The sequence below is a fragment of the Mustela putorius genome, unplaced genomic scaffold, assembly GCF_011764305.1.
Source record: "Mustela putorius furo isolate JIRA1106 unplaced genomic scaffold, ASM1176430v1.1 tig00001094_pilon_pilon_pilon, whole genome shotgun sequence".
NCBI classification, from domain to species: domain Eukaryota; kingdom Metazoa; phylum Chordata; class Mammalia; order Carnivora; family Mustelidae; genus Mustela; species Mustela putorius.
In genome coordinates this window covers 3,492,605-3,544,734 of record NW_025421566.1, presented here as the reverse complement: position 1 = coordinate 3,544,734, position 52,130 = coordinate 3,492,605, and the positions used below count along the sequence as shown (strand labels likewise).

The 52,130-nt window shown below is 42.4% G+C and overlaps 1 protein-coding gene, 1 long non-coding RNA gene and 1 pseudogene across 2 annotated transcripts; all 3 read left to right on the top strand.

Annotated features, from left to right (window-relative positions):
- The first annotated feature begins 15,363 nt into the window (after positions 1-15,363).
- On the top strand, positions 15,364-28,259 carry LOC123393970 (RNA-binding motif protein, X chromosome-like). Its single transcript, XM_045087327.1, has 9 exons — positions 15,364-15,422; positions 17,582-17,701; positions 18,177-18,283; positions 21,618-21,792; positions 23,166-23,318; positions 26,146-26,260; positions 27,128-27,253; positions 27,331-27,419; positions 27,900-28,259. The coding sequence occupies exons 2-9, from the start codon at positions 17,593-17,595 to the stop codon at positions 28,199-28,201; spliced, it is 1,176 nt and encodes a 391-aa protein (XP_044943262.1). The 5' UTR covers positions 15,364-15,422; positions 17,582-17,592; the 3' UTR covers positions 28,202-28,259.
- Positions 28,260-40,588: 12,329 nt separating this feature from the next.
- Positions 40,589-43,646, top strand: LOC123393960 (annotated as a pseudogene).
- A 5,559-nt stretch (positions 43,647-49,205) lies between these two features.
- On the top strand, positions 49,206-50,390 carry LOC123393971. Its single transcript, XR_006608776.1, has 3 exons — positions 49,206-49,305; positions 49,410-49,501; positions 50,165-50,390. It is a non-coding gene; the product is annotated as an uncharacterized LOC123393971 (long non-coding RNA).
- Positions 50,391-52,130: the final 1,740 nt, after the last annotated feature.

The window sequence follows — 52,130 nt, the reverse complement described above, 5'->3', positions numbered from 1 at the left end:
ACCCATATAAGATAATACAGAGTAAGGAAAGGTCAATGTCACCCGCCTCCAGGAACATTCAATCACTTCAATAATATCAGACACTGCATAGGTATCCCCAAGCAATGTATCAGGTGACTCAGATACTCTTAGATCACACCAAGTCTGCTCAGATGATTTAAAACTATCAGAGATGACTACAAAAATTTCTTCAGAAGAGTATTAAGTTCAGGATGCCCCCAGATCCCCCTTGTAAATAATAGATACACATCAATGACCAAAGTCCCATTTTTGGAGTTACCTGGGTAAGTTCAGGAATTGATGGGCATATCTCAGAACACCCAAACATACTTTGTCTCTATCCATATGAAATTCAGGTAACCTAGACTTAATTTAAAGGGCCAAAACTTACTTCAAGGATCCCAGACTCATTTCTGACATCCCTACATAACAACCCTCAGGAGTCTCAAATCCACAGACACACACACAGACACACACACAGACACACACACACACACACACACACAACCCCACACCAGAAAATCTATAACCAGCTCCAAGGAAGAGAAGCACAAATTAGAGAATGCAAGCTTATTTCTGGAGTTTCACATTCACCTCAGGAAAACATAGACTCATTTTACTGTTTATACACTCAGAATGGGAATCCAAAGACATTACTCCAAGTCTTAAAAACCCAGCTTATAGTGATATAAGTACTACTTACAAAACATGGATGCCTGAATGACCTAAACCCAACTGAGGAACTCTAATCCCAATTTAGGAGATACCAGAATAATACTTGGAAACAAAACATATATTCCCAACAACAACTATACATACAACAGAAACACATAACTTACATTTGCAGACCCAGACAAATAAAATATCCCCAGATGACATGCAGAGTCTGCCAGTGGGATATATACTCAGGCCAAGAGAGAATACAAGTAAATCCTATTTCTAAGGACTACACACCCACATTAAACAACAAAGAGTCTGATCAGAAGATCCAGGATTCATCTTTAAAAAGCCAAAACCCACTTCTGTGGAATCAGACTTTGCCAAGCATCCAAGACTCTATATTGGGAAACCAGACCAACTTCATGGCCTCTCCAGATGTACCAAGGTGACCCCTTACTCATTCCAGGACACCTGCCATAACTTCAAGAGACCTTGACTCATTTCAGGTCATACCAAAACCTGATGCACCTAAAAGTATTTAGACTTATTTCAGTCGACACCATACCAATCTCAGGCAACTATAGTCATCTCAGAAAATCCCTGATTCATTTCAGAAGTCTCCATCTCAGTGGACACCGGACCCCAAAGGAACTAGACTTACCTCAGGAGATCTAGACTTAACATAGGACTACCAGTCTTGGCTAAAGAGAACCTCGTTTTCCCTTAGCAGTTCCCAGATCCACTTTATGGGTCCCAGACCCATCACTGAGGAGCAAAATCCAAATCAGAGGATCTAGAATCATCTCAGAAGTCACCATCTCTACACACTAGAGCCCTAGACAAACCTTAAAGAAACACAGATATATCTCAGGAGTAATTCTCAGTCCAGGAGATCCCATATCCACTTCATAGATACATGGAAGGAACCCAGACCCATTACATGCATCCCTTGGTATAATTTCAGTTCCAGACCTCCCTCTGGAACTCCAAACTCATTTCAGGGGATCATATCCCATCTCTATGATAACAGCTTATCCCTAGACGAAATGCTAAGTGGGCAATAATATTTTCAGGGAGGTCATCTCAAAGGAACCAGATTCACCTCTGGAACTTTAGTACAACTCTTGAGAGGATGACCTAGTTCAGGATACTAGATATCCATCCTCAATATGGCAGACCTACCTTGCATAATGTCAGACTCATTTTAGAGAAATGTGCCTCAGTTTCATGGACCCCAGATACACCTTGTAACACCTGAATTCACATTTATTTTCCCACACCAAAGATGAATCTAGCTCAATAGCTAGATACCCAACTTGTGATCCCAGACACACACACACACACACATCTCATAGAACCCAGACTCAGTTATACCATCCTCACACAATACAGAAGAGTTCTGTGACCCTTAGAGTAGCCCAGCACCCACATGAGATGATCTGGAAACAGCTAGGGGACACATTATGTGTTCCAGCAAAGCAAGACAGCCCCTAAGGACCTGAAATGAACTTCAGGTAATTGAGACTGTTTTCATGGCACACAAACAAAACACAGGAGATCCAAGAACTACCACAGTGGATACCACACCCTAGATACTCAGGATACAGAATCCTATTCTGCTCAGGCCTTCCTATTTAAAATCCAGAGATCTGGAATCATCCTCTGGGGATCAAGACATCTTCAGGGGGAACCAGACTTAGCTCAGAAGCCCCATTCAGCAACCTCAAAAAGAGAGACAATATTTACAGAGTCCACGGGTGCCTGGGTGGCTCAGCGGGTTAAGCCTCTGCCTTCGGCTCAGGTCATGATCTCAGGGTCCTGGGCTTGAGCCCTGCATCAGGCTCTCTGCTCAGCGGGGAGTCTACTTCCCCCTTATATGCCTGCCTTTCAGCCTACTTGTGTTCTGTTTGTCAAATAAACAGATAAAAATCTTTAAAAACAAAACAAAACAAAACCTTATGGAATCCAACAATCCCTATGATTCCAGACCCAGCACTGCGGACTGTCTTGGAATAAGAGCCTCAGCTTATCTCAGGACTGTCCTAAGGAAACCACAACAGACGCATGCCCAAGCCCTCCTTGTGGAATACAGACTCACAATTTGGGTCAATATTCAATATATTAATACTAAGAAACCTGATCCTATATCACCATAGGGAGCAAAGATATTCCTATATTTTCTGTATTTGGGAACCAGTGCTCAGCTGCAGTACCTACAGACACTACTGAGACTCTCCCATGGAAACCGGACTCACTTCTGGAGATCATGTACTTGCATAAAACACAAGACTCTTTATAAATCCATAGAAAATTCCCAAGGTAACCCCAGACACTTTTTGACATCCTAATCCCCAAGTAACTCAGGTTACTCAGTAAATGGACTCAAAATCAACTCAAGAAACTGAGACTGCTCTCAGAGGCTCTACCCCACTCTAGTTGACCTCAGACCCACATGATTCAATTCATGTATCTCTAGACTACAATCAGGAATTCCAAGATCCACTCCATAAGCCAAATATCTCTAGCAAAGGACAAATATTTTAAACATTTCCACCCATAACTCAGACTGGATCAGTTACAAATTGAAGATCCCCCTCTAAGCAACAAGCAAAGATTAGGCATATCCCGAAAATACTCCAGGAAAACTGTAGCTTCTCCCCCAGGCTCCACACTTATCTCAGGAGAACTCAATCCTACCATAGATGACCTTACACCCAATTCAGCAGTATCAACTCTGTTCAGGTATTTGTATATAGGTAGATCTACCTCATTACACACCATATTCACTTCAGGGGTTCCAGATGAATGTTTTCACATTTCAGGTGGCCAAAGACTGACCATAGGATAAACATAACTGAGGAAACCCCAGATCCATCAATGGAGATGCCAGCTCTATCTCAAAGGACCTTAGTCCTATTTAGTGTACCTAGACAATACCAACAGACTTATTAGCCACACCTCTTTTGGGGGCTACATATAGATAGAGATTCTAGACTCACCTGAGAGCAGGTAGGCCAAGCTCAAGAGACCCAAGACTTATCTTAAGGCTATAGATTCGGCTCAGGAATTCCAATATAACAACCCAAAATGCAGACCCATTTTGGTGGCTTATATCTGAGTCTGGGGGCTCAAAGCCCATTTTTTGAAAAAAGACAGACTTAGTTCGGAAAACAAACACATATCTCAAGCATAGAGTCAGTTCAGGTAATCCTGAGACAAGGTCCCAGAGTAACAAACCCAATTCAGAGGCACAGATCCAAGATAGCAGATTTACATATAACCTTGGTGAGTGAAAACTTAGCTCCAGAAACTAAGACTTAACCTCAAGGGAGCCAGACTCAACTTAGCCATACACAGAAAACACCACACAGCCACCAACATAAGAATTCAGCCCCAGGTATGCATGGGTGGCTCAGTCAGTTAAGCACCTGCCTTCAACTCAGGTCATAATTTCAGGCTCCTGGGATCAAGTCCCACATTAGGCTTCTTGCTCAGCAGGCATCCTGCTTCTCTCTCTGCCTGCCACTCCCCCCTGCTTGTGCACTGACACTCACTCTCTCTCTCTCTCTCCCTGGTGTAAATAAATAAATCAACAAATAATAAATAAATAAAACCTTAAAAAGAGAACTCAGTCCCCGCTCTCACCCCAGCTTATTACCAATTTAAACAAATCCACTTCAGGAGATACCAGATCCATTTACGAAACCCCCGACAAACCTCACAGGATTCACACTTATCTCCAAATACGTAAATAACATCAGGCGACCCCAGAATCATCTCTAATGACTAAAATTGTGGCAAGGAGACTCTAATCAACCACAGGAGAATTGAGATTCAACTATGAAGAATCAGACTCATTTCAGAAGACTCGAGATCCATCTTGGACAGCTTAGACCCTCCCTGAGAAAACTGGTTTATCCTGAAGAGGTCTCCTTCCATTTCTGGGACCTTAGTCCACTTTAGGGTTTGTAGATTCAGTTTGGTATGTCCCAGACTCATCAAACCTATTCAGGAGACCATGTTCCTGCCCAGGATACCACAGAAAATACCATGCATGACACTAAGTCTATCAATAGCACCCCACCTTATGGAGAACCTAGATAAATCTCCGTGGAACTAATCTCAGCTCAGGAGACCCCAAACAAACTTTAGTGTGCTCAGAATTAGTGCATATGTCCCCTGACAACAACCACACGAGTCCCAGTATTGGCTCAGAAGAAACCAAATTGCCTCTTTGTGTCCCATATTTATCTAGAGGGACCTCGGAATATCTCAGATGGCACAGACTCCGCTCATGAGATCCTGGACCTACCTCAATGTATCCAGACTCAATTCAGACATATCCATATTTCACCCTTTCAGAAATTAGGTCTACCTCAGCTATCATAGATGCATTCTAAGGGGATCCACACCTAGGTCAAGGAACCCCAAGGAACTAGATAAAATCTAGTGAAGAAAACCCCACTACAAATAACAGTTCAGTTTAAGAAACTCTAGACATTCCCTAAGAGGCCACAGTCCAACCTCAAAGGTCGACAGATTTACTACATAGTACCTGAAATTAACCATGGCATACATTTACAATACTTCTGCAGGTCTTAGACTCAGGTGGGTCTCAACAAACATTAAGAAATCCATACTTAGCTCAAGAGCCTCCAAACCTACTCAAGAAGTACAGAGCCATTTCAGACCATAAACCCACCATATATATATATATATATATATACACACACACACACACACACACACACACATATACATACATATATATGGATAAATATGCATGTATATGAATATTAATCAGCAATTAAAAAGTGAAATCTTGCTATTTTCAACAATGTGGATATAAGTAGAGAGTATTATGCCAAGCAAAATAAGTCAGTCAGATAAAAACAAATACCATATGATTTCACTCATATAAGGAAACATAACAAAATGAGCACAGACAAAAAAGAGAGAGAGAGAAAGACACTTAAACTACAGAGAACACACTGATGGTTACCAAAGGGAAGGTGGATTAAATATGATGGATGAGTGTTAAGGAATACAATTATGATGCGCATGAGGTGTTGTGTTGAAGTGGTGAATCACTATCATGCATGGCTGAAACTAATATTACTGTATGCTAACTAATTAGATCTTAAATAAAATCTTAAGAAAGTGATGCAAACTAAGCTCAGAAGCCTTCAGACAAAAGTAAAAGATCTAGCCTCAGCTCAGATTATCCAAATTCCACTTCATGGGATTCCAGAACCATTTCAAGAGCCTTCAGACCTACTACACAGAATCAGAGACTCATATCAGCAAACTAGATTAATTTAAGGCATCTCTGGAAACATACCAGGGACTCCAGATCCATCAAGGGACCCAGACTTTAGGTCACGAGAACCCAGAACCAATTCTTGATTTCCAAGACCCAACACAGAGGAGCATAAATCCATTCCAAAGGAATCAAACTCTACTCAAAGAGTTATCTAGGGAATTAGGATACCCCAGTCCTAACACAGAACTGGAGACCAATTTCAGGCAGAACCCCCTCTCACCTAAGCAGTCCTAAACCCACTTTAAAAGCCCAACCCAGTTTGGTTCATCCAGATTCAACCTGCGATCTCAGACTCATTTCAAGGGAACATAGTTTTATCTTCACATTCTTGTTGTCCTCAAAGGACTAATTATATCTTCTATTGAGTGTGCTGCTAGTCTGACAATTGTTGATAAATGTACCTTGGAATATAATGAAACAGGACTACTATTTAAGGTTGGAAAAATATGTAAAACAAATAACTGAGCTTGAAGGGAGCCAAATGAGAAAACTCTAGTACATGAAGCCCAAAATGTCCTTAGATGCCAGCATAATGGTTAATCTAATCGATTTCCTAGTCATGGTTATTTCCTGAATCGGACCACGGAAGATGAAGGGACTTCTTTCCAAAGGTTATTTATAAGTAATATGCTGGAGCAATGAACTCTTCTAAGTTTACTTGCAATCTCTTACTCTCTTTTTCTATTTTTTAAAAGGTTTTTATTTATATAGTATTTATTTATTTGACAAAGCAGGACAGAGAATGAGAGCACAAGAAGGGAAAGCAGCAGAGGCAGAGGGAGAAGAGGGCTCCCCTCTGAGCAGGGAGCCCAATGTAATGCAGGGCTCAATCCCAGGACCCTGGGATCATGACGTGTGAAAACAGCAGAAACTTAACCATGACGTGTGAAAACAGCAGAAACTTAACCAACTGAGCCACCCAGGTGTCACCCTCTTGTTCTCTTTCTGTAAGGCTTCTTGATAACAAGGTAAGCAACAAAGTTCACATCCACAGTTAGAGGGATATCTGTACTGATTTGCAGTTATCACATGCTTTTGCAGTTTTTAAAAAATAATCCAGTGCCCAGAAAACTTAAACCACAAGTAAAAGTGATTAAAGAAAGAAAAAAAGGCAGTCTGGCTAACATGTTCACAGGAACTAATGGAATTAATGCAATAATAGATGACACTCCAGTTAGTAGAAAGATACAATGCACATGTTCACCTGCAATAAAACATCTTATTAGCAACAACCTAGGACTTCTAAGAATAATTGTCAACGTATTTGTATTTTAGAGTTCATCTGATTCCTCTAAGTGGCTGTAATCCCATCTAATTAAAGAAAGTTCTAGAGGTTTTGTTTTTAGAACACACAGTCCCAAGTAAAGGTGGGATTACACTTGGATCATCTGAGTATTTTATACATATTAGGATCATCTGAGTATATTAGAACATGAATTTTTGTTCCCCATAATAAGATTGTATCTGTATTGTATTTAAAGTATTTGCATTGACAAAGTAATGTAGTTGAAAATGCATACATTTCTGAACCAACTCTTGGTTATATTACAGTGAAAGTATACACTGCTCCTTCTAAAAAGTACTGAGATTTATAGAGGTTCCTTTCAATGTCTAGAGAGAAAATATGAAGCCCCTTTCAAGTGTCAACATAATGGGCGCCTTTAAATCTGAGACAGTTGTAGGAGATTGGGGAAAAATGGAGCTTCCCAAAAGTATATAACAGGAATCAGAAGTAGAACTTTGAGATTTTGTTCTGAGTTGTGTAAAGGAATTCCATGGATTTGGGCATCTTTGGAGGTACAGAGGAATTATGAGGGAATCTATTTTGAGCAAGAAGAGCCAGAGATAGTGCAATGTAATTATCATTACGGGAAGCTATATTTGTAATGGGAAAAATTACATGGAAAACAAAGGTAATGTTGGAGTGAAGAGAAGTGAAAAAAAAAAAAAAAACAGAAAGGAAGACAAAATGGTGAGTACTGAAAGGTAAGAGTCTTCTGGGGGGTATGGACTTGTTCTGGTACCTTGGCGAGAAGCCAAGCCCTTCTTGATGTCATCTTCTCGATTCCAACTTCTTGGGAAAGCTATTTCTTTCATGGTGGTGTATATCCTGGCCTCTCAGTTTAAGTTCCCCAGTTGGAGTAGACTTCCACTCAGAGTAACTTTTATATCTTTTCAGTTAAACATGAAAAACAATCTGAGGGATTTGAAGTGGCGGGAGGGTGCAAGGTTGGGGTACCAGATGGTGGGTATTATAGAGGGCATGGATTGCATGGAGCACTGGGTGGGGTGAAAAAATAATGAATACTGTTTTTCTGAAAATAAATAAATTGAAAAAATTAATAAAAAAAAAAGAAAGAAACATGAATCCAAAGTTGGGTCCTGAGAGTTTGGCAGCACTGTTAGCAGGATGAAGACTAAAAGGTCCTTAGCATTTTGTTCTAACACAAAACAGCAGAAACCTGAAAAAAAAAACACAAACAAACAACAAATTGGGAATTAGATAAGAAAGCACAAAACTGCCTAATATAATAATGCTCCAATGTTATAATCCATAAGTAGCTCAAAATCAAGAAGAAAAAGTCTTTTTTTAAAAGGAAGGGATAAGCAGAGCTCACAGAAATTTACTGGCCGATAAGCGTATTGATGAACAGGAAGCAAAATAGATGCATTTTAATAGGAAATTTCTGAGCTGATACTATAATGGGGTGTTAAGAAATATGTTAGTGCTTGCCCAAAAAAGGTTAAGGGATTCTGAGCAGGAGAAAAGCTTGAATATAGTTAGCCAAGACAAGTACATAGGTAAGTAATGGGAATAGGTTGTTGGTTATCACATTACCAGATGACCTAAAAGCATATGAACAAACAATTTCTAAAATATCATTAAATAAATGTGTACTCATATTGTTTTTTTTTCTTATGAGCAGTAAAGCATTTTAACAGTTTCTTTGAAATAGGATCCAAATAAGAATTGAACATTGCTATTAGTTTGTATACCTTTAAGAATCTTTTAAGGGTTAGCAAAGTCAGTGGGGTATCCACCTTCAGTTCAGGTCAGGATTCTGAGGTCCTGGGATTAAGTCCCACTGAGCAGGATGCTCAGAGAGAAGCCTGCTTCTCTCTCTTTTTCTGCCTGCAGTTATCCCTACTTGTATGCTCTCTCTCTGTTAAATAAATAAAATATTTTTAAAATAGCTTTCCCCTTCTTTTTTTTTTTTTGCTATTTTTTTAAACCAGGTTGATTACCCTATATAATTCCCTATAGTTTGAATTTTGTTTCTTGTATTTATTCATGTAGTAATTCAATATATTCCTTCTTTCTTCACAATATTTCTTCAAAATCACTAGCCAAATATATTGATTCTGCTTTATCATCTAATAAGAAAGCCATATTATCAGGTGTTCTTTTATTATTATGTAAAGTTTTTTAAAGATTTTTTTGTGTATATATTTTTTAAATTTTTATTTATTTTTAAATTTCTTATCACATTCCATAATATGTTGTTTATACACCACACCAAGAGCTCTATGCAATACGTAAATAATATCCACCACCTGGTTCCCCCAACCTCCCACGCCGCCGCCACTTCAAACCCCTCAGACTGTTTTTCAGAGTCCATAGTCTCTCATGGTTCACCTCCCCTTCTAATTTCCCCCAACTCCCTTCTCCTAACTCCCCATGTCCTCCATGCTATTTGTTATGCTCCATAAATAAGTTAAACCATATGATAATTGACTCTCCCTGCTTGTCTGATTTCACTCAGCAGAATCTCTTCCAGTCCCATCCATGTTGCTACAAAAGTTGGGGATTCATCCTTTCTGATGGAGGCATAATATTCCATAGTGTATATAGACCACATCTTCCTTATCCATTCGTCCATGGAAGGACATGTTGGTTCTTTCCACAGTTTGGTGACTGTGGCCATTGCTGCTATAAACAGATGGCCCTTCTTTTCACTACATCTGTATCTTTGGGGTAAATACCCAGGAGTGCAATTGCAGAGTCATAGGGAAGATTTTTTTATTTATTTGACAGAGAGAGAGGTTGCAAGTAGGCAGAGAGGAAAACAGAGAGAGCAGGGAAAGCAGGCTCCCCTCTGAGCAGAGAGCCAGATGTGGGGTTGGATCCCAGGACCCTGAGATTGTGACCTGAGCCAACGGCAGAGGCTTAACCCACTGGGCCACCCAGGCGCCTGTGTACATATTTTTTGATTATCACTGTTTTTATATGCACTAAGACATCTCACTTACCATATTCAATAATCCTCTTTAATATACAATATTCTCTAAACTATTCTTGATTGTTGATTTTTTTTAAATGTTGAATTTTTAAAAAACAAACTCTAAAAATTTGACCAGGGATGCAATGTACATTTGTATGAATTATTACATATTTAATATTACACATAAAACTATTATGATTAAAAACTACATGTATGCATATACTTAGACATAATGCACACACACCTACATAAAAATATATATGTAAATACATATACATGCATGTTAAATATAGATATATATATCAATTTTAATATCTTCAGAGATTTTTTCTAAAAGATTTCTTTCCTTATTTTAATATTTTTAAAAGATTTTTATTATTTATTTGACATAGCACAAGCAGAGAGAGAGGGAGAAATAGGATCCCTGCTGAGCAGGAAGCCTGATAATGGAACTTGATCCCAGGACTCGGATCATGACCTGAGCAATTGGCAGACACAAAACTGGCTGAATCACCCAGTCACTCCTCTATTTTATTTTAGAGAGAGCACAAAGAAATGATCATGAGCTCAAGTGAGTAGAGAGAAAGGGCCAAGCAGACTCCTACTAAGCAGGGAGTCCAGCACAGGGCTGGATCTTACAACCCTGAGATCATGACCAGAGCTGAAATCAAGAGTTGAAAGTTTAACTGACTCAGACACTCAGGAACCGCCCGTTGCATTTTTAATACTATTTTCACATTATTTAAGGTCCTACTGAAGGCATACTATAATACACATCTCCACATACTCAAGGCATTCTTCATGTATTTTTCAGTTTCCTTTTTCAAACAAGAAAAAATATAGTAAGAATTCAGTTTAAAAAAACAGTATTTTAATTAAATTTTAAATAAGAGGGGAACTATGCCTAACTCACTTTGCCACCTCACATTTGCCTAGGTAAATCTTTAGAATGCTTTTACAGTGATATTTCTTGGTGACAATGAGAGAAACTCCACTTAAATAAAGATAGACATTTAGGGTTCTGATTCAAAGACAAAAAAGAGACTTCAGTTCATCCTTCATTTAAAAAAATTATAATAAAAAAGAAATGGTCATTGTTATTTTCCCCCAAAATAGTGATTATTCTATATCAAAGAATTATAGGAAATTTATATGGTTTGACTATCTTATACATACTATACCTGCCTAACATTTCTATGGGCCAATTTTTTTTATTATTCATGTATGTAGAAGAAATTTGTATTCAATTTGGAAAATATCAATTCTATTTGTTGGATCTGCTGCATTTAGCCATGTGACCCTTTGAATCTACTAAACTTCAGTTCCTTTAAATCTAAAATAAAAGATTAAAACTCAGTGTCTAGGTGTATCTCCAAATATAAGACTATATAATGGCCCCCCAAAAAAGAATATTAATTTATAGTATAGTGGCAATAATCAAATGAGATAATCAAATTAAAAGTAAATGAAGACATTTCCTATAATATCAAGCAGAAAGTACTCATTATGTTTTTTTTTTATTTTCAGCATAACAGTATTCATTATTTTTGCACCACACCCAGTGCTCCATGCAATCCATGCCCTCTCTAATACCCACCACTTGGTTCCCCAAACCTCCCACCCCCGGCTGCTTCAAATCCTTCAGATTGTTTTTCAGAGTCCATAGTCTCTATGTTTTTGCTTTTATTTTACCTTTGGGCCTGCAGTATTTATTTCCATTTAGGAAATGATCCTCTTTCTAATTTATAATTTTTATTATCTTATAGTTCTTTTGTCTTATATTTGGAGGTTATGTCTGTAAAATGAATTGACATATTTAACTTTTGTCTCCTGAGTTCTACAAAAAACAAAATACTATAAAAATTGTATGTATGTTTGTTTACATTTATAAACTGTATAAATTTTTCAGACAACCTCTTCAAATTCACTATGAACTAATTATCTCAGGATTTCTATTTCTTCTTGCATAATTCTTGACAAATTATGTTTTTTAAATCTGTTATCTCATTTTCAAGTGAGTTCTATTACTAGAAGAAGGCACCAAATATTTCCTGTAATTCTTGTTAAATTTTTTCTATTGTTAATTTACTCTCTACTCCCAACTTGTGTGTCAGTGTTCTGTCATACCTTTCTATCCCTTTTTAAGGCATATTATTAGTGAAAGCATGTAATAATGATTCACTTTATGGAAAATATCCAGAGCAGCCAATTCTGTTTAAAATGCAGCTTTTTAAAAAAAATTAGTTTCAGAGGTAGATTCAGTAATCCATCAGTTACATTTAATACCCAGTGCTCATTATATCAAGTGTCCTTCTTAACACCCATCTCCCAGTTGCCCCATTCCCTCACCTACCTCCACTCCAGCAACACTTAGTTTGCTTCCTAGAGTTTAGCATTTCTTATGGTTTGCTTCCCTCTTAATTTTCATCTTATTTAGTTTTGATAGTGTTTACCAGTCCCTAAACAATGTGTGGCTTTTAGACCTCCACTTAAAAGAAAGAACCATGAGAGACTGTGGACTCTGAAAAACAACCTGAGGATTTTTGAAGGGGCGGGGGAGTTGGGAGGTTGGGGGAACCAGGTGGTGGGTATTAGAGAGGGCACGGATTGCATGGAGCACTGGCTGTGGTGCAAAAACAATGAATACTGTTACGCTGAAATAAATTTAAGAAATTAAAAAAAGAAAGGTAATTATATAATTTCTACCATTTTTTGAATTCTGTATTATGTTTCAGGTTTTGTGTTCACAGGGTGCTCAGGACATTATTTAACTTTAACTCAATAGACTTATTTGATAATACCATTATTATCTCTATTTTGCAGATTCAGTGAATTTAAAAGGTTAAGTATTTACTTAATTTCATAGAACTGCTACATTTTGAAGTTTAGATTCTTTTTGCTAACTCTGACTACTTTACAGTCTTGTGTTAATCAACAGATGCACTCTATTTTGTAGATCTTAATATTGCTGGTCAAAATTCTTCCCCCAGGTTGTCTTTTGCATTTAACGTTGCATGCTTCTGTACCTTTTCCCAGGCAAATCACATTTTATAATGTTCCCTTTTTTCTCTTCTTCTACATTATTTTTAGTAATCCCATGACTCTGCAAATGTTATCCCTGTCTAGGATATTCCTTAAGTAGTAAGTCTTAGGTTATTTTTTAAAGATTTTATTTATTTGAGATAGATAGATAGATAGATAGATAGGCAGACAGACAGACAGATAGACAGACAGACTGATTATGGGTGGGAGAAGGAGAAGGAGAGGAAGAGGGATAGGAAGGAGGAGAAGCAGACTCCCCATTGACAAGGGGGCTTGATGCACAACTTGATCAAAGGACCCTGGGATCATGATCTCAGCTGAATACAAGACACTTAACCTCTTGAGCCACACAGATGCCCCATGTCTAATAAGTTATAATTCATTCAAAACACATCTCAGTAAATTTTTAACATGCATTTATGTAGCAGTTTTCTTTAACAACAAAGTATCTGGGGACCATTAGATTTAAATCTAAAGATTTAAATCATTTAGATCATTAGATTTAAATCATAATTTTTCTAGAGATAGATCCTTGAAACTAAAAAAGGTTTAATGTTCTGTTTGTTTCCTCTCTTGCAAAATGAACATAATGCTATAGAAGTTCCCAACGTTAACTGGCTAAGACTATATATAGAGATATTTTATCTAAATAGCTGATCCTGATAATTGTTTACAAAATGATAATCACTAGTATGTTACTACTTTTTAAAAAATAACTGGAACATTATCTAATCCTTTTTGTGGCCTATAACACATTGCATAAATAACTGGAACATTATCTCATCCTTTTTGTGGCCTATAACACATTGCATTATTTCCATGTCTACTTTCCCAATGAGGTACTTTCACTGGCTAATATCTTGATTGTTCATTTGTATTAACTATCAATTGGTAGTGATTTATTATTTAATTACTCATAATATTATTTATAACATTATTAGTAAAATTCATTAATAAAATCAATTTCCCCAAGAAAGGGGACATATTAATTATACAAATTTTTTAAAAAAGTAATTGTTAATGTTTATCTGACTATGGTAAAATTAATGTATTTCTGTTAAGAATATAATACATATGGGGATATGATGTTAGAATGGTTTATGAAATTGTCACTAAAAGCAAATTTCTAAAATAATATTAGGTATGAAAATAACTTTACCTTTCACACATAACTTCACTGCTGAGTTATTTACCTGAAAAAAATACTGAAATGAGAAATTAAGATTTTAGTGCAGAATGGTACATCTAAAAATTCTCAGCACTTAAAAATTTGAGAAATATTGTAAAAATTGACAGATAATAGGTTTGTTAAAAATTATATGAAAACTAAAAATGGTAACTATAGTACCATTTTTAACTTCTAAATTCTGATGTAAGACAAATTGTCTATGCTAAATGTGTTGACAAATTCTAGAGAATTTCACAAAAATAAGTTTTAGTTATATTCTGCAGTTATTTAAATGTATTCTCTCATGTTAGGTTGCATTTTGCAAATGAACTAATTAAAAGGAATAATTTTATTATAACAAATAGTATCGGCTAATAAGTATGTTTTTCAGGAATAGTAGTATATTTTACCACATAGAATTATTTATTAAGGATTGTGTTTATTATACAAAGATTGAGGTCAGAAAAATTGAGGTCACAGGTTTGTTATTTTTCTTAATTTTTATAAGTTTTGTTCAAACACTACATATATGTACTTACTGAGGATAACAGCATTACATTTTTCAAATACGTGTATTTCAAAGATAGTGAAGCTTTGGATTAGAAAATACTGTTACTATTTTTATTCATTTCTCTATTGTATTTTCCATCACTATTACTATTATTTTTCCTTTCCAGTCTTAAAAAGTTATTAGATACCATGTGATGTTACAGATGATTAATAATAAAAATTTGGTTCCTCCTTTACCTGGATTAAAGTCACCGGAGAAAGACACATTTTGTCTTTTAATCTTTTCTCAGTGTTTTCCCTCAGGATTCTCTCGGCTCACTCTTTCACATTACCCATTTTCCTTATTCCCTACTTCCTCTGCGGTTCATCATCCAGTTACATCCGGGTTCCTTAGCGCTGTTAAATTGGTTGCGCAGTTGTTTTCGGCCGTTAGTTGAGCTAGTGGTCGCTCGGCGAAGGGTTGAAGCGGGGCGTTAGGAAAGCTGGAGGAAAAAAGGTAAGGAATTCAGGGTTTTAAGGATGAAAGAGAAATTTATACCTCTGGAATAATAGCGAATACCGATATTGTGGTTTTTATATACTTAAGTTGTGGTAACTCGTTCTTTTAATTTTTCTCTCAAGCATTTTCAGTAAACCTTAAGAGCACGTGCACAATGTAGTTGAATATATGTGTGCATAGAATATTTAGAGGAGTTAGCTGCCTTTCTTATTGGAAAGTATGTTTATGCTTTTCTTCTGCTGGGGCATGTGTTCCTGCTGCAGCAGTGGAAAGTCCGTGAAGTTCTCGGCTTTTGTTCATGAATGGTGGGGGGATGGGTTAAAAATGTATAGGTGTAATGTTTGGGATTAAATATACAATTATAGAGTACCTTATACTCAGAGAAGTTTTAATTTAATGACCTTATGTACATGTTTTGCTGTATAACTTGGCTTTTTTCTTTATATCATGGTACGTCATTGTGGGTTGTCGGACATATAGCGAGGGCGCCATTTTGATTCATGTGCATTTTCTTATATGATTTTTTAAATTAAGTTGATTTATTTATTTTCAGAAAAACAATTCATTATTTTTTGCACCACACCCAGTGCTCCATGCAATCCGTGCCCTCTATAATATCCAGCACCTGGTATCCCGACCTCCCACGGCCCGCCCCTTCAAACCCCTCAGATTGTTTTTCAGTGTCCATAGTCTCTCAATATTCACCTCCCCTTCCAATTTCCCCCAACTCCCTTCTCCTCTCTAACACCCCATGTCCTCCATGCTATTTGTTATGCTCCACACATAAGTGAAACCATATGGTAATTGACTTTCTGCTTGATTTATTTCACTCAGGGGTTTAAGAAAATTCAGTTTAATTTCACTCAGGAGTTTAAAAATACTCCTTAAGAAAAAAAAGTGCATAATCTCTGGAAGAGATTGCACTTTTTTTTTTAAGGAGTTTTCTTTATGATTCCGGTGTTAAGTGAGAAAATTGTATGCAAAATATTTAACCACTGTTTTTACAAACTTTTTTACTAGTCAGACATCAAAATATTGATTCACTACACAGGAATTCTCAAGTGTTTATCATCCATTAAAAAACTCACACAATTTTAACCAAAATTTGCTAAAGTCTTTTCTCCATATATATTCATGGCTTAAATTCCATCAATGAAGGTTTTAATTTGTGCCTTAATATTATGACTTAGCATTTTAGAAATTTTTGAATAAAGCAATTACCTATTGCTTTTGGAGAAAGCAATTACTTTGGTCACCTATTTGATAGGTGACCAAGATAAATGGAAATAGATTTGGGCAGGGGAAAACCTCTAAATAGATGTGTCATATTTATGTGCACTTAAGAAAAGTTTAAATGTTAAGTCTTAAGTGCAGAAACTCATTTGTTGTCACTTAAAAAAAAAAACCCACACTATGGATTCCTGGGTGACTCAGGCTCAATGCCTTAGGTATCTAAGTTTCAGCTCAGGTCATGATACCAGAGTCCTGGGATGGAGCCTGCTTTGGCTCCTTTTTTTTCCCACAGTGTCTGTTGCTCCCTCTCCCAGTTCCCTTGACTTGTGCTTCCTCTCTCAGGACCTCTTGTTCAAAAATAAGTCTTAAAATTATCCACACTTTAAAAAAAAAAGCCTGCATATTGCACACAAAACAAATGGAGTGGGCTTCAAAAACACAAGGTTTTTATGAACTACACAGGCATTTCCTCATTTTAAGTTTTTATTTATTTTTCAATAATCTCTAACACTGATTGTGGAGCTGGAACTCATGACTGTGACATTGAGAGTAGCATGGTGCTCTGTTGAAACAACCAGACACACCAAGTTGCACCTTTTTTTTTTAAGATTTTATTTATTTATTTGACAGAGAGAGATCACAGTACACAGAGAGGCAGGCAGAGAGAGAGAGAGGAGGAAGCAGGCTCCCTGCCGAGCAGAGAGCCTGATGTGGGACTCGATCCCAGGACCCTGAGATCACCACCGGAGCTGAAGGCAGCGGCTCAACCCACTGAGCCACCCAGGCGCCCCCAAGTTGCACTTTTAACTAAAAAACAAAACAGAGCTTATTACCATTGCTTCATTTAAATTTTACATACACTTTATAACAAAATTAGGTCTTTTGGCTTATATGTTTTGTGATGTGTTTATGTTTTAAACCAGTTAACAGCAAAATGGTGGAAGCAGATAGACCTGGGAAGCTGTTTATAGGAGGCCTCAATATTGAGACTAATGAAAAGACTCTTGAAGCAGTATTTGGGAAATATGGTCACATAGTGGAAGGTAACAAGACCAATATCTCTGTAAATGTTTAAAGTAAATTATACTAAACATATATAACTGAACAGCTAAGCTAAAATTCTTTTCTGTCTTTTTAATTTATATGAGCACTTTTCCTTAATATTTTTGTTTTATATTGGGAAAGCACTAATAGCAATAAATGAAAGTATCCACCTACCATTTACCATTGAGAAGAGCAAATAAAGTATGTATACTGTGGAGGTAGGGCTTAAAATGGGATAAAATAGACTAACTATAGAGTTCTTCAGTATTAATTTTTAGCAACTCATAATGATGTAAAATGTAAAGTTTTTAAGAGAACTAGCAAGTTTTTTTTTTTTTTTACTGTTATATCCAGGATGTCAGTTAAGTTAAAAAGAACTTAGGGAAAATCACCAAAGGGTGAATTGATAATTTTCAGAATCTTAAGAAAGCATTTTTTATGTGCATCAAGTTTAAAATTTTATATGCATTACAGTTCTTTTGATGAAGGATCGGGAAACCAAGAAGTCCAGAGGCTTTGCTTTTATTACATTTGAGAGTCCTGCTGATGCTAAGGATGCTGCCAAAGATATGAATGGGAAGGTAAAGGAGTCTCTTAAAAGTTTTCTAGCTCTATTTTTCATTGAATAGTATTTCTATGATGTTTTATTTTATTTTTCTAATTTTTAAGGTATCATAATGTGTATTCCAGAATTCTTGTCACTTTTTCTCACAAAAATACTGGAGATCATGGTTAAAAGGGCTGAAATGTACGTTAGCTTTAGCAGTATACGTTAATGCATTTCTACATTAACATTCCAGTATTTATTTTTTAAGTTCTTTTTTTATTATTATGTTAGTCACCATACATTAGGTCATTAGTTTTTGATGTAGTGTTCCAAGATTCATTGTTTGCTTATGACACCCAGATCTCCATGCAATATGTGCTCTACTTCAGCAGTTGACTCATTATTATTTTTCTCTCTTCAAATATTGAGTGCCTATATGAAAGTAAGTGTTTTGTTCAAGTAATAACCTTTTTAAGAATTGTTTTCTTTATAAAACAGAAATTAATCTTTTCTATTTGTCTTGCTAGGTTTTTATACTACAGAACACTTCTATGAATTTCAATAGATTTTTATAAACTCTTCTGTATTATTTTTGTGCAGACTGAGCAGAACCTTTACATTCATACAGACATTCAATTCTTTTGTTTTAAAGATTTTTTATTTATATATTTGGGAGAGAGAGAGAGATCACAAGTAGGCAGAGAGGCAGGCAGGGGGTGCAGAGAGCCTGATGTGGGGCTCCATCCCAGTGCCCTGAGAAAATGACCTGATGTTTAACGCACTGAGCCACTCAGGCACCCCAGCATTCAATTCTTGAGGACAAAAAATAATAATGAGTAAACTGTTGAAGTGGTAATCAAAAAAATTACTTGGTCACCTTACCTAACTTTCCTGTTTTTTATTCTGTAATCAGTATTTTTTGTAAAATTGATAAGTGATTACTATAGTGGTTGAGGGTTTATTTTGATCCGGTCTTTAATGTACTGATAAATAAAGCAGATAGTCTTATTTTCTTTCTGGATTTTAAAGTCAATAATTATGTATCTCCTATATACTTTGAAGTTTTTCAGTGATTCTGTTAAAATACTGAATACTTTATTGCACTCTACATCATTCCATTCTATAATTTTTGGATTCTTTGTTCCTTAGATTATTCTAATCTATTTTATAGCTTTATTTTTTATTTTTCGTTAAGCTGTCCCCAACATTTGTTTGGACATGTCAATACCTGGGTCAGCCTGATAAATAGCATTTTGGTCTTCAAAAACTCAAATTGAATATTTATTCTAAAATTTTATCTTTTCCTTATTTTATATCGTAGGTGTTATCTTTTTATACTCATACTATAAGTTCATTTTCTAACTATTCAGTTATTTTATTTTTTAATATTTTTATTGTGTATATTTAGTTAATTTTAAATTATTTGAAGGACTTTTTAAGTTCACATAGTGTGGAATACATCTTAGTTTTCTTGTTTTCCCTGCAGATTGGTTTCTGGTAAAAAGCAGGTTCTCATTACATACTGACTTTTTTACTTTTATATTTTATGGCTATTAGCATGCAGAATTTGGGTTTGGCTAAGGATTTTGTATTATGTATGGAGTTAAATTAGACTTACTTAGAATAATTGATGATTCCTCTGTTTTCTGGTTTTTTAAGGGCAAAGGCATGGGTTTGTATAGACATTAATTACTAAATTCTTTCATTCAGTAGATGTTTTATTGAGAACTTATGTGTTAGCTTTTGATAAAGCAACTGAGTAATGGCTATAAATCACATTAGCTATTTTCTTGCATTTGAGACTGTATAAATAAAAATAATTAGTTCCATAAAAATAATTTAAAATAAAATAATAAATAATGAGCAACTTGTTTTATATGTATAAGAATTTCATAAGAAATAAAAGGAGTAATAGAATGTACAGGGGGAGTGGACAGGACATAGTTTTAATCCATAAAGATCAAGGTTTTAGGATTTTATAAAACTGTGTTTTATAAAGTAAGCAGCCATACATAACTTTGCAGAAAATATTTTGGAGGCAGAAATAGCAAATGTATCCCTGGTGTTGGAACTGCTAGTTGTGACTATTTATTTTGGACTGTGGACCATACCTACCAGAAGCCTTGGTTTAGGATTTGAGATTCTTTTCCCAAAGTAATAAAAAATGGCCAGAAAAAAAAATGGCGAAAATGTTTTATATGGGATAATTATTACAAATTAGGTTTTTAAAAATCAAATTGGCCCGGGAGCACAATAAACCATTCTGAAATTATTAGGAGATTAAGAAATACAATATTATCTCTGGAAAATGAGAATAATGAAATACCGTATTAACAAATTGCTTTCTAGGGACATACTTAAAGCAAAGCTGAATAATAATGGAGTATGGCAAAACATTAAAACCAAATAGTGTTCTATTAAAAGCGAAGAAAGTTACAACAGTACCTAACAGCTGCAGTCATATTAGGAAATTTCCTTTTAATTTTTAACAGAACAAATACTAAAAAATAATACAGAATCTAAATCATTTTGAATAAGTAATAGTAACTTCTAATTGACAGTACACATTGATATATCCTTGGGATACTGGAAATTTAAATGATAGAAAATGCAAAAAAATGGGACCTATGTGCCTCAGTCAGTTAAGAGACTGCCTTCAGCTTAGGTCATGATCCCAGGGTTCTGGGATCAAGTTCCACATCCAGCTCCTTGCTCAGCAGAGATCCTGCTTCACCCTCTGCCTCCTCCTCTCTTTGTCTCTCATGAATAAAGAAAGTATGAAATAAGAAAAATGAAGGGAGTTATACATTAGAAAATGAATATTTTCAGGGAGCCTGGGTGGTTCAGTGGGTGAAACCTCTGTCTTAGGCTCACGTCATAATCTCAGGGTCCTGGGAGTAAGCCCCCCATCCAGCTTTCTGCTTGGCAGGGAGCCTGTACCCCCCCACCCCTGCATGCTACTCTGCCTCCTTGTGATCTCTCTCTCTCTCTGTCAAATAAAATATTTTTTAAAAAAGAAAATGTATATTTTCATGATATGTGAGAGCAATTAATTATGATACTAGATACTTGAAGGAGTCTCAATAACCAAGACACATGTATGCATACATATTAGTTATCTTAATAACCAATAAATCTATACATACACTATATACATATAATACAATAACCAACACATACATGTAGTCATTCTATACATAAGAGGATTTAATGGAAAGCAGTTATTAGTTAAATGTCTAATATTTGGCAGATGAAGGACCGGATAGTTGTTTTCTTTAGTTGAACTTGATTTTACGTTCAGTAATGAGTAGATTTGTAAAATTTGCTAAATTGGTGCAATGTCCTGATATTATACTTAATCTCTTTAGTCTTTGGATGGAAAAGCAATTAAAGTGGAGCAAGCCAACAAACCATCGTTTGAAAGTGGTGGAAGACGGAAGCCACCACCTCCTCCAAGACACAGAGGCAATCCAAGAAATGTGAGGTGTGGAAGAGGAGGAAGTGGAGGAGCAAGAGGGCGTTCCTCACGTGGAGGACACTTGGGTAATGTGTTAAAATATAAGGATGCAACCATAGGACTGGAAAACAGTAAGTGTGAATGTATGGAAATACCTTATTTGGGGAAATATCTAGGGGAAACATCTAGAGCTTCTTTATATTTACTCAGAAAAAGATTAAAAGCCACTGCTTCACAAAGACATATGTATCTTTGTTGTGTGTATTGGAGGAATAATGAATCATTGAAAATGGTATTTATAGACTTTTTAGAGAATATGTTTTTTGTCCCATTTAAGGCAATTTTGTTTTTATTCACTAAACTGATCTTGAGAATATTTTACGTATTTCTGCCACGTATAAAAATATTCCATGAGAGACTATGGACTCTGAAAAACAATATGAGGGTTTTGAAGGGGCGGAGGGTGGGAGATTGGGGGGGCTAGGTGGTGGGTATTATGGAGGGCACATATGGCATGGAGCACTGGGTGTGGTGCATAAACAATGAATTCCGTTACATTGAAAAGAAATTAATTAAAAAAAAGAATATTCAATTTTTTGCCTATGAAAATACTGAGGAATGAGAATACATCTAAACATTTTTCTGGTTAAGAAGGTGAAATGATTCTTGATTATTTAATATGCATTTTTGGATTTTATTTATTTCTTTATTTGACAGACAGATCACAAGTAGGCAGAAAGGCAATCAGAGAGAGAGGGGAAGCAGGCTCCCTGCCGAGCAGAGGGTCCGATGTGGGACTAGATCCCAGCACCCTGAGATCATAACCTGAGCTGAAGGTGGAGGCTTAACCCACAGAGCCACCGAGGCACCCCTTAATATGCATTCCTAATATACCAGTAAAATTGAACATAACAAAATTTTTATTGGCTATTATTTAAGTGCATTATAAGAGTTTTATATTAACTTACTCTTTTAGATAAAGAATTTTGATGCATCTTTCCTTTTAGATTTCAAATATGTTGCTTTATTGTGAATATAAAATGCTTCTAGTTGACATTTTCTAGGTTTTCCAAACTTTCACAATACGTCTTTGATCTGTATCATGTAAGAAAACACTGTTAATTATGAATACTGAAGGCCTTACTTAGTTTTGTTTAGTAAAAATTTTCAAACAATGATTGAAACTTAATTGGAGGGGAGAGGAACCATGACTCACCCTAACCCTAAGGTTAACCCTAACCCTAATAAACAAACTGAGGATTTTAGAGGGGAGGGGAGTGGGGAATGGGTGAGACTGATGGTGGGTATTAGGAAGGGTGTGTATTGCATGGAGCACTGGGTGTTATACATAAACAATGAATTTTGGCACACTATGTCAAAAACTAATGATATATGGTGAATAACAACACAGTAAAAATGTTGATTGTACTTTCACTAAAAATATTTTATTTAAACACAGATGATGGAGAATATTCTCTTAACCTCCACATGAGTTCTTCCAGGGGACCCTTTCCAGTTAAAAGAGGTCCATCTTCCAGAAGCGGAGGTCCTCCTCCTAAAAGATCTGCTCCTTCTGCTCCCGGGCGTAGCAATAGAGGGATTGGAGGAAGAGGTAAATATTGTGAATTACCAAGACAGTAGTTTATTATGAATGAAAATCAGTTATTTTTAGGAAGGTGATTTCAAGAAGCAAAATGGAAAGAAAGTATATGGTCATATTTATTGATCACTATTTATTTTGGTTATGATCTAATTTTTTAGTTTTTAATTTTAGATGCATTAGGTGATTAAGAAACAGTGTTAGGACACTAAGTTTTGTATTAAATTAAATCCACATTTGCTTTAGAATGCCTCTTCATATTTTTAAAATTTCCTGCTAAAATGCTTTTGTCACTAGGTTCCTTATATTGCATGATTTCCAGATCAAGATTTTCTTGAAAATTAAAATGTCCTGTGAGAGAGCCTTTTGATGTGTAGCATAGTTGGATTGTGTATTTTGATCATCTGGTTTCTGTTAGTTATTAACTAGTTATAAATAATAAATGCAACTTGCCATATTTTTTCCTTTCTCTATTTGGACCATGATGGTGCTTTACTAAAAAGATTCTGTTTTAAATGCAGATGCTGGTGGATACACAATCTGAGCATGAATTCTTTGAAAGTGTGCCAGTGATGTCCTAATCTAAGTTATTAGAAAGTTCAATTTTAAATTCCTCATTATGTGCAAGTATTGTTTTTTTTTTGTGAAAATACTAAGAAATGGATAAAAAGATTAGTTGCTTCCAAGAATCCTCTTCTTGGAAAGGAAATACCTAGTATTAAGGATTACATGATAAATAAATAAAAAACATTTTGTTATTTAGACCATCAGAGATCACTATGGGGTTTGATGGTTACTTAAAAAATAAGCCTTGATAGACTTAAAACATTTAAATAATCGACATATAAACTTTAAATAATTATTTAAGTTGGAGGAAATCATAGAAGTACACTTAGTTATGAAGCTATTATCATATAGTTAAGACATATTTGAAGATACAAGTTCATCACTAAGGTTGATGAAGAGATGTTTTAAACCGTAAGGTAACTGTCCTTAGGAAATTTGAAATCACTTGAGAGAATTTAAAGCAGGCAAGAGATAAGTAGAATAAAATATAAGAACAGATAATTTTAAGAAGGAGGGGTAAGATCTTGGATTAAACAGAGTAGGAATCAAGAGGGTAAAGAATGTCTTAGTATAGAAATAGACAATATATTTTCAAATATAGAGAATGTAAAAAGTTCAGTTATTTTAATTTGTCATTGCTGTATCTATCTCTTAGGGTAGAAGTTGTCATTATCAGATTTACCTTTCATATGTAGAAGATAAGTGAAACTAAGTATAATTTGCCGTTGTCTTAAATACAGAAGAAGCCTATACATTTCCTATGAAAGAATTAAAATAAAGGAGGGCTGAATTATAGGAACCAAGAATAATAATTCACCTGTGAAGATAATATTTATGGGATAAAATTTCATATTTAGGATACACTGCTTTCCAAATAAGCTCTTAAATAATAATGCTAAAACAGCACTAGGCATCAACATTGCCATCATTACAAAGACCAAGCTATTAGCCATTTGGTATGATAAATTAGAAAATATATGTAAAGAATTTGGCATCTAGTGCCCCAAGGAAAGGTAGTACTGTTGGTGCAAGTGGGATGAATTGAAATTAGTACTTTTTTTTAATCTGAAAAAAGATACATACATATTTCAGTTAGTAAACAACTTGCAGGTTTTACATGTTTTCTTTGTGCTGTTAATATTCATGAACAATTGGTAGGAAAAGAAAAAGAAGAAAAAGAAAATATCTTTGAGCTGGAGCAGCTTTAATGACTGAATTATGTGAATTTTTTGTTTAAGCTTTTGAGAAACACTGACCACAAAGGAACAGTGGACTACAGAAAGCTATGGGAAATACTGAGGTGATAAGGAATATTTAGGAATTAAAGAGAAAAACAGCATTGTAAATGTGCAGAGAGGTATAGAATGCAGGGTATATCACATATACAGAGTATTAGAAGTTTTGCAGTTGGGGCAGTAAATAGAAGATAATGGAGGGGTGCCTGGGTGGCGCAATGGTTTAAGCACTGCCTTCGGCTCAGGTCATAATCTCAGGGTCCTGGGATTGAGCCCTGCATCAGGCTTTCTGCTCGACAGTGAGCCTGCTTCCCCCTCTCTCTGCCTGCCTATGATGTCTTTCTGTCAAATAAATAAATAAAATCTTTAAAAAATTTAAAAAGGATTATTTAAAAGAGGAAATAATGGAGATACTTGATGAAAGCCAGAAAAGGCATAATTTGTTTCATGTAGTGGAGAGACAGTTTTAAGAAAAACAAGGATTTGTAGTAGAAACATATTTGAAATAATTAAAGTGACTACAGAGAAGACAGTAAAGGAAAGTGATGAATAATGGGATAATTACTTAATACCTTAATGTGACTCATAAATCCCTTTGCTTTGACAATAAGCAAGTATGCTTGGCAGTGTCAGTATGTATACGTGGGTAAACAAGAAAGCACATGGTGGGGAATCTCGAAATCTTAAAAAAAGATTATGAAATGACTAAGGTAAATAGGAAAATAGTTTGACACTTAATTGTAATAGCTTAATAAATACTATGATCTTTGAGGAGCAATTGAAACATATCAGCTAATATGCTGATTTTTTTTTTTTTTTACCTTCTGATGGTAATTTAAAGATTGCACAAGATGGACAGAGAAGGAGAAGATACCAGAAGATGAGACATTCAGAAATATGTAAAAAGCAGGCAAAAAAAAATCATAAATAGTATCTTAAGGGAGAAACCTTTAAAAATTGTGGAAAGAAATCTGTTTTGAATTTTTCTTTTTTATAAAAGTTACTGAGATACTTATTTAAGAATTTTTAAATTAAAGGTCCACAAACACGTGGAAGAGAAAATTATAGAGATCCTTCACGCAAAGAGCCAGTCTCTTCCCGGAGAGATGACTACATTTCACCAAGAGATGATGGTTACAATACCAAAGATAGGTAAATGAAAATAAAGTATATAAACTGTTAAGTCATAGTAGATCTTTTTTTGTTTTGAAGCGGAATTCACTAACTAGATATTTTAAAGTTAATAACTCAGTAATACTTAGTACATTTACAATGTTAAGCAGTTACCATCTTTATGTAGTTCTAAAACATTTTTACCATCCCCAGATAACACTTAATGTTACCCCCACCTGATTCCAGGGCCTAACAAACACCTCTCTTCTGTCTCTGGATTTCCCTATTCTGCATAGATTATTCAAATGCAGTCAAAACATTGTAACATTTTGTGTCGGACTTCTTTGGCACAATTGTTTTTTCAAGAAACATGCATGTTATAGCATGAATCCTTATTATGGATTTTTTATGGGTTTTTATATTCCATTGTATATGCAATTACCACATATTTGCACCATTGTACAGTTGGAAGCATTAATCTACAAATATCTGAATACTGTTTTCAGTTCTTTGGGGCATATATTTAGGTGTGGAGTTTTGGGGTCCTATTGTTATTATGTAATATTTTAAGGAACCACCAGCCTTTCCCACAGGGACTGCGCTATTTTACATTTTTACTATCAATATACAGATTCTAACTTCTTTACATTACTAATATTTAATATTTTCTTTTTTAAAAAATCCAACGTATTAGGTGTAGTAAAGAAGTAACTGGTTTGTGTTTTGATTTGTATTTACCTAATGACTGAGTGAGCCTCTTTTGATGTACTTGTCCATTTGTTTATCTTCATTAGAGAAAAGTTTATTCAAGTCTGCCAAATGTTTTGTCTTTTTATTGTCAGTTATTTTATGTATATTCTGGATATAAGAAATTACATTTTAAAAATTTGCTGCTTTATTTTTAAGTTATTCGAGCAGAGATTATCCAAGTTCCCGAGACACCAAGGATTATGCTCCACCAACCAGAGACTATGCTTACCGTTACTATGGCCATTCAAGTTCTCGGGATGAACATTACTCTAGAGGATATAGGTACTATGAAAATTTAAATTTTTATCAAATAGCTGCTTGCAGTTCTTGTTGCATGAATGCCTTTTATTTTACTTTAGTGATCGTGATGGCTGTGGTGGTGGTCGTGATAGAGATTACTCTGAACATTCAAGTGGAGGCTCTTATAGAGAGTCATATGATAGTTATGGTAAGAGTCCAATTGTTACTGAATATTCATGAAATTAGATTCAGCAGACTAGATTGTTGGGCATATATTGTGACTTTTAATTTCACAGGCAGAACTACAGCATGGCCTTTTATTAGCTTGAAGATTCTTGAATTACTTTTTTATTGTCCATAACAGGTTCCTTTTGAGGGTAAATTGATAGTCTCATCAAAAACTTTTGTCATTTTTAAAGCATGATAAAAATATGAACGTCAGAATTTCAACCCCCTTTTAGAAGCTGTGACAGAACATTTACCATTTAACCTAAAACATGCTACATTTTCATTTCCTTTTAAAATAAAAAAAAAATCTCATTAGTGCAGCATATTATCTTTTCACCAGAGGCAGATGAAAACATAATTCTTCCAAATATTTAGTACTTAAACTATGATCATGGGTGTAATGATGCCACAAAAATTGTAGTGTAGTAAGTATTTTACTTTATCATTGACCTTACTACAGGTAGCTCCCGTGGTGCACCATCAGCACGTGGGCCCCCTCTGAGTTATGGTGGAAGCAGTCGCTATGATGATTATAGCAGCACACGTGATGGATATGGTGGAGGTCGGGAAAGTTACTCAAGCAGCCGGAGTGATCTCTATATAAGTCGTGAGCGTGGTGGCAGACAAGAACGAGGGTTTCCACCTTCTATGGATAGGGTGTACCCTTCTCCTCGTGAATCGTATGGTAGCTCAAGTTGTGGGGCTTCCAGAGGAGGTCGTGGGGGGAACCGATCTGAAAGAGGAGGCCGTAGTAGATACTAAAAATAAGTTCTCTACCAATTTAAGGGAAAAATTAAAGAGAAAACTTAACTGCAACCTTTTTTTTTTCTGTTATTCTAGTACTAATAAAAGAAAAGTGTTACTTAAATGAGAAAGGCATACATTAACTTGCCTTCCATGAATTTTTGGATAAGATGTATAAGATGAAAAAGAAGTATTCAAAGTAATTTCACAATTGTTAATGTTAATTGATGAAAACTAGATAAGCTGTTTGAATGTAATGTTTGCATTGTTAAAATTTTTAGAATAAAAAATGCCATGAAATGTTATTTCTTGTCTGAATTTATTACTGACTTAAAGTAAGGGCAAAAGAAAAAAATAGGAAAACAAATTTTTATGGAAGGTGAAATACACTGTTTGCCTAAAATGTCTTTTACTGACACAAGTAACATACTGAAAAGCAGTATGTTACTTCTCCACAGCAAGGGGAACCTATTTTCTACTTGGGCATACTAAGCCAATTGTGTGTTCTTTTTTGTTAACATAGGTGTGTAAAAGATTTGCTACATCTCCAAAAAGGCTACAAAAGAGTGTGTTTGCCTCATTACTCAAGTGTCCTCCTAAAGAAATGATGTAAGTTGAAAGAAAAATTAGATCTTGCAGGATAAGAAGTTGAGGAAATAAAGAAGTAAGCATCCATTTCTTACCCATATTAAAGCAGCAAATGACAAGGGTGGGAGTAATGATAGTGAAACCAGTTTTTCATCTATATCAAAACTTGAGACAGTTAACTTTAGAGAGAATTAAGATTTAATTAAATAAATGCTCCTAGATTTAAAAACATTGGTAAACAAGCAAAAGTATTGGTAAACAAATTTTTGTTCTGGAATTACTCATGAACTATCTTGGGACTATGTGAAAATGTAACTCAAAGGCTTCATATATTCTCTTACAAACATTGAGTTTTCGGTAAAATTAGGTGAAAATCAATAGGAAGTTTAAAAATTCATTTTTTATGTTTGGAAGCTGAGTGTCTACAAAGCCTTGATAAGCCTGCCTAATTGAGTCTGGAAAAATACAGGAAAATTGGATTTTTTAAAGGAAAACCATAAGGGAAAACACATACTGGAGCACTGGAAGTTTAACTAAACTAAAAATTCCCTTATGATACTGAAATGGTAAACGGAGACAAAAGGGAAAAACCCAAATTTTGGACTAAAGTAAAAAATCAATTTCACAAGTACTTCCAAAGTACTTAACTTTTAATTCTTAAAAATGCAGACTAAGGGCATCTGGGTAGCTCAGTTAGGCATATGCATTTGACTCAGGTTATAATCTCAGGGTAATTTGACCCATCCTTGCATGTTTGCCTGCTCAGCCAGGAGTCTTTCTGTTCATCTCATGCTTATGCTACCACATGCATGCATAAGCTCTCATTCTCCTTCACATATTTGTTAAAAATACAGACCAATTTTACAAGAGGGAAGTATTTTCATGAGTAAATGTTGATTAAGATCGGCAATAGGAATACTCAAAAGTTTAGTTAATTTGAAAAACTTAACCCCAAATAGTATTTTTCAAAGGAACCATTGCCATCTTTGTATATTTGGGTGAGATTTTTACCGTTACGAAGATGTTTTTATTCACTAATGCTGTAGGTGTATGAAGATTGAACAAGAAGGATATGAATTTCTCAGCAATCTTGCCTATTTTTACAGTGGAGGACAGGAAATAGCATCTGTGATATTCCAATCTGGGGGCTTTAAACTCCAGAAAGATTCTTGACAAGATGTTGTCATTATGGTAATATAAGTTACGTGGGAAGAGAATAATAACCCAAAATATAAAATTTCTCTCCCACTCATTAACAAGTTAGAGTAAATGTTGAATGAAAATCATAACCAGAACTGAAAGTGTATTTCCTTAAAGTTTTCATAGGAACATAATTCTCAGGGAATAAATTTAACTGTAATGCAGAGTAGAAATTTATTTAAATTGGACTTTTTTAAAAATTTATTTTTTAGGACTAATTTTTATTTTATAGGACTAATAAAAGGAGATGTTTTTGAGTTGGTTCTACATATAGCTTACATTAGTTGGCTTTGAAAGATAGCAATCATAAAATTCCTAATTGAACAAACTTGAGTCAAAGTTAATTATGGGGATGTCTGCAAGGCTCAGTAGGTTAAAGCCTCCGCCTTCAATTCAGATCATGGTCTCTGTGTCCTGGGATCAAGCCCCACATCTGGCTTTGTGCTCAGCAGGGAGCCTGCCTCCCCCCTCTCTCTGCCTGCCTTTCTGCCTACTTGATCTCTGTCAAATAAATAAAATCTTTAAAATGTTAATTATGTGCTGTTCTTGATTCTAGTCATTAAAACTGGTTTGTTATCTTAAAGCATATTATGCTGCTTTTAGAAACTATGTGTAAACAAGGCCACAACAAGTTTCCTGTGTTTATTGATTCAGGAATCAATGTGCATGATCATTCGTAGGTGCTAAACATAACAGCAGTGTTTAATATAGATTCTCTTAAAAAAATGGTAATTTTTTAAAAAATTTTTAAAGGAGCTGTAGGTTGATAAGGAATAAATTTCCTCTTTTTAAAAAATCCTAGCTGGAGTATGAGTGACATTTATATGAGGCAGATTAAGAGGAAAAAATTTAACTTCGTATCAATGGGCAATCTACACAAATATGAAATTCCAAATGATGTAGGAAAAACCTTTGGGTTCAAATCCAATGGCCAAGAAAGAATTATTGAGACATCTTCGGTGCAAAAACGTAAATAAAATACAGGGACAGGACCTGTGGGTAGTAAGCTGCACCAGGGTCATGAGGAATGGCCCATTATATACTTTCAAGTTGGGAGAGGTTTAGGGAGAGTGCAAGTCTCTAAGGAGTCTTAGAAACAAGGATTCCAGGATCTTAAGGGGCTAGCTATTGTTGGGGAAAAAGTCATCTATTACCATCTAATAAAACCCGAGTCATGAGAACCTTCAGATGTATATTTGCGGGCCATATGCTTGGAGAATGATTGCCAACATATAGCTTGGTGGGGGCAGTAGAGATAAAGAAGTTTCCAGGGGAATTTTTATATGTTAAAGAAGAGTTAAAGGATCTTGGGGGTCAGGATCAGGGGGTCAGATCTTGGTTGTTTTTTTTTAATCTTCTATTGATTTGCATTTCTTCCCTCAAGGGCCCAGATTCCCAGCCCCTTCTTAGCACAGAATATAGTGACATATATTGCATTTATCCTGTCTTTGTGATGTGGGAAACAAAGGCAGAAGAAAAATTATTAAATTCCCTTATTCCCTAGAGCTCACTCACAAGTCCTTGAAACAGGCAGAGTGACATTCCTTGAGGAGCACAACTACCTCCATGTTAATACCTTGCTAAGGGATAACCTCTAATTCTGTTCCATGTAAGAGGGTACCCTATCATTTCATTGTTTTTTCTTTCTGCCTCTGCATATGTAAGTACCAAGCGATAAATTATAGAGGCTTTGAATCTTTTCCCCCTTTTCTCTCTCTTTTTTTTTTAAATTCCTTTTATTTTAAGCATAACAGTATTCCTTTTTTTTTTTTGCACCACACCCAGTGCTCCATGCAATCCATGCCCTCATAATACCCACCACCTGGTACCCCAACCTCTCACCCACTGGTCAATTCAAACCCCTCAGATTGTTTTTCAGAGTCCATAGTCTCTCATGATTCACCTCCCCTTCCGATTTCCTCCAACTCCCTTCTCCTAACTCCACATGTCCTCCATGCTATTTGTTATGCTCCACAAATAAGTGAAACCATATGATAATTGACTCTCACTGCTTGACTGATTTCACCCAGCATAATCTCTTTCAGTCCCATCCATGTAGCTACAGAAGTTGGGTATTCATCCTTTCTGATGGAGGCAGAATACTCCATAGTGTATATGGACCCCATCTTCCTTATCCATTCGTCCGTTGAAGGGCATCTTGGTTCTTTCCATAGTTTGGCGACCGAGGCCATTGCTGCTATAAACATTGGGGTACAGATGGCCCTTCTTTTCACAACATCTGTATCTTTGGGGTAAATACCCAATAGTGCAATTGCAGGGTTATAGGGAAGTTCTATTTGTAATTTCTTGAGGAATCTCCACACTGTTCTCCAAAGAGGATGCACCAACTTGCATCCCCACCAACAGTAGAAGAGGGTTCCCCTTTCTCCACATCCCCTCCAACACATGCTGTTTCCTGTTTTGTTAATTTTGGCCATTCTAACTGGTGTAAGGTGATATATCAATGTGGTTTTAATTTGAATCTCCCTGAGGGCTAGTGATGATGAACATTTTTTTCATGTGTCTGATAGTCATTTGTATGTCTTCATTAGAGAAGTGTCCATCCATATCTTTGCCCATTTTTTGATATGCTTGTCTGTTTTGTGTGTGTTAAGTTTGAGGAGTTCATTATAGATCCTGGATATCAACCTTTTGTCTGTACTGTCATTTGCAAATATCTTCTCCCATTCCGTGGGTTGCCTCTTTGTTTTCTTGACTGTTTCCTTGGCTGTGCAGAAGCTTTTGATTTTGATGAAGTCCCAATAGTTTATTTTCGCTTTTGTTTCCTTTGCCTTTGGAAACATATCTTGAAATATGTTGCTATGGCTCATATCGAAGAGATTACTGCCTATGTTCTCCTCTAGGATTCTGATGGATTCCTGTCTGACATTGAGGTCTTTTATGCATTTTGAGTTTATCTTTGTGTCTGGTGTAAGAGAATGGTTGAGTTTCATTCTTCTACATATAGCTGTCCCGTTTTCCCAGCACCATTTATTGAAGAGACTGTCTTTTTTCCACTGTATTTTTTTTTCCTGTTTTGTTGAAGATTAATTGACCATAGAATTGAGGGTCCATATCTGGGCTCTCTACTCTGTTCCACTGGTCTATGTGTCTGTTTTTATGCCAGTACCATGCTGTCTTGGTGATCCCAGCTTTGTTGTAAAGCTTGAAAGATGCCCTTAGTTTTTTATTTTTGTTTTTTTTCAACATTTCCTTAGCGAATTGGGGTCTCTTCTGGTTCCAAACAAATTTCTGGATGATTTGCACCAGCTCTTTGAAGAATACCAGTGGGATTTTGATCAGAATAGCATTAAAAGTATATATTGCTCTAGGCAGTATAGAAATCTTAACAATGTTTATTCTTCTGATCCAAGAGCATGGGATGGTCTTCCATCTTTTTGTGTCTTTTTCAATTTCTTTCATGAGTGTTCTGTAGTTCCAGGAGTACAGATCTTTAACCTCTTTGGTTAGGTTTATTTCCAGGTATCTTGTTGTTCTTGGTGCTATAGTAAATGGAATCGATACTCTAATTTCCCTTTCTGTATTTTCATTGTTAGTGTATAAGAAAGTCACTGATTTCTGTACATTGACTTCCAGTAGTTTGGGGGTGGAGTCTTTTGGGTTTTCCATATAAAGAATCCTGTCATCTGCAAAGAGAGAGTTTGACTTCTTCATTGCCAATTTGGATACCTTTTATTTCTCTTTGTTGTCTGATTGTGGTTGCTAGAACTTCTAATGCTATGTTGAACAAGAGTGGTGAGAGTGGGCGCTCTTTCGTGTTCCTGATCTCAATGGGAAGGCTGCAAGCTTTTTCCCATTGAGGATGATATTTGCTGTGGGCCTTTTATAGATAGATTTGATGAAGTTCAGGAATGTTCACTCTATACCTTTACTTTGAAGCATTTTAATAAGGAATGGATGCTGGATTTTGTCAAATGCTTTTTCTGCATCAATTGAGAGGACCATGTGGTTCTTCTCTCTTCCCTTATTAATTTGTTCTGTCACATAGATTGATTTGCAAATGTTGAACCATCCTTGTAGCCCAGGGATGAATCCCACCTGATCATGTGGATAATCTTTTTAATGTGCTGTTGGATCCTGTTTGCTTGGATCATGTTGAGAATCTCAGCATCCATATTCATCAGTGATATTGGTCTGAAATTCTCCTTTACCAAAAGGGTCTTTTCCTGGTTTGGGGATAAGGATAATGCTGGCTTTATAGAAAGAGTATGGAAGTCTTCCTTCTGCTTCAATTTTTTGAAACAGCTTCAGGAGAATAGGTGTTATTTCTTCTTTGAAAGTTTGGTAGAATTCCCCAGGGCATCCATCAGGTCCTGGGCTCTTGTTTTTGGGAGGTTTTTGATCACCTCTTCAATCTCGTTACTAGATATTGGTCTATTAAGGTTGTTGATTTCTTCCTGGTTTAATTTTGGTAGTTTATAGTTTTCCAGGAATGCACCCATTTCATCTAGGTTGCTTAGCTCATTGGCATATAACTGTTGATAATGACTTCTGATGATTGTTTCTACTTCCTTGGTGTTCATTGTGATCTCTCCCTTTTCATTCATAATTTTATGAATTTGGGCTTTCTCTCTTTTCTTTTCGATTAGTGAGGCCGAAGGTTTGTTGATCTTATTGATTCTTTCAAAAAACCAGCTTCTAGTTTCATTGATATGTTCTACTGTATCTCTGGTTTCTACCTCATTGATCTCAGCTCTAATCTTGATGATTTTCCTTCTTATGTGTGGAGTTGATTTGATTTGTTGTTGATTCTCCCGTTCTTTAAAGGTGTAGAGACAGCTGGTGTGTTCTGGAATTTCAATTTTTTTTGAGCGAAGCTTGGATGGCTATTTATTTCCCCCTTAGGACCGCCTTTGCTGTATCTCATAGGTTTTGGGACTGAAGTGTCTTCATTCTCATTGGTTCCCATGAATTGTTTTCAGTTCTTCTTTGATCTCCTGGTTGATCCAAGCATTCTTAAGCAAGGTGGTCTTTAGCTTCCAGGTGTTTAAGTTCCTTCGGAGACTTTCCTTATGATTGAGCTCCAGTGTCAAAGCATTGTGATCTGAAAGTATGCAGGGAATCATCTCATTCTTTTGGTATCGGTTGAGTCCTGATTTGTGACCCAGTATGTGGTCTATTCTTGAGAAGGTTCCACGTGCACTTGAGAAGAATGAGTATTCTGTTGTTTTAGGGTGGAATGTTCTGTATATATCTATGAGGTCCATCTGTTCCAGTGTGTCATTCAATGCTCTTGTTTCTTTATTGATTTTCTGCTTCCATGGTCTCTTTCTGAGAGAGGTATGTTAAAATCTCCTATTATTAATGTATTCCTATCAAGATGACACTATCTTGATTAACAGTTTTCTTATGTAATTGGCTGCTCCCATATTGGGGGCATAGATATTTACCATTGTTAGATCATCATGGTCGATAGTCCCTTTAAGATTGATGTAGAGTCCTTCTCCATCTTTAACTACAGTCTTTAGTTTAAAATCTAATTTATCTGATATGAGAGTCACTACCCCGGCCTTTCTTTTGAGGCCCATTGGCATGAAAGATACTTCTCCATCCCTTCACTTTCAGTCTAGGTGTATCTTTAGGTTCAAAATGAGTCTCTTGTAGACAACATATGGATGGTTCCTGTCGTTTTATCCAATCTTTAACCCTGTGCCATTTTATGGGCTCATTTAGGCCATTCACATTGAGAATGATTATCGATAGATATGTTTTTATTGACATCGTGTTACCTTTGAAGTCTTTCTTTCTGTAGATTGTCTCTTTATCTGTTCAATGCTAATCTTAGGACTTTTCCTCTTTTATAGAACCCTCCCTTAATATTTCCTGAAGTGTCATGTTGGTGGTTGCATAGTCTTTTAAGCCTTGCTGGTCTTGGAAACTCTTTATATCTCCATCCATTTTGAATGTCAGTCTTGCTGGATAAAGTATTCTTGGCTGCATATTATTCTCATTTAGTGCCCTGAATATATCTTGCCAGCCCTTTCTGGCTTGCTAGGACTGTGGTCAGGTCTGATGTTTTTCTGATGGGCTTCCCTCTATAAGTAAGGAGACTTTTTGTCCTACCGTCTTTCAAGAGATTATACCTACAATTATGATTCCTCAATTTGATTATCAGATGCCTTAATGTTTTTTGGAATGTTTAATCTTGGGTGGAGACCGTTCAGCCTCTAGTACATGAACACTTGTTCAAATCGCAAGATTGTGAAAATTTTCATGAAGAACTTTTCAACTACATCTTCTAGACTTCTTTCTTTCTCCTCCCCTTTTTAGGGATTCCAATAATTCTGAAGTTCGAACTTTTCATGGAATCATTTATTTCCCTGATTCTGTTTTTGCAGATTCTAAGCTGTTTGTTCCAGGCTTCCTCCTGATCCTTTCTCTCTACCTGTTTGTCCTCCAGATCACTAATTCTATATTCTGTCTCAGTTACCCTAGCTTTGAGAGAATTTAGATTAGATTGGAACTCATTGAGAGCATTGTGAACCTCAGCCCTGGTAGCTTTTAGCTCTGCCATACATTGAGAACATCATCTCTGGTCACTTTCAGTTCAGCCCTATCAATTGAATTGGTCATCCATGGCTTTCTCCGACCTAGCTATTACCTGGATAATTGTTAGCCTGAATTCTCTTTCCAATATATTTTCTATGTTGATAGCCATGAGCTCTGTTGCAGAAGGTCCATCCTCTGTATTTTTCTTCTGTTGGGCGTTCCTTCTCCTAGTCATTTTGGTGAGAGATGACTGAGCAGATGTAGCGGGATATATTGACTATGGTGCAGTCATGGTGCACCCTGGAACACTTCTGAACAATCAGGATTCCCCACCCAAATGAGAGAAAAGAAAAATAAAAAAAAGGAGAGAGAGAGAGGCAGGGAAAAAAAGGAAGATAAAAGAGAAGGTTCAGCCCAAATGGGCCCCAAGGTAGGGTTTATGAAGCATACAAACAAAAAGACTGATTAAAGTATATGACTAGAGAAAACATTATATATATATATATATATATATATTTTCTTCTTGTCATGTCATATATTTATTTGCTATATTTATTTATTTCATTATATATTTATTATATATTATATATTTATTTGCATATATGTATGTTATTCCCTTATTTGGTAAATATATAAAGTTTCTTCCTTTATTTGCATATATATATATATGTATATATATATATATACATATATATATATGTATATACACACACACACATGATGCCGGCTCGCAGGCATGACAGTCGGCCAACCAAAACACAGTCCTGCTCATGTAAACACACAACTAAGAGATAGACACCTACATACACGACATCCAACACACGTTCACAAAATCTCACATGCGTGCACTGAAACGGACACACACACAAGTCAAGCACACATGCCCACACACAGAGAGAAACCTACACACACATGCTGGCATGCACATGCTGCACATGTGAACATACCTGGCCCCTATGTACATGCAGTCGCATGAAGCCTCGCAACACTTTCACATGGGTGTGCAAACACACAAACGCAAAGCATAGACACACACTGTTGCCAGGATGCAGGCATCCACACTTCTCACACACGCAAACACACATATTCGAGCACACGAAAAACACACATACATAACACCAACACACACGATGTCCTACACACAGGGCAGCAAAAGACAACATACAATTCCACACACAACATGTAGAATCATACACACATGGTCCCCAGCTTAGAGGAATGCTCAATTGGCCACAGGTACTTCCTCATGTATGTGCGTGCACACACATACATACACACACACATGTGTGCAGGAGCGGAGCTGCCCTCAGCTGCTCCCACATAGAACACACACCATGTCATCCATCCCATGGAGCACACCTGCATTCCCTCACACATCCGAGGAACAGACTCCTCCGCTGGGTGGTGTTACCCACAGAATGATCTGGAGCCACAGGGACCATGGGGGACCGCCTCCTCTTTGGTCCTCCCACGACCCTTGGTTTTGCACTGGAGCTGACCAAGAGCATGCATGGCATTGCAACTCAGCAATGCAGGGCACAGTTCCAGGTTCAAGGGCAACAGAAAAAGCTCTCCAAGCCATGTGACTACGGTGGTACGAGGAGCCCAGGGAAGGACAGGGCGCCACTCGTGAGCACCTTACCACTCCTGTGTGCCCAGCTCTACAGACAAGACTTCCCAAGAGAGCCCCGCCTCTTCAATCCTCTGCCAGATCCTGCTTGGAAGGGTGGGGCTCTCTCCCCAGGCCAAGAATGGCTGCGCCCTGCCCCCTTGCTCTCCATCACCCCCACCCATGGAATCCAACAGGATGGGGGCTGGAGGGTCCCACCAGGCTTATTGCCTCCTTGCCATTTCCTGTGCCCCCAATATAAAACCACACATGAACACAAGGTGCTTTGTAACTTGTTTATGGCCCTTCTCCCTGACCCTGCAGCTAGGGGCAGGATCCTCTCTAGCGCTGCCCCTGCTGATCCTTGTCCATTTTGCTGTCCAGTGAGGGCTGAGCCCCACGGAGACGAGCCCATGCATGTCTCTCAACGGTGGAGGCCTCATCAGATTCTTCTTGGTGGTGCAACGCGGATGCTCTGTGATGTCCACTTCCACACAGCTGCCATGCCTTGACACACACACACAGACACACGCACACACACACACACACACACAAACACAGAAATATGAAAATATACACAAAAGTCTTAGCTATTTGTGAAAATGTATGATGCCAGGCATAGTGAATGTGATGTTGTGAGCATTTCTTGTCCTCGTGGGATCCTGGTTCCTCCACAGCCAAAGCACCGTACCCTGCTTGGGATGGACGTGGCATATGTGGCCCTTTGACGACTGAGATGTGGTTGGAAGAAACCCATCTATTGCTGTAATGCTGGGGGAGACCGGCTTGCAATGGCACCACACCAGTTGCCCCAAGCCTACCTTGTTGGCCCGAAGCCACACTTTGGGTATCCTCTATCCATGAGTGGGGGCCAGCACTGGGGACGTAATGGCCCAGCCTGAAGTTCAGCTCACGGCCTGACCTGTTCAGCTGCAGGGGAAGGCTAGAGAAGATGTGTTTCTCCTCTGCAGGCCAGACAGGCTGGGAACGCCTTCCCCATGGCATTTGAAGTTTCACCCGAAGGCACCGGAAGACACGCTGTCTCTGCAAGTGAAGGTACGGGCCTACGTGCTGTGTCACCTGGGAGCCGGCCTCAGCTTCTTGTCTCCGGCCTTTCATAGGGTGCACCCTGTGGTCTCCTGGCCCACAGACATAATGCCCAACTGCCCATCCACAGGGTTCGCCCAGACGTCGTCTCAGGGGAGGGACATCCGGGTTCCCTTTGCCGTATGCCCTTGGCTGCACAAAAGGCACGCCTCCCACCGAGCTCCATGCCAAACACACTGCGTGTCACTGGGTAAGTGTGTGTGCTGTGTCAGTGTGAGTGTGTGTGTGTGTGTGTGTGTGTGTGTGTCTGTGTGTGTTTGCACGCGCACGCGTCGGGCGCAACCAGCTGGGTCCCTTTCCCTGGTCACGTGAACAGTAGCTAGTCACAGAGGGGAAGGGGGCTTTTATTTCATGGGAAAGGAGGTTCTGGGACAGGCTTCTGCATCTTGCTTCCTGAAGCCTCGATCTTCCAGAGACCCTGTGGCCAGAGAGTGGGCAGAGAAACAGCGCCGGGAACACAAACACCGAGACGGACCGGGGAAGAGGGAGAGCAGAGCATGGGGAAAGGACAGGCGGATCGATGGATTGAGCCCTCTCGGTCCCCCTTGTCCTGAGCAGACAAGGACATGGCCTGGGGGAAACAGTGGCCGAACCACTGGCAGACAGTGCCCCAAACTGGCAGACAGCTTCCCCCCGCTGTCTCCTGGAATGGCACTGCTCTGCAATGCCTGGGCTGACAGTCCCCCGCACGCTAGACCAGGGTCCCCGGTGGTGCCTTCGCTGTCCTCAGTCTTCGAGGATTGCGTGGGGGAAGGGCCAGGGACAGTTTCTCCTTGACAGGCTACAAACACCGGGCGGAGAGCGTGCTAAAGGAGGCGACGGGATGGAGGGGAAGGAGTTGTGGGCACTGGGGCCTGGGGCTCCTTAGGTAGAGCCCGAGGCCATCCCGGAGGAGGCGCACTGGCTGCCTCCCTGGCCGCCTCCAGCAGGGGGTGAGGGGCAGGGCCTGTGGCGGCCACGCCCACCGCCTTGAGGCTCCTGGGGCCTGGGGTCCCGCCATTGTCCTGGGCGCGGATCAGGCCTCCTGGGCGCCAAGACCCGAAGCGTGCCGCCTCCACCTCTGCCCCGTGGGCTCCTGGCCGGAAGCCCTTGTGCGCATGCGTCCCAGACTCCGCTGGCTTCCGGGAGGAGACGGCGGGACGTCCACCCTCCACCGTTCGCAGGGCCGCAGAGCTCCACTGTCCGGCCGCCTGCGGGAGCCGCGCGCTCACCCCCTCCCCTGCTCCGTTCCCCTGCAGCTGCCCCAGCCGGGCGCCACGTGGGACACGGGACTGCCCCCGAATCCTGACCAACTCAGTCGAGGGAGAGGTCCATCAGGACGCGGCTGTCCGTGGACATATAGCCCCACCCCTGCAAGAGAGGCGAAGGTGCTGCTGGGCCTAGGCGGTGGGATGGCGGCAGAGCCTGGGCAGCAAGAGGAAGGCCGTTGGGAGAGAGAGGGCGCCATCCTGGCGGTGGAGCTTGTGCTCGTCGGGGATGACCTAATGTTGGTGTGGCAACTTGTGGTGGTCGGCGTGGCGGAGGACCCCGGGGAGACTGAGGAGGAGGAGGACGATGACGACGAGGCTAGGGAGGTTGAGAGTGAGGCTGAGGAAGACGGGGAGGCTGAGGAGGGAGAGGAGACCGAGGAGGAGGACGACGAGTTGGAGGAGTCCGAGGAGTCCGAGGAGGAGGCTGAGGAGAACCGGCAGGAGGATGGGGAGGAAGAGGAGGCTGAGGAGACTGGTGCGTGGGAAGTAGCGGAGGAAGAAGGGGAGCTGGGGACTGAGGAGGGGGCGCCTGAGGAGGAGATGGAGGACGTGAAGCCCACAGAGGAGGCGGCTGAGGAGAAGGGGACAGAGGAGGGAGAGGAGCCAGAGGAGCCAGAGAAGGAGGAAGAGGAGGCAGAGGAGAAGGCTAGAGAAGCTGAGGAGGTGACGGAAGAGGAAGAGGAGCTTGGGATGGAGAAAGACGTGGCAGAAGAGCAGGAGTGGCAGGAGGCTGAGGAGGAAGCCGAAGAGGCTGAGCAGGCCGAGGGTGGCAGGGACAAGGAGAGGGAGGTTGAGGATGTTGAGGAGGAGGAGGTGGTGGAGAAGAAGAAAGAGATGGAGCCTGAGGGGGAAGAGAAGACTGAGGAAGAGGAGCAGGTGGAGGAGGTGGAGGAGCCTGAAAAGGCTGAGGAAGAGGAGGGCCAGGAGGAGGATGAGGAGGCTGTTGAGGATGAGGTTGCAGAGGTACCTGTGCAGGAGGAGGAGAAGGAAGACAGGAGGGAAGAGGCCTGGGAGGGGAGCCAGAAGGAGGGAGACGCGCAGGAGCTGCAGGAGAAGCGGGAAGGGGAAGAACAGCCAGAGGCACGGCCAGGTCCGCCCCCGTCCCCGCTCCAGGCTCTCGCGGCCCTGCAGTCAGAGCTGGAGCCCCTGCACAAAGACGCCAGCGGGGCCTGCTCTGGGCTCAAGCTCAGGTTGTGGCAGAGGCGGCGGCGTCACACCTGGAACACCGAAGCGCCCTCATCCGGGGCATCCCTGGCTTCTGGGCCAAGGCTGTATCCTTGCTACCTTCATGGAGGGACCCCGATGTGGCCGGGCTAGTGCAGGAGACTCCTGTGGCAGGGGCCCCGGGCTCACGCCTCCGTGTTCGGGGACGGTTTCGAATTCCTGCTTCCGGCGGGGGTGCCCGGTGGGGCCGCAGGTTGTCCTCGATGTGCCGGGCAGGGGGCCGTGGGTCCAGCTTTCTCTGTTAGCGCCCAGCAGGGAACCACCTGACTTAACGAATGCAGCGGGCCGTGCGGGGGCGCAGGGGGCCTTGACACAATCTGTGAGGAGGGAGTGGGTCCCAGTGGTAGGGACCCAAGGCTGCACTTGCTGTGCAGACTTGCTCCGTTGTTGTAGCTCTTTCTTCTCCAGCCCTGGGAGAGTCCTTGACCCGAAGCAGTTTGGGAACCACCCGCAGCTGTCAGCCATGCTCAGTGAGCAAGATGAAGGCATACTTGGCTCCATGACGGATTTGCAGGTCTGGCCCGGGAGATGGAGGCCGGCCTGGGGGATGGGAGAAGAGGGGATAACAGAAGCGATTTCTCCCCAAGGCCAGGAGGGCAAGGGTCTGCTGGACAGAGATTTCAACCCTCCTCCCCACTTTGCCGCCCGGCAGGTGGAGGAACTCGGGTTCTCCCTGTGATCGCCGCAGGGTCCTGCTCTTCTTTCGCAAGAACTCCTACTTCCGCAATGAAGTCGTTGAGAAGGAGTATGTCCTCAGGGCTGCTGGTAAGGGGGCCCTCTGCGTGGAGGGGTGGCAGCAGGTGGAGGCGGCAGGGTTGCACCTGATGCATTAGGCAGCGCCTTCGCACGTACCCATCTTCCTGCAGGGTACGAGCCGTCTCATTCCACTCCCATCCAGTGGCACCCCTGTTATGAACGGGAGGCCCGTAGCCGCAGACACCACAACAGCAGCCTAAACTTCTTCAACTGGCTCTCTGACCACAGCTTTGCCGGGTCTAGCAGGATAGCTGAGGTGGGTCCCGGGGACAGACCGCGCACGTGAACCTGGCTGTGTTCCCCAGCCGACTGGGATGGGCCTCTGAGCCCCGCCCCGTTTCCCCTGCCAGATCGTCATGGACGACCTGTGGCCCAATCCCCTGCAGTACTACATGAGGAAGAAGGCCCCAGCGGAGGAACTGAGAGGAGTGCAGGTGAGAAGACCGGGGCGTGGGTGCAGAAAATGCTCCGTAGGCCTCCGTGGGACCTGGGCGTCCCACATGAAGAAACGGCGGCTCAGCGGAACGCTCAAGAGGCGGTGACCCCGTGTGCAAAGGGCATCAGCATGAGTCAGGGAGTGCGGTGTCAAACTGGTTCTGCCTGGGAAGCTTGAGGCACGCGGGTCAGGCCACACCAACAAGCAGAGCTGGAGAAGCAGGCGCCTCAGCTTTGGGCACCGCCTCAGTGCCTCTTGCCATCCTTGGCACAGAGTTTGGGTTCCCTGGTGTGAAGGCTCATGCGTCACCCCGTTACCTTTCTGTGTTCATCGGTAGAGTTTTCCCAGCCATCTCCCAGGGCAATCTCCTGTGCCCACCGCAAACATCCAGAGAACACTGGCCAGCATGCACAGAGCTATTTGCTACGTGGTTGGAGGACATGTCAGGCGATCGCCATCGAGGCCCGGGGAGAGGGGCAGGGCAGAATGACCTCTGATCCCCGAAGGGTCTTGAACCCTCTAGCAAACCTGTGTATGGCCCATAGAGGATACTCACCGGCCTCCTCATGTGTGCCTGTGTGCCTGTGTGTCTGTGTGTCTGTGTATCCGTCTCTCCCAGGAACTTCAGCATGTTGAGGTGAATACGCAAGAGCCTTGCGCTTGACCGGAAAGAGTCCAGGACCTTTCAGAGGGAGCCGAATGATCAGCTTGGGCCCTCGAGCAGGGACCCACCTCGAGCCTGGTGTCGGGAAGAAACCCAGGGCCGACTGAGGCCTCCTGTGAATTTATTAAAAATGTCGAAGAGCGATGTCAGCCGTGCTTACGTGTGTTACTGTGGGTACGCTCGCACACGGTCTTCTTCATGGGGTGCCGGAGCTCATGGGATTCCCTTCGATGCTTACCACGCTGCCTGGGCATCCTTATTCCCGTGGAAGGGAATATGCATGCTTGCCCAGAGGTCTAGGTCACACAAGCTCTGGGACTGCATCCCGGTGTGGCGGAGGTCCTTCCCCCGGGGATGGTGGAGGTGGGCGGGGAGAGGAGATGAGCGAAAGGCCAGCTGACTGAAAGGGCTCATGTCTTCCCTGGGGAAATGACAGAGGACAAGGAAAGGGAAGGACGAGCCAGGGCCAGACATGTCCAGTGTCAAGTTTTGGTAGATGGCTAGGACCCTCTTCCAGAGATGCCCCCTGGTGGATGAGCTCAGACACAGCAAGGGTGGGACGGTAGTTTCATTAGTCTCTTGAACCCCAGAGCCAGTGCTCTCCTTTCTTCTAAACAGGCGTGCCCAGGCCCTTGCTGACACAGTCATCCTCAGCCCCAGATACAGCGGGAGCGAGTGGGGGCCAGGCCCTGTGGAGGGACTGTTGGAGAGGGGAAAGTGGGACGAGGGAAGGTAGGAAAGATGACACTGTCATTCTGGTCCACGTGGCTGGACGGAAGAATGAATGCCAGGGAGAGTGTGTGTCACACACACACACACACACACACGGACACCATCGGTTTCAAACCGCCCTAAGCCTCAGAATATTTAGCCACTCACATACCCCGACGCATACACTCAGGAGCAAAGCCAACACCCCGCACCCAACACACGGTGGTTCGGTCACTCTCATGTCCTGACGTGCACACACTCCCTCACCCTCCCAGGCACCCAAAAGTCACACACTCACATGTCCAGAGACTAGCTCACGGATAGGCAACCCCACGCTGCCCCGTGATCCCCAGTTCGCGGCTTCCCTAGGATTTTGGATCCGTGTCCCCAGATGGTCCGTAGAGGAGAGGGCAGAGTATAGCTGAATGCGAGACCCAGGACACCCACCCGTGTGCTGTCTGACCCATGCTGACCCTGAGGCTGATATGCCTCCTTCCCCAGGGTCTGAAGGAAAGTGCCCAATACCCTCTATCCAGTTAGACCACTAAAAGGGAAATGCCTCCAGAGGGCACACCTAGTCCTCACCAACACCCCATGCAGCATGCTCCCCTGGTTAAGGGCCAAGTGCACACAGGCTGCTCCGACCATGTAGGGCAGCGTCCATCTTCGGAGGTTTTAGCCTCACTCCTCCCACTTTCAAATTCTTTGTGACTTTGGGACTAAAAGGCCAGTCTCTCGTTCGTAGCATAGACGTGGCCAGCTTTTCAAAACCTGCTCGTTCTGCTGTCGTCCACATCGTACTCCAGTGCCGTGAAGCCCCATTACTGAGCAGCCCCATTACTGACACAGGGCAGTCCACAATTGCACTACTTGGTGACTGTGTACTCCCTGACTGTTTCCACCCTCTATTCCTCTGTGACTTCCTCACTCGCTGTCTCATGTTTTCGGGAAACGTGACAGCTGCCCTCCTGGACACCACTGGATTTAGCTCTGCTCAGCCCATTTTTGGCTTTCCCACGATTGGGGGGCGGGTCCCTTCCTCACAGGCAATGTGTCCTCTGGGTCTATACGCCTTGCAAAGTATGAATTCAGCTGGAGGCCTACCCGTCCTTCCCGCCCTGCCTAACCCTTCCTCGCAGCTCCCTGCCTGTCTCTCCCTCCCCATTGGAGCACACTCCTCTCCCACCTGCCCCTGTGCCTCTCTTCCCTTCTCTCCCTCCCTCCCATTCCGCCAGCTCTTCTTCTCTGGGCTTCTCTCTCTCTCCTCCCAGACTCCCTCTCATCCCCCTCCCGCTGTCCCCACCAGAGCCTTCTCCCTCTCCAGGGCTTTGCTCCTTTTCCTGCAGTAATCCCAGGAGGAGCCTCCTCCAACGGCTTGGGCAGGAAGGCACATGCTGGTCAGTTTAGATTGTACCAGGAATTCCGCAGTCTGCGCAGTCTCAAGGACTGTCTCAGACATTTTTCATCTCCCCATAGACAGCCATGCATTTTTCTCTCCCTGCAGGGGTGTTTGTTTGTGTTGAGAAGCAGATTGAGAGAGTGACACTTGTGGCGACCACACACCCTGCACTTAGCGCCAAGGGAGTTCCTCCTGCTTCTTTGCGGTCAAAATCCCTCCCCAGGACACACTGACCCGTTCCTTTTAAAGGAGGCCCTCCCATGATGCAACCACAAGGCTGATGGCCTTGCCGTCACTCAGGAGGCCTTCCTGACCCCTCAGGCGGCATGTGTCCTATCCCGCCCACCACAGTACCCCCGTCCCCCTTGGCTCTTGGACTCTATGAGGTGTGGTTCGGACCGGAAGGACGTGGTGAGTACCAGAGAAAGGGCACATGTGCTGTCAGTGCTCACTGTCCGTCCGTCCCCTCCCCGGCTGGTACTCCACTCAGTGGCGGACACAGACTAAGGCAGAACTTGGAGCAGAGCTAGAGGAAAGACACAAGAGCCCTAGCAAGAAAGTCCGGTGATGAAGGAGAAAGCAAAGAGGAAAAGAGACACAGAGAAAAAGGGGAAAGGAGTCGGACAGAGGAAAGCACAGTGGGAGAGTTTGGCCACTGGCTTGGTCAGACAGTGTGCAGAGTTTCTCTTTGGATTAAAAGTCTGGCCCATTAGCATGCTTCCCAGTCTGATCGCGGACCTCCCCTGAAGCTGCTTTGCGGCTCTGTGGGCACCCAGGTGGCCAGGGTCCTTGGCTCTTTTTTCCGCTAATTTAATTCAGGGAAAGTATTTTGTGTGCGGTGTCCTTCTTTAAGGAAAGCCGGGTGGGAGGTGGTGGGCTCGGGAGGCAGATGGTCCCAGCACCCAGCACCTTGGTGGTAGGCTCCTATTCCCTCCACCACTGGGCAGGTCAAGGGGAAAACCACAGGACAGTGATGTGGCTCAGTTGGAGCACCAGCTGATGCCCCCAGGGCTTTTCTCCCATTCTGCTGAGAAGGTGCTCGGGAGGCGTTCGGGGCAGACACGGGATTCAGCTGCTGGATTTCAATTGCGGGTGACAGGCGAGGGGTCCTGGACGGACTGATGAGAAAGGGGCGAGTGGCCCTGTGATAACCTGGGCACTTGTGGGGAAGGCCTGAGATGTGTCTCCGAAAAAAACGAGAGGGGTTGAGAGGCGCGGAAGCCACCCCGGTGGCGGGCAAGGGCAGGCTTCCTGGCTGGCACTGGGGCCTGCCAGGGACAAGCCCCCTGCCCCATAGCTGGTTAGACCTCGGAGGAACCAGCGTTCTGCGCAGGGATCGGAGTCTGTATCCCTCCCGGGCCGCATGCGTGACTACCCGCGAGCACGCTGTGTCCGCTATCTCAGCCCCGGATGCACGGAGGCCCTGTGCACATGCGTGCCCCAGACCCGCGCACTCGGATAAGAGGCAGCTGCCCACCCTGGTTCCCAGGTGTCCGAGCTGAACCTGCGGGTGCCCCATTCATCGCCTGCCCTCCGCAGCTGCCCAGGCTCAGGGCCACGGCCACATGGAGAGGGAGTCGTGGTCCTGGGAAGGCGGGGCTGCCTCAGAATCCGGGACCACCTTGGTCCCAGACGGGGGCGGTGAGGAGGCGGCTGCCCTCAGGGAGACCGGCTCCCGCGGGCATGCGGAGGTGGTGGTCACGGCTGTGCATGAAGCTGAGGCCCAGCAGGGCCGAGAGGAGGCTGTGGGGGCCAGGAGTTGGTGCTGGTGGTGGAGGATATCGTGGCGGATGAGGAGGTGCCGGCGGTGGAAGACGAGGATGTGCTGGCGGTGGAAGACGAGGAGGTGGCGCACGCAGAGCGGGTGGAGAAGCGGAAGGAGATGTCGCAGGCAGAGCCGGTGGCCAGGCCCGACACAGCCTGGCCGCACTTGCCGCTCTGCAGGTGGTTCAGGAAGCGCTCCGCTCTGTGGATGTCCAAGCCACCAGGGCCTACTTGCGGCTCAAGCGCAGGATGAATCAGAAGCGGAGTGGTACCTGGCTTGAAGGAGGGCCATCATCCAGGGCATCCCTGGCTTCTGGGCACGCGCCGTATACTTCCTTCATCGCGCCGGCTGGGTTTTGGCTCCTGTGGACCACAGTGGGAGCAGGGCAGAAGGGAGCAGAGCCTGAGCCAGGGGCAGGAGTGCTGAGAAGAAGGGCCCCGCTCCCCCATCTAAGGGCCCCACCCCTCCAGGAGTGGGCACCTGCCAGCAGTAGTCCCCACTGCCAGCAGTGGGCGAAACCCCAGAGGAGTGGGCACAACCTTCTACTGCACAGCCTAGGTGCCGGGGTGTAGTAGAGGGTGGTCCCGGAGGACGAGGGTGCGGGCATGGGCGTTGGTGGGAAAGGCAGGGGCTGAGACCTGTGGAGTCCTCTCTGAGTAGACGCTCCGGGCCAGTGCTTTGTTGCTGTGCACCCCAAGGCCTTGGCTGTATGGAACCCGTTTCAACACTCTCGACTCCTAGTGATGCCCAGTCCCACATGGCTCAGAGCACATGTTGGAAGGAAAGGATTTGGGGGTAAATGGGGCAGATGGAGAGGCTGCCCGCATCATTCCGTGTCCTACAAACCGTGTATCGTTGAGAGTTCCCGGGAGACCTAAGGTTCTGTGGTGCGCTTGCACTCATTGAGAGTCAGTCAGCAGGCTGCCTGATTTCAGCGGGCCCTGGGACCCTGGACACGGTGCCTGGGTGCTACAAACTCTGTCTCCACAGGCCCTCCTGTAGCCGGCCGAGGCCCCTGGCCCAGGTGCTCCCAGACACGTTTCCTCGCTCCCTACCTCTCCCTCTCCATGTCCCCCACCCGCGCTCGCTCGCTTGCTCCCTCTCTCTCTCTCTCTCAACCCACCCAGCCCTCCGTCTACGTCTGTCGTCAGGGTTTGGGTGTCTCTGTCTCTCTGTCTCCTTCCTCCCGCCCTACCCCATTCCTCCCAGTGTGGCTGACTCTGCCAGGCCCTTGCTCAGGACCCTGGGTGTGCAGCCATGCTGCAAGCGAGCGGAGCAGCCTCCTTGTGGGCACAGAAGGTCCCTCAAGGGCCCAGGGCCTTGGGTGCGCACACAAGCAAACGGGGCCGTGAGGGGGACCGAGCCCATCCAGACATCCAGAGTGGTTACTGACTGCCTCCTGACCCAGCCGAGCACGGGCACAGTCCAGAGAGGACATAGGCATGGAGAGTGGGCGGACTCTTGGCCTTGCCCTCTTGGGCCCTGGAGCCTCAGCCCTGTTGATCCTCCAAGCCAGAACGACATGATCGTTAAGGAGTATCACCTTAGCATCAGCGGTAGGTGTGGGCTGGAGGTGCAGAGGAGCTGGCGGAGGGCTTCCCGGCATGAGGGCCCGGGGGTGGAAAGGGAGGAGTGTGGGGTCCTCGGGGCAGTGCAGGGATTTGGAACAGGAAGGGGGACAGGTCGTCATTTGAGAGTGAGAGCTGGCGTGGGTCCTAGGCCTCGGAAAGCCTCCCTTAAGTTTCCTCGTCCCGCAGGATATCGGGAGATTCATTGCACTCCAGTCCAGTAGTTCTGGGATTATGAACGTGGTGCTGCCAGCCGCAGGCGAGACCCCAGCGGCCTGAACTTCTTCAACTGGTTGTGTGACCCCAGCTGCCCAGGGTCCAACAGGATCGCCGGGGTGAGGCCCCTGCGCCATCGTCAGCAGCGCAGATGCTGGAGTCCCGACTGCTGGGGAATGGGGTCGGGGGCCCCGTGCTCAGCTCACCTTTTGTCCCCTACCAGATCATCATCGAGGACCTGTGGCCCAATCCCTTGCAGTACTACCCGAGGCAGGAAGGCGGCCTCTGGGAATGAGCTGAGAGGACGACCTGTCGGTGAGGAGCCAGGAGGGCTGTGTCCAGAGCCCTGTGGGCAGGGGTGCCAGGGGACAGTCAATTTAGTGGCGGGGAAACTGAGGCTCAGAGGAGCTTGGACCCATGGAGCAGGTGGCAGGGTGGGAAGTGAGCCTGCGGGAACTCAGAGCGCACACACAGGGCCGAGGATGGGTCTAGTCCGGCAGGTTCATGCCTGCCATGCTGTCCTTCGGAAAAACCCCTGGCCAATCCGGACAAGCAAGGCTCCCCCAGCCCATTTTCCTGAAGTGTCTCCCATGGCTGTCGGCCTCTCTCTCTCGGTCCTCCTGCCGCTCGTTCGGTTGGCGATGGCCTGCCTGTCTTTGGGAGTCGGGCTCCTTGTCCCAGCCCACTCTTGGACCACGACTCCCTGACGGCCATCCACATGCCTGAGCACCGCGTGTCCTCCCACATCGTTCACATGTCCTTGGGAATGGTCCCAGGCCATCCCAAGCAGGGTCACGGTGCCCTGGCTGTGGAGGAACTGGGATCCCATGAGTACAAGGCACGCTCACAACATCACGTTCACTATCCCTGGCATCATACATTTTCACAAATAGCTAAGACTTTTGTGTGTATTTTCATGTTTCTCTGTGTGTGTGTGTGTGTGTGTGTGTGTGTGTGTCTGTGTGTGTGTGTGTCAAGGCATGGCAGCTGTGTGGAAGTGGACATCACAGAGCATCCGCGTTGCACCACCAAGAAGAATCTGATGAGGCCTCCACCGTTGAGAGACCTGCATGGGCTCTTCTCCGTGGTGCTCATCCTGCACGGGACAGCAAAAGGGACAAGGATCAGCAGGGGCAGCGCTAGAGAGGATCCTGCCCCTAGCTGCAGGGTCAGGGAGAAGGGCCATAAACAAGTTACAAAGCACCTTGTGTCCATGTGTGGTTTTATATTGGGGGCACAGGAAATGGCAAGGAGGCAATAAGCCTGGTGGGACCCTCCAACCCCCCATCCTGTTGGATTCCATGGGTGGGGTGATGGAGAGAGCAAGGGGCCAGGGCACAGCCGTTCTTGGCCTGTGGACAGAACCCCACCCTTCCAAGCAGGATCTGGTAGAGGAAGGGAAGAGGCGGGGCTCTCTTGGGAAGTCTTGTTCTGTAGAGCGGGGCACACAGGAGGGGTAAGGTGCTCCCGAGTGGGGCCCTGGGGTCCCCTGGGCTCCTCGTACCACGGTATTCACATGGCTTGGAGAGCTTTTTCTGTTGCCCTTCAACCTGGAACTGTGCCCTGCATTGCTGAGTTGCAATGCCATGCAGCTTCTTGGTCAGCTCCAGCGCAAAACCAAGGGTCGTGGGAGGAGCAAAGATGAGGCGGTCGCTCACGGTCCCTCCCTGTGGGAACAGATCCTCCTGCAGTGCAGGGGACATTTCCACGGATGTGTGAGGGAATGCAGGTGTGCTCCATGGGATGGCGGACATCCTGAGTGTTTATGTGTGAGAGAGCCGCTGAGGGCAGGTCCGCGCCTGCACACGGACGTGTGTGTGTGTGTGTGTGTGTGTGTGTGTGTGTGTGTGTGTGAAGGGGCAATGGGGAATGGCCCTATGCCCTCGACCATGTGTATGCATTGTGTGCCTCCCCTCAGTAAACAACCTGTAGTGCATGTTTGTGTGTCTGTGTCTCTCTGGGGCCTCCTTTGTACAAGGGCTGGACAGCTATGGTGTGTGTTGTGGGTGTATGTTTCCATGCGCAGTTCTGTGTCCAGTGTTTGGGCTGAGGGTGCTTGAGTCCGTGACAGAGATAGGATGTGTGCTGGCAATGAGTGTGGGTTTGCATGGGCTTTTGTGCGCGTGCGTGCACGTGTGGGTGTGCTTGAGCGGTTGAGTGTGCATTTCTATGTCAGGGAGGTCGTGTGTTTTCCTCGCATGTGTCTGCATCCTCAGGGAGTGTGCGTTGGAGTATGTGTTTTAGACAGGTGAGAATGTCTGTGTGTCCAATTCTGTGGATGTTTATGGATTGCAGGGCACCAGGGGCAGACTTCTTTTTTGAGCAGGGTCAACAGTGTACGCCTATGCCGGAGACCTTGGATGTGTTGTCGTGTGTGCGTGTGCTTGCAAGCATAGCTGTGTGTGGGGGAGGGCAGGGATGCATGCCTGCGTGTGCTCCGTGTGTGTGTTTTGTGTATGAGCGTAGGGCTCGTTGTGATTGTATAAGTGTGTCAGTGTGTGTGTGTGTGTGTGTGTGTGTGTGTATGAGAGATTGAGAGAGTGGCTACGTGTGTGTTCTTTATGACACAGATGATGGGTTTTGTTTACATGCTTCTGTACCCTTAGGGCTATGAGCGTGTGTGCATGCGCCGATGTGTCACGTTTTTATGCCTGTGGGCTCGAGGCCATAGTGGTGGTGGGGTATGCATGTTAGTGTTTTTGGGCACACACGTGTACGATTTTTATGGTGAGGCCAAATGCGTATGCCTGTGCCAGAGTCCTTGTGGCAACTGGGTGTGTCCCGAGTGTTTTTGCAAGCGCCTATGTGTCTCCATGCAAGGGATGGTGTGCAGGCCTCAGATCCATATGCACGAGTGTGTATGTAGTGTGTACAGTGGGTTCACAAACTGCTCGCCTGCTGCGTGTGTGCGTGTGTGTGTGTGTGTGTGTGTGTGTGTGCAGGC

What these genes read in the sequence shown, in the direction of transcription:
- LOC123393970 (XM_045087327.1), top strand. Translation starts at nt 17,593, where the DNA reads ATGGTGGAAGCAGATAGACCTGGGAAGCTGTTTATAGGAGGCCTCAAT. An exon ending in CCAAAGATATGAATGGGAAG is followed by an intron (nt 18,284 to 21,617) that starts GTAAAGGAGTCT and finishes TAATCTCTTTAG; the next exon opens with TCTTTGGATGGAAAAGCAAT. An exon ending in CTCACGTGGAGGACACTTGG is followed by an intron (nt 21,793 to 23,165) that starts GTAATGTGTTAA and finishes ATTTAAACACAG; the next exon opens with ATGATGGAGAATATTCTCTT.